The sequence below is a fragment of the Salvelinus fontinalis genome, chromosome 2 (genome assembly GCF_029448725.1).
Source record: "Salvelinus fontinalis isolate EN_2023a chromosome 2, ASM2944872v1, whole genome shotgun sequence".
In the NCBI taxonomy this organism is placed as follows: domain Eukaryota; kingdom Metazoa; phylum Chordata; class Actinopteri; order Salmoniformes; family Salmonidae; genus Salvelinus; species Salvelinus fontinalis.
Genome location: NC_074666.1, coordinates 97,606,643 through 97,678,731, shown reverse-complemented (window position 1 = coordinate 97,678,731; position 72,089 = coordinate 97,606,643). Strand labels below are relative to the sequence as shown.

General features: G+C 42.1%; 2 protein-coding genes across 2 annotated transcripts; one reads left to right on the top strand and one right to left on the bottom strand.

The window, feature by feature from the left end:
• Positions 1-14,777: 14,777 nt before the first annotated feature.
• On the bottom strand, positions 14,778-47,318 carry LOC129868546 (NLR family CARD domain-containing protein 3-like). The gene is made up of 9 exons (XM_055942640.1): positions 47,250-47,318; positions 42,533-42,718; positions 38,550-38,666; positions 35,000-35,064; positions 28,786-30,586; positions 28,328-28,501; positions 17,882-18,055; positions 15,370-15,543; positions 14,778-14,850 (listed from the first exon to the last, which is right to left on the bottom strand). Exons 2-9 carry the CDS (start codon positions 42,700-42,702, stop codon positions 14,793-14,795), a joined length of 2,733 nt encoding a protein of 910 aa, XP_055798615.1. The 5' UTR covers positions 42,703-42,718; positions 47,250-47,318; the 3' UTR covers positions 14,778-14,792.
• A 15,766-nt stretch (positions 47,319-63,084) lies between these two features.
• Positions 63,085-68,416, top strand: LOC129868447 (uncharacterized). The gene is made up of 3 exons (XM_055942438.1): positions 63,085-67,708; positions 67,894-67,975; positions 68,181-68,416. Exon 1 carries the CDS (start codon positions 63,127-63,129, stop codon positions 64,993-64,995), a length of 1,869 nt encoding a protein of 622 aa, XP_055798413.1. The 5' UTR covers positions 63,085-63,126; the 3' UTR covers positions 64,996-67,708; positions 67,894-67,975; positions 68,181-68,416.
• Positions 68,417-72,089: the final 3,673 nt, after the last annotated feature.

The window sequence follows — 72,089 nt, the reverse complement described above, 5'->3', positions numbered from 1 at the left end:
TACCTCCAGTCTATGGGTCTGGCGGGGGGGTATGCCTCATGATTAACGAGACGTGGTGTGACCATCATAACAACACTCAGGAACTAAAGTCATTCTGTTCACCTGATCTAGAACTCCTCACAATCAAATGTAGACCGCATTATCTACCAAGGGAATTCACTTCGGTCATAATCACAGCCGTATATATTCCCCCCAAGCAGACACATCGATGGCCCTGAACGAACTCTATCTGACTCTCTGTAAACTGGAAACCACACACCCTGAGGCTGCATTCATCGTAGCTGGGGATTTTAACAAGGCTAATCTAAAAACAAAACTCCCTAAATTCTATCAGCACATCGATTGTCCGACCAGGGCTGGCAGAACTCTGGACCATTGTTATACTAACTTCCGCGACGCATATAAGGCCCTCCCCCGCCCTCCTTTCGGAAAAGCTGACCACGACTCCATTTTGTTGATTCCAGCCTACAAACAGAAATTAAAACTACAAGCTCCCGCGCTCAGGTCTGTTCAACGCTGGTCCGACCAATCTGAATCCACGCTTCAAGACTGCTTTGATCACGCGGATTGGAATATGTTCCGCACGGCGACCAACAACAACAATGATGAATATGCAGATTCGGTGAGCGAGTTCATTAGGAAGTGCATTGACGATGTCGTACCCAGAGCAACGATTAAAACATTCCCAAACCAGAAACCGTGGATTAACGGCAGCATTCGCGTGAAACTGAAAGCACGAACCACTGCTTTTAACCAGGGCAAGGTGACCGGAAACATGACCGAATACACACAGTGTAGCTATTCCTTCCGCAAGGCTATCAAACAGGCTAAGTCCCAGTACAGAGACAAAATTGAATCGCAATTCAACAGCTCAGACACAAGGGGTATGTGGCAGGGTCTACAGTCTATCACGGATTACAAAAAGAAAAGCAGCCCCGTCGCGGATCAGGATGTCTTGCTCCCAGACAGGCTAAATACCTTTTTTGCCCGCTTTGAGGATAATACAGTGCCACTGACACGGCCCACTACCAAAACCTGCGGGCTCTCCTTCACTGCAGCCGAGGTGAGTAAAACATTTAAACGTGTTAACCCTCGCAAGGCTGCAGGCCCAGACGGCATTCCCAGCCGCGTCCTCAGAGCATGCGCAGACCAGCTGGCTGGTGTGTTTACGGACATATTCAATCAATCCTTAGCCCAGTCTGCTGTTCCCACATGCTTCAAGAGGGCCACCATTGTTCCTGTTCCCAAGAAAGCTAAGGTAACTGAGCTAAACGACTACCGCCCCGTAGCACTCACTTCCGTCATCATGAAGTGCTTTGAGAGACTAGTCAAGGACCATATCACCTCCACCCTACCGGACACCCTAGACCCACTCCAATTTGCTTACCGACCCAATAGGTCCACAGACGACGCAATCGCAACCACACTGCACACTGCCCTAACCCATCTGGACAAGAGGAATACCTATGTGAGAATGCTGTTCATCGACTACAGCTCAGCATTTAACACCATAGTACCCTCCAAACTCGTCATCAAGCTCGAGACCCTGGGCCTCGACCCCGCCCTGTGCAACTGGGTCCTGGACTTCCTGACGGGCCGCCCCCAGGTGGTGAGGGTAGGTAACAACATCTCCACCCCGCTGATCCTCAACACTGGGGCCCCACAAGGGTGCGTTCTGAGCCCTCTCCTGTACTCCCTGTTCACCCACGACTGCGTGGCCATGCACGCCTCCAACTCAATCATCAAGTTTGCGGAAGACACTACAGTGGTAGGCCTGATTACCAACAACGACGAGACGGCCTACAGGGAGGAGGTGAGGGCCCTCGGAGTGTGGTGTCAGGAAAATAACCTCACACTCAACGTCAACAAAACAAAGGAGATGATTGTAGACTTCAGGAAACAGCAGAGGGAGCTCCCCCCTATCCACATCGACGGGTCAGTAGTGGAGAAGGTGGAAAGTTTTAAGTTCCTCGGTGTACACATCACGGACAAACTGAATTGGTCCACCCACACAGACAGCGTTGTGAAGAGGGCGCAGCAGCGCCTCTTCAACCTCAGGAGGCTGAAGAAATTCGGCTTGTCACCAAAAGCACTCACAAACTTCTACAGATGCACAATCGAGAGCATCCTGTCGGGCTGTATCACCGCCTGGTACGGCAACTGCTCCGCACACAACCGTAAGGCTCTCCGGAGGGTAGTGAGGTCGGCAGAACGCATCACCCGGGGCAAACTACCTGCCCTCCAGGACACCTACACCACCCGATGTCACAGGAAGGCCATAAAGATCATCAAGGACAACAACCACCCAAGCCACTACCTGTTCACCCCGCTATCATCCAGAAGGCGAGGTCAGTACAGGTGCATCCAAGCAGGGACCGAGAGACTGAAAAACAGCTTCTATCTCAAGGCCATCAGACTGTTAAACAGCCACCACTAACATTTAGCGGCCGCTGCCAACAAACTGACTCAGCTCCAGCCACCTTAAAAATGGGAATTGATGGAAATTATGTAAAAATGTACCACCAGCCACTTTAAACAATGCCACCTAATATAATGTTTACATACCCTACATTACACATCTCTTATGTATATGTATATACTGTACTCTATATCATCTACTGCATCTTGCCATTTTATGTAATACATGGACCACTAGCCACTTTAAACTATGCCACTTTATGTTTACATACCCTACAGTACTCATCTCATAGGTATATACCGTACTCTATACCATCTACTGCACCTTGCCTATGCCGTATGTACCATCACTCATTCATATATCTTTATGTACATATTCTTTATCCCTTTACACTTGCGTGTATAAGGTAGTAGTTGCGGAATTGTTAGGTTAGATTACTTGTTGTTATTACTGCATTGTCGGAACTAGAAGCACAAGCATTTCGCTACACTCGCATTAACATCTGCTAACCATGTGTATGTGACTAATACATTTGATTTGATTTGATTTGGTCCCCTGGCCAGGATGGAAACTAATACCTCCAGTCTATGGGTCTGGTCCCGGGGCCAGGGTGGAAACTAATACCTCCAGTCTATGGGTCTGGTCCCCTGGCCAGGATGGAAACTAATACCTCCAGTCTATGGGTCTGGTCCCCTGGCCAGGATGGAAACTAATACCTCCAGTCTATGGGTCTGGTCCCCTGGCCAGGATGGAAACTAATACCTCCAGTCTATGGGTCTGGTCCCCTGACCAGGATAGAAACTAACCCCTCCAGTCTATGGGTCTGGTCCCCTGACCAGGATGGAAACTAACCCCTCCAGTCTATTGGTCTGATCCCCTGACCAGGATGGAAACTAATAGCTCCAGTCTATTGGTCTGGTCCCCTGGCCAGGATGGAAACTAACCCCTCCAGTCTATGGGTCTGGTCCCCTGACCAGGATGGAAACTAACCCCTCCAGTCGATGGCTCTGGTCCCCTGGCCAGGATGGAAACTAATACCTCCAGTCTATGGGTCTGGTCCCCTGACCAGGATGGAAACTAATACCTCCAGTCTATGGGTCTGGTCCCCTGTCCAGGATGGAAACTAATACCTCCAGTGTATGGGTCTGGTCCCCTGTCCAGGATGGAAACTAATACCTCCAGTCTATGGGTCTGGTCCCCTGTCCAGGATGGAAACTAATACCTCCAGTCTATGGGTCTGGTCCCCTGTCCAGGATGGAAACTAATACCTCCAGTCTATGGGTCTGGTCCCCTGACCAGGATGTAAACTAATACCTCCAGTCTATGGGTCTGGTCCCCTGGCCAGGATGGAAACTAATACCTCCAGTCTATGGGTCTGGTCCCCTGGCCAGGATGGAAACTAACCCCTCCAGTCTATGGGTCTGGTCCCCTGACCAGGATGGAAACTAACCCCTCCAGTCTATGGGTCTGGTCCCCTGACCAGGATGGAAACTAATACCTCCAGTCTATTGGTCTGGTCCCCTGGCCAGGATGGAAACTAACCCCTCCAGTCTATGGGTCTGGTCCCCTGTCCAGGATGGAAACTAATACCTCCAGTCTATTGGTCTGGTCCCCTGTCCAGGATGGAAACTAATACCTCCAGTCTATTGGTCTGGTCCCCTGTCCAGGATGAAAACTAATACCTCCAGTCTATGGGTCTGGTCCCCTGTCCAGGATGGAAACTAATACCTCCAGTCTATTGGTCTGGTCCCCTGGCCAGGATGGAAATTAACAACTCCCATCTATGGGTCTGGTCCCCTGGCCAGGATGGAAACTAACACCTCCAGTCTATGGGTCTGGTCCCCTGGCCAGGATGGAAACTATTCCCTCCAGTGTGTGGGTCTGATCCCCTGACCAGGATGGAAACTAATACCTCCAGTCTATGGGTCTGGTCCCCTGGCCAGGATGGAAACTAACCCCTCCAGTCTATGGGTCTGGTCCCCTGACCAGGATGGAAACTAATCCCTCCAGTGTGTGGGTCTGATCCCCTGACCAGGATGGAAACTAATACCTCCAGTCTATGGGTCTGGTCCCCTGGCCAGGATGGAAACTAACCCCTCCAGTCTATGGGTCTGGTCCCCTGACCAGGATGGAAACTAACCCCTCCAGTCTATGGGTCTGGTCCCCTGGCCAGGATGGAAACTAACCCCTCCAGTCTATGGGTCTGGTCCCCTGACCAGGATGGAAACTAACCCCTCCAGTCTATGGGTCTGGTCCCCTGACCAGGATGGAAACTAATACCTCCAGTTTATGGGTCTGGTCCCCTGTCCAGGATGGAAACTAACCCCTCCAGTCTATGGGTCTGGTCCCCTGACCAGGATGGAAACTAATACCTCCAGTGTGTGGGTCTGGTCCCCTGACCAGGATGGAAACGAATACCTCCAGTCTATGGGTCTGGTCCCCTGACCAGGATGGAAACTAACCCCTCCAGTCTATGGGTCTGGTCCCCTGGCCAGGATGGAAACTAACCCCTCCAGTCTATGGGTCTGGTCCCCTGACCAGGATGGAAACTAACCCCTCCAGTCTATGGGTCTGGTCCCCTGACCAGGGCCAGATATTAGATAAGGGTGAAATCAATACCTCCACTCTTTCAGATTGTTGATGAGGTCACATGAAGAAGTACATGGTCATCGCCTGCAAAGAGGACAATATCCAAGAGGTATTAGAAGTCTGTGATCCTCTACCACATATATACTACACCAAATCCATGTGTATGTGTGTTTTTACAGCATCATACAGTAGTAGTAACAGAATGATTAGTGAGTGTGTGTTTACAGCATCGTACAGTAGTAGTAACATAATGATTAGTGAGTGTGTGTTTACAGCATCGTACTGTAGTAGTAACAGAATGATTAGTGAGTGTGTTTACAGCATCATACAGTAGTAGTAACAGAATGATTAGTGAGTGTGTTTACAGCATCATACAGTAGTAGTAACAGAATGATTAGTGTTTACAGCATCATACAGTAGTAGTAACAGAATGATTAGTGAGTGTGTGTTTACAGCATCATATAGTAGTAGTAACAGAATGATTAGTGAGTGTGTTTACAGCATCATACAGTAGTAGTAACAGAATGATTAGTGAGTGTGTGTTTACAGCATCATACAGTAGTAGTAACAGAATGATTAGTGAGTGTGTTTACAGCATCATACAGTAGTAGTAACAGAATGATTAGTGTGTGTGTTTACAGCATCATACAGTAGTAGTAACAGAATGATTAGTGAGTGTGTTTACAGCATCATACAGTAGTAGTAACAGAATGATTAGTTAGTGTGTTTACACCATCATACAGTAGTAGTAACAGAATGATTAGTGTGTGTGTTTACAGCATCATACAGTAGTAGTAACAGAATGATTAGTGAGTGTGTGTTTACAGCATCATACAATAGTAGTAACATAATGATTAGTGAGTGTGTGTTTACAGCATCATACAGTAGTAGTAACAGAATGATTAGTGAGTGTGTGTTTACAGCATCATACAGTAGTAGTAACAGAATGATTAGTGTTTACAGCATCATACAGTAGTAGTAACAGAATGATTAGTGAGTGTGTGTTTACAGCATCATACAGTAGTAGTAACAGAATGATTAGTGAGTGTGTGTTTACAGCATCATACAGTAGTAGTGACAGAATGATTAGTGAGTGTGTGTTTACAGCATCAGACAGTAGTAGTAACAGAATGATTAGTGAGTGTGTGTTTACAGCATCATACAGTAGTAGTAACAGAATGATTAGTGAGTGTGTGTTTACAGCATCATATAGTAGTAACAGAATGATTAGTGAGTGTGTGTTTAGAGCATCATACAGTAGTAGTAACAGAATGATTAGTGAGTGTGTTTACAGCATCATACAGTAGTAGTAACAGAATGATTAGTGAGTGTGTGTTTACAGCATCATACAGTAGTAACAGAATGATTAGTGTGTGTTTACAGCATCATACAGTAGTAGTAACAGAATGATTAGTGACTGTGTGTTTACAGCATCATACAGTAGTAGTAACAGAATGATTAGTGAGTGTGTGTTTACAGCATCATACAGTAGTAACAGAATGATTAGTGTTTACAGCATCATATAGTAGTAACAGAATGATTAGTGAGTGTGTTTACAGCATCATACAGTAGTAACAGAATGATTAGTGAGTGTGTTTACAGCATCATATAGTAGTAACAGAATGATTAGTGAGTGTGTTTACAGCATCATACAGTAGTAACAGAATGATTAGTGAGTGTGTTTCCAGCATCATATAGTAGTAACAGAATGATTAGTGAGTGTGTTTACAGCATCATACAGTAGTAGTAACAGAATGATTAGTGAGTGTGTGTTTACAGCATCATATAGTAGTAACAGAATGATTAGTGAGTGTGTTTCCAGCATCATATAGTAGTAACAGAATGATTAGTGAGTGTGTTTACAGCATCATACAGTAGTAGTAACAGAATGATTAGTGAGTGTGTTTCCAGCATCATACAGTAGTAGTAACAGAATGATTAGTGAGTGTGTGTTTACAGCATCATACAGTAGTAGAAACAGAATGATTAGTGAGTGTGTGTTTACAGCATCATACAGTAGTAGTAACAGAATGATTAGTGAGTGTGTTTACAGCATCATACAGTAGTAGTAACAGAATGATTAGTGTGTGTGTGTTTACAGCATCATATAGTAGTAACAGAATGATTAGTGAGTGTGTGTTTACAGCATCATACAGTAGTAACAGAATGATTAGTGTGTGTTTACAGCATCGTACAGTAGTAGTAACAGAATGATTAGTGAGTGTGTTTACAGCATCATACAGTAGTAACAGAATGATTAGTGAGTGTGTGTTTACAGCATCATACAGTAGTAGTAACAGAATGATTAGTGAGTGTGTGTTTACAGCATCGTACAGTAGTAGTAACAGAATGATTAGTGAGTGTGTTTACAGCATCATATAGTAGTAGTAACAGAATGATTAGTGAGTGTGTGTTTACAGCATCATACAGTAGTAGTAACAGAATGATTAGTGAGTGTGTGTTTACAGCATCGTACAGTAGTAGTAACAGAATGATTAGTGAGTGTGTTTACAGCATCATACAGTAGTAGTAACAGAATGATTAGTGTTTACAGCATCATACAGTAGTAGTAACAGAATGATTAGTGAGTGTGTGTTTACAGCATCATACAGTAGTAGTAACAGAATGATTAGTGAGTGTGTGTTTACAGCATCATACAGTAGTAGTAACAGAATGATTAGTGTTTACAGCATCATACAGTAGTAGTAACAGAATGATTAGTGAGTGTGTTTACAGCATCATATAGTAGTAACAGAATGATTAGTGAGTGTGTGTTTACAGTATCATACAGTAGTAGTAACAGAATGATTAGTGAGTGTGTGTTTACAGCATCATACAGTAGTAGTAACAGAATGATTAGTGAGTGTGTGTTTACAGCATCATATAGTAGTAACAGAATGATTAGTGAGTGTGTGTTTACAGCATCATACAGTAGTAGTAACAGAATGATTAGTGAGTGTGTGTTTACAGCATCATATAGTAGTAACAGAATGATTAGTGAGTGTGTTTACAGCATCATATAGTAGTAGTAACAGAATGATTAGTGAGTGTGTGTTTAGAGCATCATACAGTAGTAGTAACAGAATGATTAGTGAGTGTGTGTTTACAGCACCGTACAGTAGTAGTAACAGAATGATTAGTGAGTGTGTGTTTACAGCATCATACAGTAGTAGTAACAGAATGATTAGTGAGTGTGTGTTTACAGCATCATACAGTAGTAGTAACAGAATGATTAGTGAGTGTGTTTACAGCATCATACAGTAGTAACAGAATGATTAGTGAGTGTGTGTTTACAGCATCATACAGTAGTAGTAACAGAATGATTAGTGAGTGTGTTTACAGCATCATACAGTAGTAACAGAATGATTAGTGTGTGTGTTTACAGCATCATACAGTAGTAGTAACAGAATGATTAGTGAGTGTGTTTACAGCATCGTACAGTAGTAGTAACAGAATGATTAGTGAGTGTGTGTTTACAGCATCATACAGTAGTAGTAACAGAATGATTAGTGAGTGTGTGTTTACAGCATCATACAGTAGTAGTAACAGAATGATTAGTGAGTGTGTTTACAGCATCATACAGTAGTAACAGAATGATTAGTGAGTGTGTTTACACCATCATACAGTAGTAACAGAATGATTAGTGAGTGTGTGTTTACAGCATCGTACAGTAGTAGTAACAGAATGATTAGTGAGTGTGTTTACAGCATCATACAGTAGTAGTAACAGAATGATTAGTGAGTGTGTGTTTACAGCATCATACAGTAGTAGTAACAGAATGATTAGTGAGTGTGTTTACAGCATCATACAGTAGTAGTAACAGAATGATTAGTGAGTGTGTTTACACCATCATATAGTAGTAACAGAATGATTAGTGAGTGTGTGTTTACACCATCATATAGTAGTAACAGAATGATTAGTGAGTGTGTGTTTACAGCATCATACAGTAGTAGTAACAGAATGATTAGTGAGTGTGTTTACAGCATCGTACAGTAGTAGTAACAGAATGATTAGTGAGTGTGTGTTTACACCATCATATAGTAGTAACAGAATGATTAGTGAGTGTGTGTTTACAGCATCATACAGTAGTAGTAACAGAATGATTAGTGAGTGTGTGTTTACACCATCATATAGTAGTAACAGAATGATTAGTGAGTGTGTGTTTACAGCATCATACAGTAGTAGTAACAGAATGATTAGTGTTTCCAGCATCATACAGTAGTAGTAACATAATGATTAGTGAGTGTGTGTTTACAGCATCATATAGTAGTAGTAACAGAATGATTAGTGAGTGTGTTTACAGCATCATACAGTAGTAGTAACAGAATGATTAGTGAGTGTGTGTTTCCAGCATCATACAGTAGTAGTAACAGAATGATTAGTGAGTGTGTTTACACCATCATATAGTAGTAACAGAATGATTAGTGAGTGTGTGTTTCCAGCATCATACAGTAGTAGTAACAGAATGATTAGTGTTTACAGCATCATACAGTAGTAGTAACAGAATGATTAGTGAGTGTGTGTTTACAGCATCGTACAGTAGTAGTAACAGAATGATTAGTGAGTGTGTTTACAGCATCATATAGTAGTAACAGAATGATTAGTGAGTGTGTTTACAGCATCGTACAGTAGTAACAGAATGATTAGTGAGTGTGTTTACAGCATCATACAGTAGTAACAGAATGATTAGTGAGTGTGTGTTTACAGCATCATACAGTAGTAACAGAATGATTAGTGAGTGTGTGTTTACAGCATCGTACAGTAGTAGTAACAGAATGATTAGTGAGTGTGTTTACAGCATCATACAGTAGTAGTAACAGAATGATTAGTGAGTGTGTGTTTACAGCATCATACAGTAGTAGTAACAGAATGATTAGTGAGTGTGTGTTTACAGCATCGTATAGTAGTAGTACCAGAATGATTAGTGAGTGTGTGTTTACAGCATCATACAGTAGTAACAGAATGATTAGTGAGTGTGTGTTTACAGCATCGTATAGTAGTAGTAACAGAATGATTAGTGAGTGTGTGTTTACACCATCGTATAGTAGTAGTAACAGAATGATTAGTGAGTGTGTGTTTACAGCATCATACAGTAGTAACAGAATGATTAGTGAGTGTGTGTTTACAGCATCGTATAGTAGTAGTAACAGAATGATTAGTGAGTGTGTGTTTACAGCATCATACAGTAGTAACAGAATGATTAGTGAGTGTGGTTACAGCATCATACAGTAGTAGTAACAGAATGATTAGTGAGTGTGTTTCCAGCATCATACAGTAGTAGTAACAGAATGATTAGTGAGTGTGTGTTTACAGCATCATACAGTAGTAGTAACAGAATGATTAGTGAGTGTGTGTTTACAGCATCATACAGTAGTAGTAACAGAATGATTAGTGAGTGTGTTTACAGCATCATACAGTAGTAGTAACAGAATGATTAGTGAGTGTGTGTTTACAGCATCATACAGTAGTAGTAACAGAATGATTAGTGAGTGTGTTTACACCATCATACAGTAGTAACAGAATGATTAGTGGGTGTGTTTACAGCATCATACAGTAGTAACAGAATGATTAGTGAGTGTGTGTTTACAGCATCGTACAGTAGTAACAGAATGATTAGTGTTTACAGCATCGTACAGTAGTAGTAACAGAATGATTAGTGAGTGTGTTTACACCATCATACAGTAGTAACAGAATGATTAGTGAGTGTGTTTACAGCATCATACAGTAGTAGTAACAGAATGATTAGTGAGTGTGTTTACAGCATCGTACAGTAGTAGTAACAGAATGATTAGTGAGTGTGTTTACAGCATCATATAGTAGTAGTAACAGAATGATTAGTGAGTGTGTGTTTCCAGCATCATACAGTAGTAGTAACAGAATGATTAGTGAGTGTGTTTCCAGCATCATACAGTAGTAGTAACAGAATGATTAGTGAGTGTGTGTTTACAGCATCATACAGTAGTAGTGACAGAATGATTAGTGAGTGTGTGTTTACAGCATCATACAGTAGTAGTAACAGAATGATTAGTGAGTGTGTTTACAGCATCATACAGTAGTAGTAACAGAATGATTAGTGAGTGTGTGTTTACAGCATCATACAGTAGTAGTAACAGAATGATTAGTGAGTGTGTTTACAGCATCATACAGTAGTAGTAACAGAATGATTAGTGAGTGTGTGTTTACAGCATCGTACAGTAGTAGTAACAGAATGATTAGTGAGTGTGTGTTTACAGCATCGTACAGTAGTAGTAACAGAATGATTAGTGAGTGTGTTTACAGCATCATATAGTAGTAGTAACAGAATGATTAGTGAGTGTGTGTTTCCAGCATCATACAGTAGTAGTAACAGAATGATTAGTGAGTGTGTTTCCAGCATCATACAGTAGTAGTAACAGAATGATTAGTGAGTGTGTGTTTACAGCATCATACAGTAGTAGTGACAGAATGATTAGTGAGTGTGTGTTTACAGCATCATACAGTAGTAGTAACAGAATGATTAGTGAGTGTGTTTACAGCATCATACAGTAGTAGTAACAGAATGATTAGTGAGTGTGTGTTTACAGCATCATACAGTAGTAGTAACAGAATGATTAGTGAGTGTGTTTACAGCATCATACAGTAGTAGTAACAGAATGATTAGTGAGTGTGTTTACAGCATCATACAGTAGTAGTAACAGAATGATTAGTGTGTGTGTTTACAGCATCATATAGTAGTAGTAACAGAATGATTAGTGAGTGTGTTTACAGCATCATACAGTAGTAGTAACAGAATGATTAGTGAGTGTGTTTCCAGCATCATACAGTAGTAGTAACAGAATGATTAGTGAGTGTGTTTACACCATCATATAGTAGTAACAGAATGATTAGTGAGTGTGTGTTTACAGCATCATACAGTAGTAGTAACAGAATGATTAGTGAGTGTGTTTACACCATCATACAGTAGTAGTAACAGAATGATTAGTGAGTGTGTTTCCAGCATCATATAGTAGTAACAGAATGATTAGTGAGTGTGTTTACAGCATCATACAGTAGTAGTAACAGAATGATTAGTTAGTGTGTTTACACCATCATACAGTAGTAGTAACAGAATGATTAGTGAGTGTGTTTACAGCATCATACAGTAGTAGTAACAGAATGATTAGTGAGTGTGTTTACACCATCATACAGTAGTAGTAACAGAATGATTAGTGAGTGTGTTTCCAGCATCATATAGTAGTAACAGAATGATTAGTGAGTGTGTGTTTAGAGCATCATACAGTAGTAGTAACAGAATGATTAGTGAGTGTGTTTACAGCATCATACAGTAGTAGTAACAGAATGATTAGTGAGTGTGTTTACACCATCATACAGTAGTAGTAACAGAATGATTAGTGAGTGTGTTTACAGCATCATACAGTAGTAGTAACAGAATGATTAGTGAGTGTGTGTTTACAGCATCATACAGTAGTAGTAACAGAATGATTAGTGAGTGTGTGTTTACAGCATCATACAGTAGTAGTAACAGAATGATTAGTGAGTGTGTTTACACCATCATATAGTAGTAACAGAATGATTAGTGAGTGTGTTTACAGCATCATACAGTAGTAGTAACAGAATGATTAGTGAGTGTGTGTTTACAGCATCGTACAGTAGTAGTAACAGAATGATTAGTGAGTGTGTGTTTACAGCATCATACAGTAGTAGTAACAGAATGATTAGTGAGTGTGTGTTTACAGCATCATACAGTAGTAGTAACAGAATGATTAGTGAGTGTGTGTTTACAGCATCATACAGTAGTAGTAACAGAATGATTAGTGAGTGTGTGTTTACAGCATCATACAGTAGTAGTAACAGAATGATTAGTGAGTGTGTGTTTACAGCATCATACAGTAGTAGTAACAGAATGATTAGTGAGTGTGTTTACAGCATCGTACAGTAGTAGTAACAGAATGATTAGTGAGTGTGTTTACAGCATCATACAGTAGTAGTAACAGAATGATTAGTGAGTGTGTGTTTACAGCATCATACAGTAGTAGTAACAGAATGATTAGTGTGTGAGATAAAAGCTTCCTCTTCAACTGAATACGACCCATTTCTATGTACTGAACACAACCCCTATTACTGTCCTGTCATATTGTGATCAATATTAAAACATTTCCACCTCTCTTCTTCCATCTATTACTGTACTGTCATATTGTGATCAATATTAAAACATTTCCACCTCTCTTCTTCCATCTATTACTGTACTGTCATATTGTGATCAATATTAAAACATTTCCACCTCTCTTCTCCCATCTATTACTGTACTGTCATATTGTGATCAGTATTAAAACATTTCCACCTCTCTTCTTCCATCTGGTTGATGAACCTTTATTAGTCACATCTGTCACATCATTTCATTCAGTTGAATTGAGTTTACACACAAACAGGAGTATATTGTGTTGTGTCAAGAATTTGACAAATAAACATTGTACAATATTTACAATCACCAAGAAGCCCAATAACAACAAGATCAATCATTTCTAAATGAAACCAGTTTCTACAACACAGTGTGATGATTCATTCTATTAATGACTATTAACATAGGTGGTATAAAATCATGAATATATAGATATAATAATAACATTTTAACTCATAACTAGAGATCTATTCTACATTGTTGCTCCAGTGTATCTTACTGAACATGACCCTGATTAGAGTGAAACATCATGTTGTGTTTGACACAGGGACCAACTGACACAGGAAAGCTGAGGCGCCCTGACCCCAAAGATGAAACCCTGGATAGAGGGGCTCAGTGAATGTGGAGGTGAATGTGATCAGGTGGGTCAGTGTGTCAGAGGAGGCTCTATAGAAGGACAGAGTGCCGGCTGGCCAGTCCAGATACACTCCTACTCTGTGGGAGCTGGAGGAGGGGACGTCTATGGTAGTGGAAATATTATTGTGCCAGGCAGAGTAACTGTTGTCAGAGCAGCGCAGACTCCAGGACTTGTCATTGAATCCAAGCCAACAGTCATCACCCATTCCTCTCCTGTTGATTCCTTTATATGTCACTCCTATATCAACCCTTCTCCCACTCCACACTTCCTTTCCTCTCCCACTCCACTCTGCCTCCCAGTAACAGCGCCCAGTCAGACCCTCTCTACACAGCACCTGTCCACATTCCATAAATCTCTCTGGGTGATCAGGATACGGCTGCTCCTCTTTCATCCCTGTCGCCTTTCTGTTCTCCTCAGACAGCGAGATGGTGCGGAATACTGTGTTTAGGTCCAGTGTGAGATCACAGACATCTGATGGATGAAACCAGACACAATATTAGAAATCATCATCATTCACATTAGAATGTTAACTCACTTTTCACTAATTAACTTAATGTAGATGTTTCTAGGTATCAAAAGGAGAAGTTAAGGTAACTTGAGACTTGTTGAATGATCATATGTTATACTGTCTGGTAATATAAAACACACTTATTCCCATTAATTACACACACACACACACACACACACACACACACACACACACACACACACACACACACACACACACACACACACACACACACACACACACACACACACACACACACACACACACACACACACACACACACACACACACACACACACACACACACACACACACTCACACACATTGTCTAAGCAACTCTTTGTAATCTTTTGTGTCCCTGATTTCTGCTTCTGTAAAACTACAGCTGATATTTAATATGACCAAGTAAGTAATGATGGTGGTCTTTGACTTTGACTTAACTTGAATTAAGACTTATTCTTAGTCATATTCTTCCCAGCAGTCAACACTCACATTTTCTAAGCCCAGGTTTCATTGTGTTCTCTCCACCATGTTCCACACTGTAGCGGTAAGCAGAAGAACAGACAGTCATTGAGGGATACACCTGAACTCACACACACACACACACACACAGGACACACACATACTGGACAAACACACACACAGAGTACACACACATACTGCACACACACATACTGGACACACACACACACACACACTAGACACACACACACTGGACACACACACTGGACACACACACAGGACACACACACAGGACACACACACAGGACACACACACACCCTCTATCCAGGGTTTGGGGTTTGGGATGATGGCGACTCAGTGTCCCTTTGTCAGTGATACACACACTGGACTCACACACACACACTGGACTCACACACACACACACACTGGACTCTCACACACACACTGGACTCACACACACACTGGACACTCATACACACTGGACACACACAGTCAGTATATAACTCTGTCCAAGTGGTGGTCAGAATATTTGTCTTAACTAGCCTGATAAGTCAAACATGTCTGATATGAACATTGACATAAACCCTCTACATACTTGAGTTTCTCAAGTCTGCAGTGTGGATCCTCCAGTCCAGCAGAGAGCAGTCTGACTCCTGAGTCTCCTGGGTGATTGTAGCTCAGGTCCAGCTCTCTCAGGTGTGAGGGGTTTGACCTCAGAGCTGAGACCAGAGAAGCACAGCCTTCCCCTGTGACTAGACAGCCTGACAGCCTGCAAAGAGTCAAATCATATTAAAATCACACTGCTATTCTTTGGTGGTGAAAATAGTGGCAGAATATTTTTCTCCATATTCATGTCACACCCTGATCTGTTTCACCTGTCTTGTGATTGTCTCCATCCCCTCCAGGTGTCGCTTATTTCCCTGGTGTATTTATCCCTGTGTTTCCCTGGTGTATATATCCCTGTGTTTCCCTGGTGTATATATCCCTGTGTTTCCCTGGTGTATATATCCCTGTGTTTCCCTGGTGTATATATCCCTGTGTTTCCCTGGTGTATATATCCCTGTGTTTCCCTGGTGTATATAACCCTGTGTTTCCCTTGTGTATATATCCCTGTGTTTCCCTGGTGTATATATCCCTGTGTTTCCCTGGTGTATATATCCCTGTGTTTCCCTGGTGTATATATCCCTGTTTCCCTGGTGTATTTATCCCCGTGTTTCCCTGGTGTATATATCCCCGTGTTTCCCTGGTGTATATATCCCCGTGTTTCCCTGGTGTATATATCCCTGTGTTTCCCTGGTGTATATATCCCTGTGTTTCCCTGGTGTATATATCCCTGTGTTTCCCTGGTGTATATAACCCTGTGTTTCCCTTGTGTATATATCCCTGTGTTTCCCTGGTGTATATATCCCTGTGTTTCCCTGGTGTATATATCCCTGTGTTTCCCTGGTGTATATATCCCTGTTTCCCTGGTGTATTTATCCCCGTGTTTCCCTGGTGTATATATCCCCGTGTTTCCCTGGTGTATATATCCCCGTGTTTCCCTGGTGTATATATCCCTGTGTTTCCCTGGTGTATATATCCCTGTGTTTCCCTCGTGTATATATCCCTGTGTTTCCCTCGTGTATATATCCCCGTTTCCCTGGTGTATATATCCCTGTGTTTCCCTGGTGTATATATCCCTGTGTTTCCCTGGTGTATATATCCCTGTGTTTCCCTGGTGTATATATCCCTGTGTTTCCCTGGTGTATATATCCCTGTGTTTCCCTGGTGTATATCCCTGTGTTTCCCTGGTGTATATATCCCTGTGTTTCCCTGGTGTATATATCCCTGTGTTTCCCTGGTGTATATATCCCTGTGTTTCCCTGGTGTATATATCCCTGTGTTTCCCTGGTGTATATATCCCTGTGTTTCCCTGGTGTATATATCCCTGTGTTTCCCTGGTGTATATATCCCTGTGTTTCCCTGGTGTATATATCCCTGTTTCCCTGGTGTATATATCCCTGTGTTTCCCTGGTGTATATCTCCCTGTGTTTCCCTGGTGTATATATCCCCGTGTTTCCCTGGTGTATATATCCCTGTGTTTCCCTGGTGTATATATCCCTGTGTTTCCCTGGTGTATATATCCCTGTGTTTCCCTGTTGTATATATCACTGCGTTTCCCTGGTGTATATACTGTATATCCCTGTGTTTCCTGTCTCTCTGTACCAGTTCGTCTTGTATGTTCATCAAGTTAACCAGAGTTTTTCCTACTCCTGCTTCTATTCTTTTTTGATAGTCCTCCCGGTTTTTGTCCCTTGCCTGTTTTCTGGACTCTGTACCCACCTGTCTGACCATTCTGCCTGTCCTGACCTCTAGCCTGCCTGACCATTCTGCCTGTCCTGACCTCTAGCCTGCCTGACCATTCTGCCTGTCCTGACCTCTAGCCTGCCTGACCATTCTGCCTGTCCTGACCTCTAGCCTGCCTGACCATTCAGCCTGTCCTGACCTCTAGCCTGCCTGACCATTCTGCCTGTCCTGACCTCTAGCCTGCCTGACCATTCTGCCTGTCCTGACCTCTAGCCTGCCTGACCATTCTGCCTGTCCTGACCTCTAGCCTGCCTGACCATTCTGCCTGTCCTGACCATTCTGCCTGTCCTGACCTCTAGCCTGCCTACCACACTGTACCTCCTGGACTCTGATCTGGTTATGACCTTTGGCCTGTCCACGACCATTCTCTTGCCTACCCCTTTTAGTATATTAATAAATATCAAAGACTCTAACCATCTGCCTCCCGTGCCATCTGGGTCTCACCTTGTGCCTTAAACCACACTGCTATTCTTTGAGGGTATCACCTTTTATTTGAGGGTAGTTTAATACATGTCTGTTTCACCGTTTAGAAAAATAAAACATGCTAACCTCTCACCTTTAACCTCAAATAAAAGGTGACATTCTGTACTGTCACCTAATATGAAACATTCTATCTAAAATCCAAAATGCTGGAGCATAACACCAAATGTAAAACTGTAAGCTTCACTGTCCAAACACATATGGTGTGGACTATGTGTGTCTGGTAAACACATGTGTATCTGGTGAACAGCTTCCTGTTGACCAACTTCAGGAATACTGACCTCAGAGTCTCCAGTTTACAGTGGGGATTCCCCAGTCCAGCAGAGAGCAGCTTCACTCCTGAATCCTTCAGGTCATTGTTACTCAGGTCCAGCTCTCTCAGGTGTGAGGGGTTTGACTCCAGAGCTGAGACCAGAGAAGCACAGCCTTCCTCTGTGACTCCACAGCCTGACAGCCTGACAAAGAGATCATCATGACTTCACAAACACGCTGTTAATTTAACGAGTAGTGTAGAAGGACAATGGCAGATGCATTTGGTTTATTCTCTCAAACAACATATAGATTAATATTCCATCTCCTAGAATTGTCTGGTCATTTTGGTATACTAATGTGAAAACCAATGTACTGATTCAATATGTTATTCAATATAATGATCAATGAACCCTTTTGTAAGTGTGATTGATATGTGATAATGAACATAGAATATCCAGTTCATTAACTGTAACAACCCCAGCTTCCTGTGGTGAAACGACTGCTGTGCAAGGTATTGGGCAACAGCTTTTGTCCTGTGTGTGTGTGTGAGTCCAGCGTGTGTGTGTGTGTCTATTTTGTGTGTGTGTCTATTGTGTGTGTCCATTCTGTGTTTGAGAGGACACACACACATACACTGGACACACACACACACACACACACTAGACACACACACACACACACATAACTTTGTCCAAGTGTAAGAATGTTAGTCTTAACCAGCCTGATGAGTCAAACATGTCTGATATGAACATTGACATAAACCCTCTACATACTTGAGTTTCTCAAGTCTGCAGTGTGGATCCTCCAGTCCAGCAGAGAGCAGTCTGACTCCTGAGTCTCCTGGGTGATTGTAGCTCAGGTCCAGCTCTCTCAGGTGTGAGGGGTTTGACCTCAGAGCTGAGACCAGAGAAGCACAGCCTTCCTCTGTGACTAGACAGCCTGACAGCCTGCAAAGAGTCAAATCATATTAAAATCACACTGATATTCTTTGGTGGTGAAAATAGTGGCAGTATATTTTTTAACATATTCAGATACATCAGTGTCCTGAAACCTGCCATATCTATTCATAAATGAATGTATCATTATTAGAAATGACAAATTATCAAAGTATTGCCTGCAGATAAAAACATGTATAGTACAAATATTTGAGTAGACTGACCAGACCAGTTTAAAAAGCAGTATCAGTCAAAAGACAGACAGTGAGGTATCAGATTTAGATTGTATTGAGTATACAGTCCACACCATATCTATTTTGACAGTGAAGCTAACATTTCAAAATGTGTTTCTATACTCCAACATTTTGGATTTCTGTCACATCCTGGCCTTAGTATTATTGGTTTTCTTTATTATTTTAGTTAGGTCAGGGTGTGACATGGGTAATGTTTATGTTTGGTTGGATTTGGGTGTTTATTTGGTAAAGGGGTTATGGGGTGTAGTAGATGGTTTTGTGTTTAGTGTAGATGTCTAGCGTTGTCTATGTTGGTTTAGTTGTTTAGGAGAGTCTATGGTTGCCTGAATGAGTTCCCAATTAGAGACAGCTGATTTCTGTTGTCTCTGATTGGGAGCCTTATTTAGGGTAGCCATAGGCTCTCATTAATGGTGGGTAATTGTCTATGTGATACGTTTGTAGCCAGTGTGTGCACATCGTTGTTTAGCTTCACGATCGTTTTCTTGTTTTGTTTAGTGTTTAAGTGTTTTTGTTTCGTTTGCCTTCTTCACCAATAAAAGGAGATGGCTTATTTTCCTAAAGCTGCGTTTTGGTCCGTCAATCCTCCACACAATCGTGACAGAATTACCCACCATCGGACCAAGCAGCGGAAAACAAGGCAACAGGACCTACCCATAAAGGATTTCTGGACATGGGAGGAGATACTGGATGGTAAGGGGCCGTGGGATCAACCTGGAGAATATCGCCTCCCTCGTGAAGAGCTGGAGGCAGCGAAAGCCGAGAGGAGGCGATATGAGGAGGCAGCACGGAGACAAGGCTGGAAGCCCGTGAGTACAACCCAAAAATTTCTTGGGGGGGGCCTTAAAGGGAGTGTGGCGAAGTCAGGTAGGAAACCTGCGCCTACTCCCTGTACTTACCGTGGAGAGCGAGAGTACGGGCAGACACCGTGTTATGCAGTAGAGCGCACGGTGTCTCCTGTACGCGTGCATAGCCCGGTTCGGTACATTGCAGCTCCACGTATCGGCCGGGCTAGACTGAGCGTTGAGCCATATGTCATGAAGCCGGCCCAACGCATCTGGTCACCAGTGCGTCTCCTCGGGCCGGCGTACATGGCACCAGCCTTACGCATGGTGTCCCCGGTTCGCCTACATAGGCCGGTGCGGGTTATTCCACCTCCCCGCACTGGTCAGGCGACGGGGAGCATAGAACCAGGTAAGGTTGGGCAGGCTCGGCGTTCAAGGGAGCCAGTACGCCTGCACGGTCCGGTATTTCCGGCGCCACCTCCCCGCCCCAACCCAGTACCACCAGTGCCTCCTCCACGCACTAGCTATATGGTGCGTGTCTCCAGCCCTTTACCACCAGTGTCTAAACCACGCACCAAGCCTCCTGTGTGTCCCCAGAGTCCTGTGCGTCCTGTTGCTGCTCCCCGCACTAGCCCTGAGATGCGTGTCTCCAGCCCGGTGCCACCAGTCCCGGCACCACGCACCAGGCCTACAGTGCGCCTCAGCCGGCAGGAGTCTGCCGTCTGCACAGCGTTGACTGAACTGCTCGTCTCCCCAGCGCCATCTGAGCCATCCGTCTCCCCAGCGCCATCTGAGCCATCCGTCTCCCCAGCGCCATCTGAGCCATCCGTCTGCCATGAGCCTGCAAAGCCGCCCGTCTGCCATGAGCCTGCAAAGCCGCCCGTCTGCCATGAGCCCACTGAGCCGTCCGCCAGACAGGAGCCGCTAGAGCCGCCAGCCAGACAGGAGCCGCTAGAGCCGTCCGTCAGACAGGATCTGCCAGAGCCGCCAACCAGACAGGATCTGCCAGAGCCGCCAACCAGACAGGATCTGCCAGAGCCGCCAACCAGACAGGAGCAGCCAGATCAGTCAGCCAGCCATGAGCAGCCAGATCCGTCAGCTAGCCATGAGCAGCCAGATCCGTCAGCTAGCCATGAGCAGCCAGATCCGTCAGCTAGCCATGAGCAGCCAGATCCGTCAGCTAGCCATGAGCAGCCAGATCCGTCAGCTAGCCATGAGCAGCCAGATCCGTCAGCTAGCCATGAGCAGCCAGATCCGTCAGCTAGCCATGAGCAGCCAGATCCGTCAGCTAGCCATGAGCAGCCAGATCCGTCAGCTAGCCATGAGCAGCCAGATCCGTCAGCTAGCCATGAGCAGCCAGATCCGTCAGCTAGCCATGAGCAGCCAGATCCGTCAGCTAGCCATGAGCAGCCAGATCCGTCAGCTAGCCATGAGCAGCCAGATCCGTCAGCTAGCCATGAGCAGCCAGATCCGTCAGCCGGCCATGAGCAGCCAGATCAGTCAGCCGGTCATGAGCAGCCAGATCCGTCAGCCAGCCATGAGCAGCCAGATCCGTCAGCCAGCCATGAGCAGCCAGATCAGTTAGCCAGCCATGAGCAGCCAGATCTGTCAGCCAGCCATGGGCCGTCCCTCAGTCCGGAGCTGCAGTCCCTCAGTCCGGAGCTGCAGTCCCTCAGTCCGGAGCTGCCATTCCTCAGTCCGGAGCTGCCCCTTACCCTGGAGCTGCCCCTTACCCTGGTGCTGCCCCTTACCCTGGTGCTGCCCCTTACCCTGGTGCTGCCCCTTACCCTGGTACTGCCCCTGACCCTGGTACTGTCCCTGACCCTAGTACTGCCCCTGACCCTGGTACTGCCTCTTACCCTGGTACTGCCCCTTAGTCCGGAGCGGCCCATGAATGCAATGGGGTTAAGGTGGAGGGGGGTCGTTTGGAGGAAGCCTAGGAGGTGTTTAGGTACTGTGGTGACGTGGGGACCGCGACCAGAGCCGGAGCCGCCACCGTGGATGGAAGCCCACCCAGACCCTCCCCTAGACTGTGTATGGTGCGCCCGGAGTTCGCGCCTCAAGGGGGGGGTTATGTCACATCCTGGCCTTAGTATTATTGGTTTTCTTTATTATTTTAGTTAGGTCAGGGTGTGACATGGGTAATGTTTATGTTTGGTTGGATTTGGGTGTTTATTTGGTAAAGGGGTTATGGGGTGTAGTAGATGGTTTTGTGTTTAGTGTAGATGTCTAGCGTTGTCTATGTTGGTTTAGTTGTTTAGGAGAGTCTATGGTTGCCTGAATGAGTTCCCAATTAGAGACAGCTGATTTCTGTTGTCTCTGATTGGGAGCCTTATTTAGGGTAGCCATAGGCTCTCATTAATGGTGGGTAATTGTCTATGTCAGAACGTTAGTAGCCTGTTTGTATGTGCACAACGTTTGTAGCTTCACGGTCGTTTTGTTATTTTGTATAGTTTTGTTAAAGTGTTTCGTGTCGTGTTCATCTTCGTCTTTTAAATAAAGAAAGAGAAGATGTATTCATATCCAGCTGCGCCTTGGTCCTCATTCTCTCCAGTACACGATCGTGACAATTTCAGATCAAATGTTTCATATGAGGTGACAGTATATAATGTCACCTTTTATTTGAGGGTATTTTAATACATATCTGTTTCACCATTTAGAAATGAAAGCACTTTATGTATCTAGTCCCCCCATACTTTGATAATTTGAAGTCGTAAATATTCTGATCAATTTACTTATAGTGTATTAAAGTAGTCAAAAGTGTAGTATTTGGTTCCAAACTCATTGGTTGCATTTGCAGTTTGTTTTGGTTGTGTTTTGGGTTGTGTTTTGCCCAATAGTAACTGAACTGTGGATGATGACTGGAGTAATTTTGAATCATGAATAATAACACTAAGAGTTGGTTTGAACAGATCTGAATCAGGAAACTAAGAGATGGTTTAAACAGATCTGAATCAGGAAACTAAGAGTTGGTTTGAACAGATCTGAATCAGGAAACTAAGAGTTGGTTTGAACAGATCTGAATCAGGACACAAAGAGTTGGTTTGAACAGATCTGAATCAGGAAACTAAGAGTTGGTTTAAACAGATCTGAATCAGGACACAAAGAGTTGGTTTAAACAGATCTGAATCAGGATACTAAGAGTTGGTTTGAACAGATCTGAATCAGGACACAAAGAGTTGGTTTGAACAGATCTGAATCAGGAAACTAAGAGTTGGTTTGAACAGATCTGAATCAGGAAACTAAGAGTTGGTTTAAACAGATCTGAATCAGGAAACTAAGAGATGGTTTAAACAGATCTGAATCAGGAAACTAAGAGTTGGTTTAAACAGATCTGAATCTGTTTAAAGATAGAACTGCCAAAGGGGGTGGAGTTGCAATCTACTGTAGAGACAGCCTGCAGAGTTCTGTCCTACTATCCAGGTCTGTCCCCAAACAATTCCAGCTTCTACTTTAAAAAATACACCTTTCCAGAAACAAGTCTCTCACCGTCACCGCTTGCTATAGACCACACTCTGCCCCCAGCTGTGCTCTGGACACCATATGTGAACTGATTGCCCCCCATCTATCTTCACAGCTCGTGCTGCTAGGTGACCTAAAGTGGGACATGCTTAACACCCCGGCCATCCTACAATCTAAGTTTGATGCCCTCAATCTCTCACAAATTGTCAATGAACCCACCAGGTACAACCCCAAATCCGTAAACACGGGCACCCTCAACGATATCATCCTAACCAACTTGCCCTCCAAATACACCTCTGCTGTTTTCAACCAAGATCTCAGCGATCACTGCCTCATTGCCTGCATCCGTAACGGGTCTGAAGTCAAATGACCACCCCTCATCGCTATCAAATGCTCCCTAAAACACTTCAGCGAGCAGGCCTTCCTAATCGACCTGGCCCGGGTATCCTGGAAGAATATTGACCTCATCCCGTCAGTAGAGGATGCCTGGTCATTCTTTAAAAGTGCCTTCCTCACCATCTTAAATAAGCATGCCCCATTCAAAAAATTGAACCAGGAACAGATATAGCCCTTGGTTCTCTCCAGACTTGACTAACCTTGACCAGCACAAAAACATCCTGTGGCATTCTGCATTAGCATCGAATAGCCCCCGTGATATGCAACTTTTCAGGGAAGTCAGGAACAAATATACACAGGCAGTTAGGAAAGCTAAGGCTAGCTTTTTTAAACAGAAATTTGCATCCTGTAGCACAAACTCAAAAAAGTTCTGGGACACTGCAAAGTCCATGGAGAATAAATCAAATCAAATCAAATCAAATTTTATTAGTCACATACACATGGTTAGCAGATGTTAATGCGAGTGTAGCGAAATGCTTGTGCTTCTAGTTCCGACAATGCAGTAATAACCAACAAGTAATCTAACCTAACAATTCCACAACTACTACCTTACACACACACACAAGTGTAAAGGGATAAAGAATATGTACATAAAGATATATGAATGAGTGGTGGTACAGAACGGCATGGCAGATGCAGTAGATGGTATAGAGTACGGTATATACATATGAGATGAGTACTGTAGGGTATGTAAACATTATATTAAGTGGCATTGTTTAAAGTGGCTAGTGGTACATGTATTACATAAAGATGGCAAGATGCAGTAGATGATATAGAGTACAGTATATACATATGAGATGGGTAATGTAGGGTATGTAAACATTATATTAAGTGGCATTGTTTAAAGTGGCTAGTGGTACATTTTTACATAATTTCCATCAATTCCCATTTTTAAAGTGGCTAGAGTTGAGTCAGTATGTTGGCAGCGGCCGCTAAATGTTAGTGGTGGCTGTTTAACAGTCTGATGGCCTTGAGATAGAAGCTGTTTTTCAGTCTCTCGGTCCCTGCTTTGATGCACCTGTACTGACCTCGCCTTCTGGATGATAGCGGGGTGAACAGGCAGTGGCTTGGGTGGTTGTTGTCCTTGATGATCTTTATGGCCTTCCTGTGACATCGGGTGGTGTAGGTGTCCTGGAGGGCAGGTAGTTTGCCCCCGGTGATGCGTTCTGCAGACCTCACTACCCTCTGGAGAGCCTTACGGTTGTGGGCGGAGCAGTTGCCGTACCAGGCGGTGATACAGCCCGACAGGATGCTCTCGATGCTCTCGATGCTCTCTTGTTGAATAAGAGCACCTCCTCCCAGCTGCCCACTGCACTGGGCAGCTGGGAGGCTAGGAAACACTGTCACCACAATAAATCCACTATAATTGAGAATTTCAATCATTATTCTACGGCTGGCCATGCTTTCCACCTGGCTAACCCTACCCCGGTCAACAGCCCTGCACTCCCCACAGCAACTCGCCCAAGCCTCCCCTATTTCTCCTTCACCCAAATCCAGATAGCTGATGTTTTTAAAGAACTGCAAAACCTGGACCCCTACAAATCAGCCGGGCTAGACAATCTGGACCCTCTCTTTCTAAAATGATCTGCTGAAATTGTTGCAACCACAATTACTAGCCTGTTCAACCTCTCTTTCGTATCGTCTGAGATTCCCAAAGATTGGAAAGCTGCCGCAGTCATCCCCATCTTCAAAGGGGGAGACACTCGAGACCCAAACTGCTACAGACCTATTACTATCCTGCCCTGCCTTTTTAAGGTCTTCGAAAGCCAAGTTAATAAACAGATTACCGACCGCTTTGAATCTCACCGTACCTTTTCCGCTATGCAATCTGGTTTCAGAGCTGGTCATGGGTGCACCTCAGCCACGCTCAAGGTCCTAAACGATATCATAACCGCCATCGATAAGAGACATTACTGTGCAGCCGTTTTCATCGACCTGGCCAAGGCTTTCGACTCTGTCAATCACCACATTCTTATTGGCAGACTCAAACGCCTTGGTTTTTCAAATGATTGGTTCACCAACTACTTCTCTGATAGAGTTCAGTGTGTCAAATCGGAGTGCCTGTTGTCTGGACCTCTGGCAGTGCCACAGGTTCAATTCTCGGGCCGACTCTCTTCTCTGTATACATCAATGATGTTGCTCTCGCTGCTGGTGATTCTCTGATCCACCTCTACGCAGACGACACCATTCTGAATACTTCTGGCCAACTGATCACTGCCCGCACCCGCCCGACCGTCCAGCATCACTACTCTGGACGGTTCTGACTTAGAATATGTGGACAACTACAAAAACCTAGGTGTCTGGCTAGACTGTAAACTCTCCTTCCAGACTCACATTAAGCACCTCCAATCCAAAATTAAATCTAGAATCGGCTTCCTATTTCGCAACAAAGCCTCCTTCACTCATGCACCCAAACATACCCTCGTTAAACTGACCATCCTACCGATCCTCGACTTCGGTGATGTCATCTATAAAATAGCCTCCAACACTCTACTCAGCAAATTGGATGCAGTTTATCACAGTGCCATCCGTTTTGTCACCAAAGCCCCATATACTACCCACCACTGCGACCTGTACACTCTCGTTGGCTGGCCATCGCTTCATACTCGTCGCCAAACAATCTGGCTCCAGGTCATCGACAAGTCTCTGCTAGGTAAATCCCCACCTTATCTCAGCTCACTGGTCACCATAGCAGCACCCACTCGTAGCACGCGCTCCAGCAGGTTTTTTTCATTGGTCACCCCCAAAGCCAATTCCTCATTTGGCCGCCTCTCCTTCCAGTTCTCTGCTGCCAATGACTGGAACAAACTGCAAAAATCTCTGAAGCTGGAGACTCTTATCTCCCTCACTAGCTTTAAGCACCAGCTGTCAGAGCAGCTCACAGATCACTGCACCTGTACATAGCCCATCTGTAAACAGCCCATCTATCTACCTACCTCATCCCCATACTGTATTTATTTATCTTGCTCCTTTGCACCCCAGTATCTCTACTTGCACATTCATCTTCTGTACATCTACCATTCCAGTGTTTAATTGCTATAATGTAATTACTTCGCCACCATGGCCTATTTATTGCCTTAACTCACTTATCTTACCTCATTTGCACTAACTGTAAATATACTTTTTATTTTATTTTGTTCTACTGTATTATTGACTGTGTTTTGTTAATTCCATGTGTAACTCTGTGTTGTTGTATGTGTCTAATTGCTATGCTTTATCTTGGCCAGGTCGCAGTTGCAAATGAGAATTTGTTCTCAACTAGCCTACCTGGTTAAATAAAGGTGAAATAAAAAAAATAAAAAATACAATGAGTGAGAAAGTTAAAAGCTACAACAAAACATGCTAACCTCTCACCATTACCAATAACAGAGGCTACAACAAAACATGCTAACCTCTCACCATTAACAATAACAGAGGCTACAACAAAACATGCTAACCTCTCACCATTACCAATAACAGAGGCTACAACAAAACATGCTAACCTCTCACCTTTACCAATAACAGAGGATACAACAAAACATGCTAACCTCTCACCATTACCAATAACAAAGCTCCACAGCGGAGATTGGAGTATCTGTCCACAGGACCACTTTAAGCCGTACACTCCACAGAGCTGGGCTTTACGGAAGTGTGGCCAGAAAAAAATACATTGCTTTAAAGAAAAAAATAAGCAAACACGTTTGGCGTTCACCAAAAGGCACGTAGGAGACTCCCAAAACATATGGCAGAAGGTACTCTGGTCAGATGAGACAAAATTTTAGCTTTATGGCCATCAGGGAAAACGCTATGTCTGGCGCAAACCAAACACCTCTCATCACCCCAAGAACACCATCCCCACAGTGAAGCATGGTGGTGGCAGCATCATGCTGCGGGGATGTTTTTCATCGGCAGGGACTGGGAAACTGGTTAGAATTGAAGGAATGATGGATGGCGCTAAATACAGGGAAATTCTTGAGGGAAACCTGTTTCAGTCTTCCAGAGATTTTGAGACTGCTAAAGCAACACTTGAGTGGTTTAAATGGTAAAATGTAAATGTCTTGGAATGGTCAAGTCAAAGCATAGACCTCAATCCAATTGAGAATCTGTTGAATGACTTTCAGATTGCGTTACACCAGCGGAGCCCATCCAACTTGAAGGAGCTGGAGCAGTTTTGCCTTGAAAAATGGTCAAACATCCCAGTGGCTAAATGTGCCAAGCTTATAGAGACATAGTTCTCTGTTCTCATTATTTATCGGTTGTTCAACAAGAAAACATATTTACCATCTTCAAAGTGGTAGGAATGTTGTGTACATCAACTGATACAAACCCCCAAAACATCTATTTTAATTACAGGTTGTAAGGCAATTTTTGGGGGGGAAAATGCCAAGGGGGGTGAATACTTTTGCAAGCCACTGTACATACATGAAGTGCTTTCATTTCTAAAAGGTAAAACATATATGAATCCTCTCAAATAAAAGGTGACATTCTGTACTGTCACCTAATATGAAACATTCTACCTAAAATCCAAAATGCTGGAGCATAACACCAAATGTAAAACTGTAAGCTTCACTGTCCAAACACATATTGTGTGGACTATGTGTGTCTGGTAAACACATGTGGATCTGGTGAACAGTTATCACTTGTTGACCAACTACAGGAATACTGACCTCAGAGTCTCCAGTTTACAGTGGGGATTCCCCAGTCCAGCAGAGAGCAGCTTCACTCCTGAATCCTTCAGGTCATTGTTACTCAGGTCCAGCTCTCTCAGGTGTGAGGGGTTTGACTCCAGAGCTGAGACCAGAGAAGCACAGCCTTCCTCTGTGACTCCACAGCCTGACAGCCTGACAAAGAGATCATCATGACTTCACAAACACACTGTTAATTTAACGAGTAGTGTAGAAGGACAATGGCAGATGCATTTGGTCAATTCTCTCAAACAACATATAGATTCATCTTCCGTCTCCTAGAATTGTATGGTCAAAATGTTATACTAATGTGAAAATCAATGCATTTATTCAATATGTTATTCAATATAATATTATTTACATATTATTATGCATATTTTTCTCTAAACTGAATATTTCTTCCTGATGATTAGTTCATAAATGTAATTTAATTTACTCACAGAACAGCTCTGGAGGCTTTGACCACTGGCAGCAGCCTCAGAAGACCTTCCTCTGATCTGGAGTATTTCTTCAGGTCAAACACATCCAGCTCCTTTTCTGAAGTCAGCAACACAAAGACCAGAGCTGACCACTGTGCAGGTGACAGGTTGGGTTTTGAGAGACTTCCTGATCTCAGGTAGGTTTGGATCTCCTCCACTAGAGAATGGTCATTCAGTTCATTCAGACAGTGGAACAGATTGATGCTCCTCTCTGGAGAGAGATTCTCCCTGATCTTCTCCTTGATGTACTTGACTGTTTTATCATGGGTCTTTGAGCTGCTTCTTGTCTTTGTCAGTAGACCCTGTAAGTGCTTCTGATTGGACTCAAGTGAGAGGCCCAGAAGGAAGCGGAGGAAAAGGTCCAGGTTTCCCGTCTCACTTTGTAAGGCTTTATCCACAGCACTCTTGTAGACAGTAACTTTATGCTTGTCTCTGAACAGCGCAGAAAAAAGGTTCCTGGACGTTGATTGCGGTTCGGCCATTAGATTCTCTTTGTTGTTGTTGAATGAGAGGAACACATATACAGCAGCCAGAAACTCCTGAATGCTCAGATGAACAAAGCAGTACACCTTGTCCTGGTACAGCCCACATTCCTCTTTAAAGAGCTGTGTGCACAATCCTGAGTACACTGAGGCTTCATTGACATCAATGCAAGCCTCTTTCAGGTCTTTTTCATAGAAAATCAGATTGCCCTTCAAAAGCTGTTGAAAAGCCAGTTTTCCCAGTGACAGAATGCTCTCTTTATTCCAGTGTGGACCTGTCTCTTCTTTCCCAGGATACTTTCCATTCTTCTGTTTGGTATGAAACTCCACAAGGTGTGTGTACATCTCAGTCAGAGTCTTGGGCATCTCTTCTCTCTTATGTTTCAGCATGTGTTCAAGGACTGTTGCAGAAATCCAACAGAAGACTGGAATGTGGCACATGATGTGGAGGCTCCTTGATGTCTTTATGTGTGAGATGATTCTGCTGGCCAGGTCCTCATCACTGAATCTCTTCCTGAAGTACTCCTCCTTCTGTGGGTCACTGAACCCTCGTACCTCTGTCACCTGGTCAACACACCCTGAAGGGATCTTATTGGCTGCTGCAGGTCGGGTAGTTATCCAGAGGAGAGCAGAGGGAAGCAGATTTCCCTTGATGAGATTTGTCAGCAGAACATCCACTGAGGTTGACTCTGTGACGTCACAACAGATCTTGTTCTTCTGGAAGTCTAGGGGCAGTCGGCACTCATCCAGACCATCAAAGATGAACAGAACTTTGTACTTGTTGTAGTTGGAGATTCTTGATTGTTTGGTTTCCTTTGAGAAGTGATTGAGAAGTTCAATGAAAGTGTGTTTGTCCTCTTTCACCAAATTCAGCTCCCGAAAAGTGAATGAAAATACAAATTGGACATCCTGATTTGCTTTTCTTTCAGCCCAGTCCAGAATGAACTTCTGCACAGAGACTGTTTTTCCAATGCCAGCGACTCCCTTTGTCAGCACAGTTCTGACACGTTTGTCTTGTCCAGTTAAGGGTTTGAAGATGTCGTTACATTTGATTGCAGTCTCTGGTCTTGCTTGTTTCCTGGTTGTTGTCTCAATCTGTCTCAGCTCATGTTCATTATTGACCTCTCCTGTTCCACCCTCTGTGATGTAGAGCTCTGTGTAGATCTTATTGAGAAGTGTTGGGTTTCCTTGTTTAGCGATCCCCTCAAATACACATTGAAACTTCTTCTTTAGATTATATTTGAGTTCACGTTGGCAAATCACAGCAGGATCATCTGAATCTAGAAATAACACAGAGGATATTAATATTACGTCTGTTTTAATGACTACAGTATTGTAGGACTGTTATAAAGTTTAAAATTATAATAATTTATTCTCTTAACTGACTGTATAAATGTGTAAATGTTTTCATAATGCATTACAGACTGGTGTGACTGATTATATTATTATTGGTATTATTGATGGTATTATTAATGTTGTCTCTCTCTCTCACTCTGTCTCTCTCTCTGTCTCTCCTCTGTCTCTCCTCTCTTTCTCTCAATTCAATGTACTTAAAATACTCTACTTACTAAAACGTTTGTGTGTACCCTGTTTAGGGTACGATCCCGCTAAAGGGATCATGTTCATCAACATCCGGTGAATTGCAGGGCGCAGAATTCATATTTATTAAGCTTTTAAATGATGTAAGACACGCGTATGTTCTTGATTGTTAATCAACTTTAAATTGTGGCCCCTTTTGGTATCATGTGACACTTATAGTTTGAGTAAAGCCAGCTCTAACGTTGTAAGTAACTGTACTCTAGTATACTAGTGCAGCGGGTTTCCACACCACTGTAGAGTAATGATAACTAATAAGGCTTTACTGTGCATAGGGCAGAAGGTCTAATGTTGTAAGTAACTGTACTCTGGTGCAGCGGGTTTCCACACCACTGTAGAGTAATGATAACTAATAAGGCTTTACTGTGCATAGGGCAGAAGGTCTAATGTTGTAAGTAACTGTACTCTAGTACAATTTAGGGCCCATAGGGCTGTGTAGTTCACTATAGAGAACAGGGCCCATAGGGCTGTGTAGTTCACTATAGAGAACAGGGTCCATAGGGCTGTGTAGTTCACTATAGAGAACAGGGTCTATAGGGCTGTGTAGTTCACTATAGAGAACAGGGTCTATAGGGCTGTGTAGTTCACTATAGAGAACAGGGTCTATAGGGCTGTGTAGTTCACTATAGAGAACAGGGTCTATAGGGCTGTGTAGTTCACTATAGAGAACAGGGTCTATAGGGCTGTGTAGTTCACTATAGAGAACAGGGTCCATAGGGCTGTGTAGTTCACTATAGAGAACAGGGTCTATAGGGCTGTGTAGTTCACTATAGAGAACAGGGTCTATAGGGCTGTGTAGTTCACTATAGAGAACAGGGTCTATAGGGCTGTGTAGTTCACTATAGAGAACAGGGTCTATAGGGCTGTGTAGTTCACTATAGAGAACAGGGTCCATAGGGCTGTGTAGTTCACTATAGAGAACAGGGTCTATAGGGCTGTGTAGTTCACTATAGAGAACAGGGTCTATAGGGCTGTGTAGTTCACTATAGAGAACAGGGTCCATAGGGCTGTGTAGTTCACTATAGAGAACAGGGTCCATAGGGCTGTGTAGTTCACTATAGAGAACAGGGTCCATAGGGCTGTGTAGTTCACTATAGAGAACAGGGTCTATAGGGCTGGGTAGTTCACTATAGAGAACAGGGTCCATAGGGCTGTGTAGTTCACTATAGAGAACATGGTCTATAGGGCTGTGTAGTTCACTATAGAGAACAGGGTCCATAGGGCTGTGTAGTTCACTATAGAGAACAGGGTCCATAGGGCTGTGTAGTTCACTATAGAGAACAGGGTCTATAGGGCTGGGTAGTTCACTATAGAGAACAGGGTCTATAGGGCTGTGTAGTTCACTATAGAGAACAGGGTCCATAGGGCTGTGTAGTTCACTATAGAGAACAGAGCCCATAGGGCTGTGTAGTTCACTATAGAGAACATGGTCCATAGGGCTGTGTAGTTCACTATAGAGAACAGGGTCCACAGGGTCCATAGGGCTGTGTAGTTCACTATAGAGAACAGGGTCTATAGGGCTGTGTAGTTCACTATAGAGAACAGGGTCCATAGGGCTGTGTAGTTCACTATAGAGAACAGGGCCCATAGGGCTGTGTAGTTCACTATAGGGCCCATAGGGCTGTGTAGTTCACTATAGAGAACAGGGTCCATAGGGCTGTGTAGTTCACTATAGAGAACAGGGTCCATAGGGCTGTGTAGTTCACTATAGAGAACAGGGTCCATAGGGCTGTGTAGTTCACTATAGAGAACAGGGTCCATAGGGCTGTGTAGTTCACTATAGAGAACGGGGTCCATAGGGCTGTGTAGTTCCCTATAGAGAACAGGGTCTATAGGGCTGTGTAGTTCACTATAGAGAACAGGGCCCATAGGGCTGTGTAGTTCACTATAGGGCCCATAGGGATGTGTAGTTCACTATAGAGAACAGGGTCCATAGGGCTGTGTAGTTCACTATAGAGAACAGGGTCCATAGGGCTGTGTAGTTCACTATAGAGAACAGGGTCCATAGGGCTGTGTAGTTCACCATAGAGAACAGGGTCCATAGGGCTGTGTAGTTCACTATAGGGCTCATAGGGCTGTGTAGTTCACTATAGGGCCCTTAGGGCTGTGTAGTTCACTATAGAGAACAGGGTCCATAGGGCTGTGCAGTTCACTATAGAGAACAGGGTCTATAGGGCTGTGTAGTTCACTATAGAGAACAGGGTCCATAGGGCTGTGTAGTTCACTATAGAGAACAGGGTCTATAGGGCTGTGTAGTTCACTATATAGAACAGGGTCCATAGGGCTGTGTAGTTCACTATAGAGAACAGGGTCTATAGGGCTGTGTAGTTCACTATATAGAACAGGGTCCATAGGGCTGTGTAGTTCACTATAGAGAACAGGGTCTATAGGGCTGTGTAGTTCACTATATAGAACAGGGTCCATAGGGCTGTGTAGTTCACTATAGAGAACAGGGTCCATAGGGCTGTGTAGTTCACTATAGAGAACAGGGTCTATAGGGCTGTGTAGTTCACTATAGAGAACAGGGTCCATAGGGCTGTGTAGTTCACTATAGAGAACAGGGTCTATAGGGCTGTGTAGTTCACTATAGAGAACAGGGCCCATAGGGCTGTGTAGTTCACTATAGAGAACAGGGCCCATAGGGCTGTGTAGTTCACTATAGAGAACAGGGCCCATAGGGCTGTGTAGTTCACTATAGAGAACAGTTCCTATAGGGCTGTGTAGTTCACTATAGAGAACAGGGCCCATAGGGCTGTGTAGTTCACTATAGAGAACAGGGTCCATAGGGCTGTGTAGTTCACTATAGAGAACAGGGTCCATAGGGCTGTGTAGTTCACTATGGAGAACAGGGTCCATAGGGCTGTGTAGTTCACTGTAGAGAACAGGGTCTATAGGGCTGTGTAGTTCACTATAGAGAACAGGGTCTATAGGGCTGTGTAGTTCACTATAGAGAACAGGGCCCATAGGGCTGTGTAGTTCACTATGGAGAACAGGGTCCATAGGGCTGTGTAGTTCACTATAGAGAACAGGGTCTATAGGGCTGTGTAGTTCACTATAGAGAACAGGGTCTATAGGGCTGTGTAGTTCACTATAGAGAACAGGGCCCATAGGGCTGTGTAGTTCACTATAGAGAACAGGGTCCATAGGGCTGTGTAGTTCACTATAGAGAACAGGGCCCATAGGGCTGTGTAGTTCACTATAGAGAACAGTTCCTATAGGGCTGTGTAGTTCACTATAGAGAACAGGGTCCATAGGGCTGTGTAGTTCACTATAGGGCCCATAGGGCTGTGTAGTTCACTATAGAGAACAGGGTCCATAGGGCTGTGTAGTTCACTATAGAGAACAGGGTCCATAGGGCTGTGTAGTTCATTATAGAGAACAGGTTATATTGGGCTGTGTAGATCACTATAGGGAACAGGGGGTATCGGCCTAATTCTGCTCTGCATGCATTAGTTGGTGTTTTACGTTGTACACGGAGGATATTTTTTCAGAACTCTGCATGTGGAGGCTTAATTTGGTGTTTGCCCCATTTTGTGAGTTCTTGGTTGGTGAGCGGACCCCAGACCTCACAACCATAAAGGGCAATGGGTTCTATAACTGATTCAAGTTGATTCAAGTACTTTTAGCCAGATCCGTATTGGTATGTCGAATTGTATGTTTCTTTTGATGGCATAGAATGCCCTTCTTGTCGTGTCTCTCAGATCTTTCACAGCTTTGTGGAAGTTACCTGTGGTGTTGATGTTTAGGCCGAGGTATGTATAGTTTTCTGTGTGCTCTAGGACAACGGTGTCTAGATGGACTTTGTATTTGTGGGCCTGGTGACTGGACCTTTTTGGAACACCATTATTTTTGAAATACTGAGATTTACTGTCAGGGCCCAGGTCTGACAGAATCTGTACAGAAGATCTCTTTCTCCTGTCTCTCCTCTTCTCTGCCAAATTTATTTACCACATCCCTGCTGCTACTTGATGAGGTCACTAGGTGTTGTGTTAAGGCTGCTACAACATCATTGAGTTACACAGCTACTTTATCTGTACTTTAGCTACAGCTTTTAAATGTTATAAAACAGCATTCAACATGAGGCAGACAGATCTTACATTTCTCTGGTGTGTCAGCAAGCTCCTTCTGGTTCATTTTCCTCTGGACGTGCATGTCAGGATCACTGAATATGGAGAGTGCACACACACACAGGGAGGGAACGTTGTGTTTGTTTAATATTGTTTTAGGACTATGAAAATTGAAAAAAGGATTAGCCTATGGATTAATGAAAACATCAAAAAGAAATGGGAAAATATCCTTTGAATGTGTTGGTTCCTACTGGAGAGCTCTTCTTTGTCTACAGGGCTGAATGTGTTGGTACCTACTGGTGTGCTCTTCTTTGTCTACAGGGCTGTTACTTTGGCAGATAATGTCACCCATCTAAATAAATAAATATAGTTTTTATAATTAACTACATGTATTATGTTTTTGGTTTATGTCAGTTTCATTGTTTGTTATGCAATAAATTAATATATGGTTGTAAGTGGTAAAATGAACTAGAAAATGTTATATTTCGCAATTCTGAGTAATTACTACTTTAGTAAGGAATTACACATTATTCAGTACTACTGCAGTTGCTACATAATTCCAATAGATGGCAGCATAGAACCACAAAGGATATTTCAGAAGATTAGTTTAGTTTTCTCCCTGGATACACCACCACTCCCCCTCACAGGAAAACTCCTGTGTGCTTCTTTCTGTCCCTTTCCACACTGCTAACGCAAGAGGAAGGACTGAAAAAGCATTTTTTCTTCACTCTGTCTTCTCGAGGGGCATTTTGAGTTATATTTACTAACCGGGAGGGTTGAATGATGTAATTTATTGGTGGGCTGGAAGACGCACTCTTGTCTTTTCTATTCCGAGGTTGTTTACTCGCAATATCAGATATTAAGATGTTTTTTATAATGAATGTATACTAAGGTTGAGGCTCTGACTAGTGATTATTTACCCGATGTTCAATACCTGCTATAATCACTATTTTTTGCTCTCCCAAAAGCAACACAACCCTAATGCGAGATATATAGCTAACTAAAGTAATGAGTTACCATTTTAGAAAATCATGGGAAATATAGTCTGTGGTTGCATGCTATTTTATGTCAATCATATTGCTGCTTGTAGCCTATAACTGATGCTTCATGGTCTTATGCTGCCATCTATTGGAAATTTAGTAATTCAAGTTATTATTTCACTTACAGACTTTGGTGAGCCAACTGAGAAGAAAAAAAATGGAATGTGTCCAGCCTACTTGAGGCGACCCGAAAATTATATTCAAAAGTTAACGTCCATCTAACATTAGTGAAGAGAGGAGAACCTCTCTCTCTCCCTCTCCCCCACCTCTTTCTCTCCCTCTCCCCCACCTCTTTCTCTCTCTCCCTCTCTCTCTCTAGAACACCTGCTGTCTCGACCTCTGAATGTTCGGCTATGAAAAGCCAACTGACATTTACTCCCGAGGTGCTGACCTGTTGCACCCTCTACAACCACTGTGACCCTGCTGGTTTGAACATCTTGAAAAACTTTCCCTATTTTGTTGCATTACAACCTGTAACTTAAATCGATTTTAATTTGGATTTCATGTAATGGACATACACACAATAGTCAAAAATGGTGAAGTGAAAAAAAAAAAAACTTGTTTACAAATAATTCAAAAAAATGTAAAACGGAAAATTGGTGCGCGCATATATCACTCCCTTTGCTATGAAGCCACCAATTACCTTTAGAAGTCACATAATTAGTTAAATAAAGTCCACCTGTGTGCAATCTAAGTGTCACATGATCTCAGTATACAGTATATACACCTGTTCCGAAAGGCCCCAGAGTCTGCAACACAACTAAACCAAGCAAGCAAGCGGCATCATGTAGATCAAGGAGCTCTCCAAATAAGTCAGGGACAAAGTTGTGGAGAAGTACAGATCAGGGTTGGGTTATAAAAAAATATCTCAAACTTTGAACATCCCACCTAGCACCATTAAATCCATTATAAAAAAAATTGAAAGAATATGGCACCCACAACAAACCTGCCAAGAGAGGGCCGCCCACCAAAACTCACGAACCAGGAAAGGAGGGCATTAATCAGAGGCAACAAAGAGACCAAAGATAACCCTGAAGGAGCTGCAAAGCTCCACAGCGGAGATTGGAGTATCTGTCCATAGGACCACTTTAATCCGTACACTCCACAGAGCTGGGCTTTACGGAAGTGTGGCCAGAAAAAAATATATTGCTTTAAAGAAGACAATAAGCAAACACGTTTGGAATTCGCCAAAAGGCATGTGGGAGACTCCCCAAACATATGGAAGAAGGTACTCTGGTCAGATAAGACTAAAATTGAGCGTTTTGGCCATCAAGGAAAAAGCTATGTCTGGCACAAACCCAACACCTCTCATCACCCCGAGAACATCATCCCGACAGTGAAGCCTGGTGGTGGCAGCATCATGATGTAGGGATGTTTTTCATCGGCATTGATTGGGAAACTGGTCATAATTGAAGGAATGATGGATGGCGCTAAATACAGGGAAATTCTTGAAGGAAACCTGTTTCAGTCTTCCATAGATTTGAGACTGGGATGGAGGTTCACCTTCCAGCAGGACAATGACCCTAGGCATACTGCTAAAGCAACACTCAAGTAGTTTAAGTGGAAACATTGAAATGTTTTGGAATGGCCTAGTCAAATCCCAGACCTCAATCCAATTGAGAATATGTGGTATGATTAAAGATTGCTGTAAACCAGCGGAACCCATCCAACTTGAAGGAGCTGGAGCAGTTTTGCCTTGAAGAATCCCAGTGGCTAGATGTGCCAAGCTTATAGAGACATACCCCAAGAGACTTGCAGCTGTAATTGCTGAGAAAGGTGGCTCTACAAAGTATTGACTGGGGGAATTAATAGTTATGCTTAAGTTTTCATTTTTTTGTCTTATTCTTGTTTTGCATCTTTAAAGTGGCATCTTTTGCATCTTTAAAGTGGCATGTAAATCAAATGATACAAACCCCCCAAAAATCAATTTTTATTCCAGGTTGTAAGGCAACAAAATAGGAAAAATTACAAAACTCGGTAACACTGTCACTGTGACACAATAAAATAACAATAATGAGACTATAAGGAGTACCAGTACTGAGTCAATGTGCAGGGGTACCAGGTAGTTGAGGTAATAATGAGACTATAAGGAGTACCAGTACTGAGTCACTTGCAGGGGTACCAGGTAGTTGAGGTAATAATGAGACTATAAGGAGTACCAGTACTGAGTCAATGTGCAGGGGTACCAGGTAGTTGAGGTAATAATGAGACTATAAGGAGTACCAGTACAGAGTCAATGTGCAGGGGTACCAGGTAGTTGAGGTAATAATGAGACTATAAGGAGTACCAGTACTGAGTCAATGTGCAGGGGTACCAGGTAGTTGAGGTAATAATGAGGCTATAAGGAGTACCAGTACTGAGTCAATGAACTGAGTACCAGAACTGAGTCAATGTGCAGGGTACCAGGTAGTTGAGGTAATTGAGGTAATATCCACATGTAGGTAAGTGTAAAAGTGACTAGACAATCAGGATAGAGATTACATCTCCTCATCCAGGGAGTTCAGACACACACACACACGGAGGGAGGGAGTTCTTCTTACCTTTGTTCAGTAGAAAAGTCTCCCTCTCTAAAGTATATAGGTTGCATCATAGACTGGTCACTCTTCATGGACACACAGCTGGGTACAGGGGAGGCTGGTCTCTCCTGCTTGATTGGACTTCAACACAACAGAGACAAACATTACATCTCTCATCTACTCTGAGCTCAGATGGGAAACATAAGAAGACTTTCATTCCAAAACGCTATATATCCATTTTCAGAAATGGTGGTAAATGAAATGTTATTGTTTAATAAAGAAAATATAAAAGAGATTGGTGTGTTTTTTCACTATCTAATCATGGGATGGGGTTGTTCAATGAACTACATGTATTTGTTTAAAATCTATCACTTGATGGTTTCATTTTTTTTTTTTATTAAAAAAAGAAAATTGCAAAATGCTATATATCTACCTCACTCTCAAATGTGACTGAACGGCTCGATTCGGTCTCATGGAGCAAAATATGAAATTGTGTTTTTTACATTGGATAAAATTAGAGACTAGAAAATTGTATTTTTTTATTTTATTTAACCTTTATTTAATCAGGTAGGCCAGGTGAGAACAAGTTCTCATTTACAACTGCGACCTGGCCAAGATAAAGCAAAGCAGTGCGACACAAACAACAACACAGAGTTACATAAGGAGTAAACAGACGTACAGTCAATAACACAATAGAAAAGTCTATATACAGTGTGTGGAAATGGCATGAGGAGGTAACGCAATAAATAGGCCATGGTAGCGAAGTAATTACAATTTAGCAAAATTAAAACTGGAGTGATTTAGAGATGGGCTGTGTACAGCTGTAGCGATCTGTAAGCTGCTCAGATAGCTGATATTAAAGTTAATGAGGGAGACATAAGTCTCCAACTTCGGCGATTTTTGTAATTTGTTCCAGTCATTGGCAGCAGAGAACTGGAAGAAAAGGTGGCCAAAGGAAGTGTTTGCTTTGGGGATGACCAGTGAGATATACCTGCTGGATCGTGTGCTGCGGGTGGGTGTTGTTGAGATAAGCTGAGATAAGACGGAGCTTTACCTAGCAAAGACTTATAGATGACCTGGAGCCAGTGGGTCTGGCGACGAATATGTAGCGAGGGCCAGCCGACGAGAGCATACAGGTTGCAGTGGTGGGTGGTGTATGGGGATTTGGTGACAAAACGGATGGCACTGTGATAGACTGCATCCAGTTTGCTGAGTAGAGTGTTGGAGCCTATTTTGTAAATGACATCGCCGAAGTCGAGGATCAGTAGGGTAGTCAGTTTCACGAGGGTATGTTTGGCAGCGTGAGTGAAGGAGGCTTTGTTGCGAAATAGGAAGCCGATTCTAGATTTAATTTTGGAATGGAGATGCTTAATATGAGTCTGGAAGGAGAGTTTACAGTCTAGCCAGACACCTAGGTACTTATAGATGTCCACATATTCTAAGTCAGAACCGTCCAAAGTAGTGATGCTTTGCGGGCGGGTGGGTGCATGGCAGCGATCGGTTGAAAAGCATGCATTTAGTTTTAATAGCATTTAAGAGCAGTTGGAGGCCACGGAAGGAATGTTGTATGGCATTGAAGCTTGTTTGGAGGTTTGTTAACACTGTCATGGTGTTGCCTGCTTGGGTATTGCAAACCCCATCCCCCTCTCCCTGCCTCTCCCTTTCCTCCTTCAACCCATGCTGTGATCACAGAGAGACGTCGTAAATTCCTGAGAATCTCCTCATGGCCAAACAGTATTAGGAGAGAGGATAAACTTTCAGGACAAAAGAATTCTCTTCCACCTCACAGAACTTGAGGTACGAACATATTTCATATTCCTGCAAAAGTATAAAAGATCGGTGGGGAGTCCAGCTATTAACATGCCCATTGGTCACCATGTGGGAAACTCATGAGAGACTGTGGGACTACATTACAATACCGCTGTTTATATAATAACCTCAGATATGAGGTTTACATCTGTTTGTTGTATAAAATGAATGAGTGAGTATGATACTGTTTGTATAATTGTGTAATATGATTTTGGACTGTTTAATTAAGAAAAATACAAATCCCGTTTGATTTGAACTAAACCCGAGGACCCGCCCCTGAGCCAGTTGGGTCAGACGTCCAAGGACAGCCCCTTCCTGCTATCTGAATAAAAGCCAACTCTGAGAAATTACCATTAGACCATGTTTATCCTCCATGGGGAGAACTAAGTTTAAGTAACATTGCTGAATCTTTAACCATACCACGTGGTTAAACTCTTAGACGAATAAGAACAAGTCTTTGATATTGACTACTAGTCTGCAGCTAGGAATTCGGTATCATTGAACGCGAAGAAAGACAACCGCCGAAACATCCATTCTATAACGAATGTCACTCTGAACTATCCACAATAACCGACACAGAAGGAACTCCAACAAAAACGAACTTCTCTCCAACGATCAAGACGACACACACCGAGCGTAACTATATATATATTGATTGCAATTGTTCCCGAATGAGTGAGCGTTCATGTGTAAGGATTAGCATGTCAATTGTTATAAAGAGTATACTCTGTAGTGACTTCTGAATCGACCCACCATTCTCCCTTTTGTCTAACAAGCCGCCATGCCGGTTCAGCCACTAGGGCATATTTCTCCCATTTCATGTAACCCTTTTTAAGTTTGTTTGTTTGTTTATGCATTTCTGTGAATTAATTAGTTAGTAATAAATAAATGATTTAAGACAATTGATGTATGGATGACTCATAGTGAAGGCTGGGTTCGTGCAGATAATCAACAATTTACGACGTTTGGAATGAGACTAACGTGAGGTAAAGTAAATAAATCATTAATTAGAAGACTATTGATCAGATATGAAAATATCTGAAAGGTTATATTGGGAAATTATAACTTTGTAATCTGACTACTTTCCCTGGTGCCCTCGAATTAATAGTTAATTAGGTACGTCATTACTCAGTTGATCACGTAATCCCTAATTACAGGAATCTTTGATAAAAACTATAAGTCTTCAATTTAACGATAGCAAAGACACGACAACACAGTGTCCTTAGAAGGGCCAGAAGTATACAGAATGGTGTCATCTGCGTAGAGGTGGATCAGGGAATCGCCCGCAGCGAGAGCGACATCGTTGATATATACAGGGCGGTTAGTAACAGTGTGTGAAAACCTTGTAAAGACTTACAGAATATGTTTGACCTCTGTCATTGCCAACAAAGGGTATATAACTGTATATAGCTGGGTTCACATCCTCAAAACATTCACCTTTCGTTGATCAGAACTCTAGAGGTTATATTTCACTGAACCCAAAAATATATATAACTTTTAGTGGTTCCATATATTAAGGAAGTGATAGAAGCCTTTTTGGTTCTATAAGGAACCTTCTTTTCTAAGAGTGAATAATAAACACGTTTTTCTTTTGATTATTTAATTATCTACATCATGTTATTTCAAGTTCTCCCTTTGGAGCGCAACATCACGTTGTTAAATAATAATCCTAAATTGGGCGTGGCTATAAATTGGTTAATTAAAGGCATCTAGGGTGTAAGATGTGTTTGATGTAAATTAACATTGTATGCAACGTTGTAGGCAGCATTATTGGCAAGGGACTTGATGCTACTATGCCAAAGATATTTAGAGTTGTTAAACGGGTTTGAAGAAAGTGTTGATATAACGGTTATATTGTCAAAATTCTGCTTGTAACAACCATCAGAATTGGTAAAAAAAATATGCATTCCATTATATTAGGCAATAATTAAGAGTAGGCAAAGTGGTCGTGTCATGTGAAATTCTATCAAATGTCTAACATGGCAACGAGTACAGTCAGGGTGCCGTGGAACCCCTGCAGTACCTCCACAGACCCCGGATTGAGAACCCCTGCAGTACCTCCACAGACCCCGGATTGAGAACCCCTGATTTAGCAGATGCTCTTATCCAGAGAGATTTACAGTAAGTACATTCATCTTATGATAGCTATTTATTTTGGAAATAAACTTAATAAAATCTTCATAAAATTGTCATCTTACCTCTTAGCTTTGGTGTCATGTCCCCCAGAGAGATGCATTTTAGAGGCAGGGCCTCCCTCCTCTCTCTCCCCAGAGAGACTCATTTTAGAGGCAGGTCCCTCCTCTCTCTCCCCAGAGAGACTCATTTTAGAGGCAGGGCCTCCCTCCTCTCTCTCCCCAGAGAGACTCATTTTAGAGCACTGACCCCTAAACAGAGATCCAGCATGTTGGTTGTGGTTAACACAGTGACCCCTAAACAGAGATCCAGCATGTTGGTTGTGGTTAACACAGTGACAACTAAACAGAGATCCAGCATGTTGGTTGTGATTAACACAGTGACAACTAAACAGAGATCCAACATGTTGGTTGTGGTTAACACAGTGACAACTAAACAGAGATCCAGCATGTTGGTTGTGGTTAACACAGTGACAACTAAACAGAGATCCAACATGTTGGTTGTGGTTAACACAGTGACAACTAAACAGAGATCCAGCATGTTGGTTGTGGTTAACACAGTGACCCCTAAACAGAGATCCAGCATGTTGGTTGTGGTTAACACAGTGACAACTAAACAGAGATCCAGCATGTTGGTTGTGATTAACACAGTGACAACTAAACAGAGATCCAACATGTTGGTTGTGGTTAACACAGTGACAACTAAACAGAGATCCAACATGTTGGTTGTGGTTAACACAGTGACAACTAAACAGAGATCCAGCATGTTGGTTGTGGTTAACACAGTGACAACTAAACAGAGATCCAACATGTTGGTTGTGGTTAACACAGTGACAACTAAACAGAGATCCAGCATGTTGGTTGTGGTTAACACAGTGACAACTAATTATTGATTGTCAATTGTTCTCATGAATTCATTATCTCTTTGAGAAATAAAACATTTACTAACAGACATAGAAACAGTCAGGTGATTTAATGCATCACATGAACATGTAGTTGTGACATTTCATCTCCATGGTAACTGTCAATAATAATAATAAGTCACTGTTTGTTAAGGTAGTTCTAGACAGTACAGCAACAATAATAATAATAATAATAAGTCACTGTTTGTTCAGGTAGTTATAGACAGTACAGCAACAATAACAATAATAATAATAAGTCACTGTTTGTTAAGGTAGTTATAGACAGTACAGCAACAACAATAATAATAATAATAATAAGTCACTGTTTGTTAAGGTAGTTCTAGACAGTACAGCAACAATAATAATAATAATAATAAGTCACTGTTTGTTCAGGTAGTTATAGACAGTACAGCAACAATAACAATAATAATAATAAGTCACTGTTTGTTAAGGTAGTTATAGACAGTACAGCAACAACAATAATAATAATAATGATAAGTCTCTGTTTGTTCAGGTAGTTATAGACAGTACAGCAACAATAATAATAATAATAATAAGTCACTGTTTGTTAAGGTAGTTCTAGACAGTACAGCAACAATAATAATAATAATAATAAGTCACTGTTTGTTAAGGTAGTTATAGACAGTACAGCAACACAAGGCCATGTCTCACAATTATTTGTATTCACTAACAGTAGGCTATTTATTGTCTTTCAATCTGTTATTTTCTAAATGTATCTGAGAATATAGACAGAAGGGCTGAAATGGACATGATTGATCTGAGGGGGAAATCATTGATCCATTCAGAAAGGTTTTTTGCATCAAATAAGAGATTTTATATTATGTAAAGTAGACTTGGTTATAATGTATTATAGCAGTTTGTTAGTGATATGCAGATCAAGGTCTATACCTCAGCTATAGCCTACATATCATAGATGACCAGCCTAAACCTGTTCAGGTCAGTTCACATAATGTTATAGTCCTACCAGTAGCAGGACAGAGCATGTACACTATATATACAAAAGTATGTGGACACCCCTTCAAATTAGAGAATTCAGCTATTTCAGCCACACCCGTTGCTGACAGATGTATTGAATCGAGCAGACCGCCATGCAATCTCCATAGACAAATGTCATAGGATGCCACCTTACCAACAAGTCAGTTCGTCAAATTCCTGCCCTGCTAGAGCTGCTCCGGTCAACTGTAAGTGCTGTTATTGTGAAGTGGAAACGTCTAGGAGCAACAACGGCTCAACTGTGAAGTGGAAGGCCACACAAGCTCACAGAACGGGCCAACCGAGTGCAGAAGAGCATAAAAATGGTCTGTCCTCGGTTGCAACACTCACTACCAAGTTCCAATCTGCAACGTCAGCAAAATAACTGTTCGTCGGGAGCTTCATTAGTTAGAAATGGGTTTCCATGGTCGAGCAGCCGCACACAAGATCACCATGTGAAACGCCAAGCATCTGCTTGAGTGGTGTAAAGCTCGCCGCCATTGGACTCTGGAACAGTGGAAACGTGTTCGTTGGAATTATGAATCACACTTCACCATCTGGCAGTCCGACGGACGAATCTGGGTTTGGCGGATGCCAGGAAAACGCTACCTGCCCGACTGCATAGTGCCAACTGTAAAGTTTGGTGGAGGAGGAATAATGGTCTGAGGCTGTTTTTCATGGTTCGTGCCCCCTAGTTCTAGTGAAGAGAAATCTTAACGCTACAGTATAAAATTACATTCTAGACAATTCTGTGCTTCCAACTTTGTGGCAACAGTTTGGAGAAGGCCATTTTCTGTTTCAGCATGACAATGTCCCCGTGCACAAAGACAGGTCCATACAAAAATGATTTGTCGAGATCGGTGTGGATGAACTTGACTGGCCTGCACAGAGCCCCGACCTCAACCAATCGAACACATTTGGGATGAATTGGAACGCTGACTGCGAGCCAGGCCTAATCACCCAACATCAGTGCCCGACCTCCCTAATGCTCTTGTGGCTGAATGGAAGCAAGTCCCCACAGCAATGTTCCAACATCTAGTGGAAAGCCTTCCCAGAAGAGTGGAGGCTGTTATAGCAGCAAAGGGGGGGACCAATTCCATATTAATGGACATGATTTTGTAATGAGATGTTCGACTAGCAGGTGTCCACATACTTTTGGTCATGTAGTGTATATAGCCTAATCTAAATCAAATCAAATTGTATTGGTCACAATGTCTGAGCGGCATAGACTAAGATACAGCAGAATAGTATAGAATACAGTATATACATATGAGATGAGTAATGCATAGACTAAGATACAGTAGAATAGTATAGAATACAGTATATACATATGAGATGAGTAATACATAGACTAAGATACAGTAGAATAGTATAGAATGCAGTATATACATATGAGATGAGTAATACATAGACTAAGATACAGTAGAATAGTATAGAATACAGTATATACATATGAGATGAGTAATGCCAGATATTTATAGCCGAGGCCAGATTCTTTTCACAACATTTCCAACAGAGACCATCAGGTTGGTCGGCATGATTAGTGATCATACTGGAGCTCAAACCTACTGTGACTGTTGAATGTCTGACGACGACCTAACTTTATAATAGTTTGTAGCCTACCTACCAGAATCTGCCCGTCTTTCTTTCAAATCAACACATTTATCTGTCTTCTAATGCAGTGGTGTAAAGTACTTCAGTAAAAATACTTTAAAGTACTACTTAAGTTGTTTTTTGGGGGAATCTGTCCTTTACTTTACTATTTATATTTTGAACAACTTTTACTTTTACTTCACTACATTCATAAAGAAAATGATGTACTTTTTACTCCATACATTTTCCCTGACAACCAAAAGTACTCGTTACATTTTAAATGCTTAGCAAGACAGGAAAATGGTCCAATTCACACACTTATCAAGAGAACATCCCTGGTCGTCCCTACTGCCTCTAATCTGGTGGACTCACTAAACAGAGAACATTCCTGGTCATCCCTACTGCCTCTGATCTGGCAGACTCACTAAACACAAATGCTTGGTTTTTAAATGATGTCTGAGTGTTGGAGTGTGACCCTGGCTATCCGTCAATTTAAATAACAAGAAAACTGTGCCGTATGGTTTGCTTAATATAAGTCATTTTTAATTATTACTACTTTACTTTTACTTTTGATACTTAATTATATTTAAAACCAAATACTTTTAGACTTTTCCTGAAGTAGTATTTTACTGTGTGACTTTCACTTTTACTTGAGTCATGTTCTATGAAGGAATCTTTCCTTTTACTCCAGTTTGAGAACTGAGTTCTGTTTCCACCACTGTTCTAACGTTCCATATGAGACACAGTTTCAACAGACATTCTGGAACTGCGTCGGCTACAAAGTTACTTTACATTTCATATCAGGAAATAAAGTAACGGTCACTGGGTGAATTAGTTGTACATTATTTTTGATAAACATATAATTTACTGGAAACCAAGTTTAGCTGTGTTTTTTTCCTCCAAAATGTGAGTTACTGTAGGACTTTAATAATTGTAAGCAGTCCTACAAACCCAAAAGGTTTTAATTTGAGAATGTTCATTTGTATGCCTCAAATATTAAACTGTCTTAAAATATTTGATGATTAGTTGAACCAGGTGTGTAAGTGCTGGTAAGAACAAAAGGATTGAGAAATCCTGAGATAAAGATAAAACCATATCATTGAAAAGCTCCTCCACCATCTTTACCAGACGTTTTACTGATAACATGTCGGTCTACTGATTAGTTTCCACTTTGAAAACTGCTGTCTGTCAGCAACTCAGCTCAAGTAGCAGTTCTACTAACTAGTAATATCTCATTTAGATATTTATTCTCTTACTCTGTCCTTTAGAATGAATTTTTGTTCAGAAATACTTACTTTATTTTTCAATAATCTCCATATAGCGTTTTCTGCTCTGTCCTCAAAATGGATCCTGTACAAAAGAACAACTTTACTTTCTGTTTCAGCTCAGCCGTCTCCCCACCCTGATAATAAAGTGTTTTATTGGTATCTTCCACAAGAGGGCAGTAAACACCTGCTGTAACATGACTTTACAACTATGTGTTCTGTTTCCTGCAGTGGCCCAGAGGAGGAGTGCTGATCTAGGATCAGGTCCCCCTCTCCATGTAATGTGATTCATTATGATCGAGGATCAGGTCCCCCCTCTCCATGTAATCTGATTCATTATGTTCTAGGATCAGGTCCCTCCTGTCCATGTAATCTGATTCATTATGTTCTAGGATCAGGTCCCTCTCTCCATGTAATCTGATTCATTATGATCTAGGATCAGGTCCCCCTCTCCATGTAATCTGATTCATTATGATCTAGGATCAGGTCCTACTCTCCATGTAATCTGATTCATTATGCTCTAAAAGGCTAAACTGATCCTAGATCAGCTCTCCTACTCTTTATGAATACTGTCACAGTGACTCCTCAAGATGAGGCTCATGATTTATAAAAGTTTTATTCTTTAAAAGATCCTTTGGGGGATTTTTGAGATCAGGTCCCCCTCTCCATGTAATCTGATTCATTATGATTGTTTTGTCTCATGTCTCCATATATTCATGTAGCCTGGGGGCCATGTAATCTGATTCATTATGATTGTTTTGTCTCATGTCTCTATATATTCATGTAGCCTGGGGGCCATGTAATCTGATTCATTATGATTGTTTTGTCTCATGTCTCTTTATATTCATGTAGCCTGGGGGCCATGTAATCTGATTCATTATGATTGTATTGTCTCATGTCTCTTTATATTCATGTAGCCTGGGGGCCATGTAATCTGATTCATTATGATTGTTTTGTCTCATGTCTCTTTATATTCATATAGCCCTGGGGGCCATGTAATCTGATTCATTATGATTGTTTTGTCTCATGTCTCTTTATATTCATGTAGCCTGGGGGCCATGTAATCTGATTCATTATGATTGTTTTGTCTCATGTCTCTTTATATTCATGTAGCCTGGGGGCCATGTAATCTGATTCATTATGATTGTTTTGTCTCATGTCTCTTTATATTCATGTAGCCTGGGGGCCATGTAATCTGATTCATTATGATTGTTTTGTCTCATGTCTCTTTATATTCATGTAGCCTGGGGGAAATGTAGCTGTATTGAAATGACCTTGTTTTATAACCTTCTTTGTTGCTCAGTGGTACTTCAGTTGTCCTGACCACGTCCAGTTCTTTCACACAGTAATGCTCCAGCATCCACTCAGAGATTATGCATCTAATGCATTCCTCAAATACTGCAGAGTTGTTCAGCAAGTCCCTGAGATGGTCCTGTTCAACCACATTTATTAGTTTATTTGTCAGATGAAACCTGAGGGGATCACTGTAGTGTCATAATGCATCAACAATGGTTCTGAGGTCCTCAACAATGTGATTCTGTTCCGTAGCTGGGATGCAGTGTTCTTTCCTGATTTACTAAATAAAAAGACAGATATTGTTTTTGAGACCTTCAATTAGCTGCTCAGTGTTGATCTCTGTGGCTTGAACACATTCAGCCTCTGGCAGACTCTCTACATCGCTCATGTCATCTTCAATGGGATCAGTCCCAGTCTCAAATTCATCATGAGGACAATTCTCATCTAAGTTGTCTCTGAAAAGCTCTCTGTGGTTTTGGTAGATGTGTGACCGATAGACGCTGAAACATCTATTTGTTTTCCCAAAGTTTGCTTGTTGCAAAGTGAACAATTGAATAGAGTTGGCATTCTTCAGAAAGATTGTGAACCTTGGAATGATGGGATGGAATCATGGAGATCATTGGTACTCAGCCACTTGCAGACATCATCAAGGGACCAGTCTTCCACAGCCACACTCTAATTCAAGTGGACACTAAAAGCAAAAGTGAAATGTATTAGTGTTGAGGCTAAAACAAAACAATAATTATTATTTGACCCTGCTGGTCATCTATGAACATTAGAACATCTTGGTCATGTTCTGTTATAATCTCATCCCGACAACAGCCAGAAGAGGACTGGCCACCCCTCATAGCCTGGTTCCTCTCTAGGTTTCTTCCTAGGTTCTGGCCTTTCTAGCGAGTTGTTAATTGCCACCGTGCTTCTACACCTGCATTGCTTGCTGTTTGGGGTTTTAGGCTGGGTTTCTGTACAGCACTTTCTGATATCCGCTGATGTAAGAAGGGCTTTATAAATACATTTGATTGATTGATTGATCCCAGTCTTTCCAGACAACCACCTTTTCTCCTAATTAGTATTTATGGTTGTTCCATAACGAACCAGAGATTGTCAGTAAAGGTGAAGATATCCGTCTCTTATTTATCTGACTCCATATTTCTTAGTTTGGGACAGTATGGTATTCTGCAGTCCCACATTTAAGTGTTGACTCAGATAATATGATGCTCCAAATGGGGCATTAAGTTCTTCTTCCATGTCGACCCAAATTGTCCTATTAGAGTTGTCAATAAAGAGCCTATCAGGGCAGTTATAAAGTCTTCTTGATATAATTGTCCTATTAGAGTTGTCAGTAAAGAGCCTATCAGGGCAGTTATAAAGTCTTCTTGATATAATTGTCCTATTAGAGTTGTCAATAAAGAGCCTATCAGGGCAGTTATAAAGTCTTCTTGATATAATTACATGTTAGGGAACCTTAATCCTCCCTTCTAAGTCTTTGCATGTATTCTAGCTTGGTTCATCCTGGCCCTTTTAATTGTCCAAATTAATCATTTTGTCTATAGATCATATTCTTTGTTGTTTCATTAGTTAAAACCTGCATTTCAGGAAGGGATCCAGTCTAAATCACTAGAAATGAGCATTTTATAGCTGATATTATTCATTTCTATCCCCCCAGCAGGGATTTTTTGCATGTTTCAGTGTGAAAAAAGTGTCCCCTTTTTGGGCCCTCACCAGTAGGCAACCCTGTTGTCATGGTCACCAGTTAGCATTCATGTTGTCATGGTCACCAGTTAGCATCCCTGTTTATGGATTATAAAAAAATAAAAAAATGTATTAAATTTTTTGTAAAATATTTTATTTATTTATTCATAATACAAAAATCGACTTACATTGCTGCATCAAACATGTCTAGCAAACCAAACACAGGTATTAACAATGCTCAAACATACAAAAATATCAATACAAATAAAATAATACAAAAAATAAACAAATTAAGTGCAATTATATTCACTCTGAAAATATCTTATTATAATGATTCATGAAGATGTTATTCACTAGGGTTAGTGTTTTAATAAGATAAGTAAATTCAATCAGGAAAAATTGGTAATTTTGGTATAGAATTTTGGAATCTTTGTTTGTGTATAAAGTATTTGGCAACAAGAATAAAAAAATTAACAATAATTTCAGTGGTTTTGTTATCATTGCAATAGTAACATATTATATATTTTGTGTTAAAAATATAGCAAGTGTTCATAATGGTAAATAAGTACTTTGCAAGGTTTTCCCAAAATTCTGACACAAATTTACATTCAAAGAACAAGTGAGACAGATTCTCACCTTCTTTTCCACAGAAAACGCAGATATCATCAATAGCCACACATTTGGAAATTATAGAATTACATGGATATATCTTATGTAAAATGTTGAAGTGCACTTCCTTAACTTTGTTTGGTATACAGTATTTATAAGGCCTTAACCATGCATTTTTCCAGACAATGTTAGGAATAAGCGTGTTCCAGAAAAACTTTCCTCTCGGTGTAAGTTGGTTTTGTGAATGAAGAATTTGTGTTATATATTTATTACAACAAGATTTCTCAAGTAAGCCCACGCCTTCCAATCTGAGTTCTGGATAAACTTTGTGATCATTCCCAAAATTAAGATGACTTTTCATAAGTGTAGTTAGACCACTGGGAACGGCTTTGATCACAGAAATAAACTCTCTGAAAGGTATTGTTAAGGCTGTCGCTCTCCTCATCCTCGGATGAGGTGAGGAGAGAAGGATCTTCAGACCAAAATGCGGTTTGCGGGAAATAAGCCATCTTTTATTTTATAACAACGATGAAGATGGCAACACGAAAACAAACACTTTAACAAACTTACAAAATAACAAAACGACGTAGAACGAAACCTGAACATAAACTTACATAACTGAACGTAAACTCACGAACAGGAAACAGACGACATCGAAACGTAATGAACAGCCAAACAGTCCCATATGTGAAAATACATCAAACACGAGAGACATCACAGGAGACAATCACCCACAAACAAACAGTGAGAACGCCCTACCTAAATATGACTCTTAATTAGAGGAAAACGCAAACCACCTGCCTCTAATCAAGAGCCATACCAGGTAACCCAAAACCAACATAGAAACAGATAACATAGACTGCCCACCCAAAACACATGCCCTGACCATAAACACATAAAAAACAACATAAAACAGGTCAGGACTGTTACAGGTATTGGAAAATCTTTCATTGTTATAAATTGTTCATATGTGAGAATATTACCCTTGTTGTCGAAAATATCAAGAACAAAGTCAATATTCCTCTCATGCCAGCTGGGGTAGAACAATGACTTATTCCTTACAGTTATGTCTGAATTATTCCACAAAAGAGCTTTATGAGGAGAAAAATTGTGCAGGAAACATATTTTCCAGGCCATTAATAACCTCTACCGACCACCAAACCCGGATCCGGGATCCCCCCCAGCATAATTGCTGACTAGCATAGCCTAGCCTAAAGTTACAGGGATATCATAAAAAAAATTGTTCATGAAATCACAAGTCCAAGACACCAAATGAAAGATACAGATCTTGTGATTCAAGCCGTCATCTCTGATTTGTAAAATGTTTTACAGGGAAGACAAAATATGTAAATCTATTAGCTAACCACTGTTAGCAAAAGACAACAATTTTTTTACTCCACCATTTTCTTACTGCATCAGTAGCTATCACCAATTCGGCTAAACTAAGATATTGATAGCCACTAACAAAGAAAAAACCTCATCAGATGACAGTCTGATAACATATTTATTGTATAGGATAGGTTTTGTTAGAAAAATGTGCATATTTCAGGTATAAATCATAGTTTGCTATTGCAGCCACCATCACAAATCTCACCAAAGCGACTAGAATTACTACAGAAAGCAACTTGTATTACCAATTTACTCATCATAAAACATTTCTTAAAAATACACAGCACATAGCAATGGAAAGACACAGATCTAGTGAATTCAGACAACATTTCAGATTTTCTAAGTGTTTTACGGCGAAAACACAATAAATCGTTATATTAGCATACCACATATGCAAACGTTACCCCAGCATGAATTCAAGCCAAAGAGAGCGATAACGTAATCATCGCCAAAATATATTAATTTTTTCACTAACCTTCTCAGAATTCTTCCGATGACACTCCTGTAACATCATATTACAACATACATATATTGTTTGTTCGAAAATGTGCATATTTAGCCATAAAAAACCGTGGTTATACAATGAAAATAGTAGCAAATCAAGCCTCAAAATGTCTGATGTCATCTTTCAGAGTGATCTAGTTTAATTGAAAGCTAATCATATACTTGACTAAAAAATACAGGGTTGACAGGAATCGAAAGACAAATTAGTTCTTAATGCAATCGCTGATTTACATTTTTTAAATTATCCTTACTTTTCAATACAGGTTGCGCCAAGCGAAGCTATAGAAAACAAAATGGCGCCATAAGCGTTTAAAAATTTTCGACAGAAACACGATTTATCATCATAAATTGTTCTTACTGTGAGCTGTTCTTCCATCAGAATCTTGGGCAAAGAATCCTTTCTTGGGTCTAATCGTCTTTTGGTCGAAAGATGTCCTCTTGTCCGTCGAAATGCCCACTAACGTTCGACCGGGACCCCGAAACGTGCCCGGCGCTTCAAAGTGCAACACAAAGCAATGCCTCAAAATCGCACTAAACGGATATAAATTGCTATAAAACGGTTTAAATTAACTACCTTATGATGTTTTTAACACCTCTAACGAGTAAAAACATGACCAGAGAAATATTACTGGCTAAACTAAAGCTTGGAAGGAGGCGAGTCCGATGTCCTTCGCGCGCAAGGCGCAGGCAGCAAAGGGAAGCTACTTCCGGTATTTGCTGTTTTATACAGCCCCTGATTGCGCAATCGACTCCATTCAAAGCGTCATCACGCACTGACATCCAGGGGAAGACGTAAGACGTGTCTGTTTCTCCATAGCATTTACACGGACCTTCAAACTGACTCCAGATCAGTGGCCAAAATGTTTGAAATCTGACTCCCTATCATGAAAAGTGCTGTAGATTGAGTTCTGTTTCACTCAGAGACAAAATTCCAACGGCTATAGAAGCTAGAGACTGTTTTCTATCCAATAATAATAATAATATGCATATTGTACGAGCAAGAATTGAGTAGGAAGCCGTTTAATCTGTAGTGCAAATTATGCTAATGCGAAACAGCACCCCCTATATTCGCAAGAGGTTTTAAGCTTGTTGGTGAAACCACCAATTTAGCAGGTAATCTTTCAGGAATATTATTACATTTCAGTAAAAATTAAAGACCTCCCAATTTATTAAACACATTATTTGGAATGAAATACCATATTGAATCAGTATCGATCAAACATTTTTTCAACCAGTTTATCTTGAAAGTGTTATTTATGTCAACAAAATCCAACACTTCTAGACCGCCTTCAGCTCTTTTGTTAGAAAGGACAGATTTTTTTTGTTTGTGAGACTTATTTTTCCAGATGAAGTCAAGAAAGGTCTTATTGATCTCTTTACAAGTAGCTGGATTTAAACATAACGATAATGAGGGGTACACAAAACCAGACAGTCCCTCTGCCTTGGACAGAAGTACTCTCCCAAGTATAGAAAGATCTCTTTGTAGACAATTATTAAATATATTTTTAGTTCTCTTAATTTTAGGAGAGAAACAAAGACGCAGCGTAGTTCGTGTTCAACATGTTTAATAAAAGACGAATAAACGTGAACACTACAACAATACAAAATAACAAACGTGGCAAAACCGAAACAGTCCTATCTGGTGCATAGAACACAAAGACAGAAGACAACCACCCACAAACCCCAACACAAAATAAGCTACCTAAATATGGTTCCCAATCAGAGACAATGACTAACACCTGCCTCTGATTGAGAACCATATCAGGCCATACATAGAAATGGACAAACTAGACACTCAACATAGAATGCCCACCCAGCTGACGTCCTGACCAACAGTAAAACAAAGAAAACACAAAAGAACTCTGGTCAGAACGTGACAAGATTCCACATTCCAGTATTTATGCTGCAGTAGTTTATGTGTCGGGGGGCTAGGGTCAGTTGGTTATACCTGGAGTACTTCTCCTGTCTTATCCAGTGTCCTGTGTGAATTTAAGTATGCTCTCTCTAATTCTCTCGTTCTCTCTTTCTCTCTGAGAACCTGAGCCCTAGGACCATACGTCAGGACTACCGGGCATGCTGACACCTTGCTGTCCCCAGTCCGCCTGGCCTTGCTGCTATTCCAGTTTCAACTGTTCTGCCTGCGGTTACGAAACCCCTACCTGTCCCAGACCTGCTGTTTTCAACTCTTAATGATCGGCTATGAAAAGCCAACTGAGATTTATTCCTGATTATTATTTGACCATGCTTGTCATTTATGAACATTTTGAAAATCTTGGCTCTCTCTAATTTTCTCCTTCTCTCTTTCTTTCTCTCGGAGGACCTGAGCCCTAGGACCATACGTCGGGACTACCGGCCGTGGTGACTCCTTGCTGTCCCCAGTCCGCCTGGCCTTGCTGCTATTCCAGTTTCAGCTGTTCTGCCTGCGGTTATGGAACCGCCACCTGTCCCAGACCTGTTGTTTTTCAACTCTTAATGATCAGCTATGAAAAGCCAACTGAAAATTATTCATGATTATTATTTGACCATGCTTGTCACTTATGAACATTTTTGAACATCTTGGCATAGTTCTGTTATAATCTCCACCCGGCACAGCCAGAAGAGGACTGGCCACCCCTCATAGCCTGGTTCCTCTCTAGGTTTCTTCCTAGGTTTTGGCCTTTCTAGGGAGTTTTTCCTAGCCACCGTGCTTCTACACCTGCATTACTAGCTGTTTGGGGTTTTAGGCTGGGTTTCTGTACAGCACTTCGAGATATTAGCTGATGTTATATAAAATAAAATAAAATTGATTGATGTAGAAACATTCAGCATTAATCCTGATGCAATAGAAAATGCAGTTATAGCATTAAGGGCTTGTGCCACCTGGTCTTTGTCTCTTAAGACAAGAGTAGTATCATCAGCCAGTTGGGAAATTTTGATTTCTTTGTTAAAAATGGTTAAGCCATACAAATTTACATCATTCAGAATATCTAGAGATAGAAGTTCCACAACCAAAATAAATAAAAATGGCGAAATTGGGCATCCCTGTCGTACACTTCTGTTGATACTAAATCTTTTGGAAGTATTAAGGTTTAGTAGCACAGAACTATTTATATCTTTGTAAAACATGCGAATTACTTTAATAAAATTTTCCCCAAATCCAAAAAGTAAAAGAGAAATTCATGTTCAATTGTGTCAAAGGCTTTACAGAAATCCAGAAATAGGACAACCGCATCTGAGTCAATTGCATCTGAGTAATCTATAAGGTCCAAGACTAAACGAATGTTAGAGCTTATGTGACGGCCCCTTCATAAATCCTGTTTGAGTCTTATTTATAATGGTATCTATTCCTTTCTTTAATCTTTTGGCATAAACCAGAGCAATCAATTTGTAATCAACATTTAATAAAGTAATTGGTCTCCAATTGTCAATGAGAGAAGGGTCTTTATCAGGCTTCGGAATCAATGAAATAAGGCCCTGTTTCATAGTGGAGACCATTTCCCCATTTTTAATGCAACCTTGAAACATATTGAAAATCGGGTCTTCTAGCAACTCCCAAAACTGTCTATAGAATTCAACTGACAGGCCATCGGGGCCAGGTGATTTCCCTTTTTTCATTGAATTCAGAGCCTCTCTAATTTCACCAATTGACACATGTGAATCGCAAACTGAGTGGAAATCATCCTCAATTACCGGGACACAATTCTGAATGTGGCAAATGTAACTTTCACAACCATCTTCCTGAAATTGAGAGTTGTAAAGGTTTTCATAAAAGGAATTGACAAATGATGATATTGTAATGGGATCTTTGCATAAAACATTGTTAATTCTTCAGGTAGATTATCTTTCTTTAGAAAACTGCCAAGCTTGCTCATCATCTCCTTTTCTCTATGGTTCTTTAATTGCATCAGCTCTTTGGCGCGTTTAATGGCTACCACTCTGACTTTATATTTGAAAAATTCCCATCTACTTCTTCCATGACCCAAGTCCTTTCTTGCAACAATATCTTTATCTTTATGATTTGATGTTTTCAATGAGTATCTTTAAGAAGTGCATTGTTTCATTTCCAATATCCTCGAGTACCTTTTGATTTTTTACTAGCTTGTAAATTCAGGGAAATCAAGTGATGATCAGAAAAGGGAGCCAACTGATGATCTACATCTATATCAAATTGTAACAAAAAAGGGGAAATTAGGAATAAATCTATTCTAGATTTACGTGACATAGTTTTGTTGGTCCAGGTATAACCCTTAGCATCCGGATTGAAATAACGCCAGGCATCCTCGACACAGAGATCCTTACATAATATAATAATAATGTTACTATTTTGAGGGTTTTGACTCGTTCTAGGAGGAAAACGATCAGCAGATGCATCAGGTGTTACATTAAAATCTCCTGAAATAATTAGAAAAGCCTCTGAGTATTTGTTGCTTAAATCCTGTACTTTCCTGGTAAATTGGGTAAAAGGGGTCTTATTAGGAGCATGTGAGTTATGTCCGTATACATTACAGATGATGAAAATAGCATTGTCAAGTTTCACAGTTACTATGACCCATCTGCCGTCTTGTGAAGATGTGGATTCTAGAATGTCACCTTTAAACTTGTGAATAAGTGTCAAAACACCAGCAGAGTGATTTGATCCATGACTGAAATAGGCAATATCTCCCCATCGTGCTTTCCAAAATTTCAAATCACTTTCACCCGAATGAGTTTCCTGAAGGACAAAATCTGCGTTACTACGTTCACAGTATAAAAATAAAGCTTTCCTTTTTGTAGGATTTCTCAAACCCCTAGCATTCAGACTAACGATATTGAGTGAATTGAAAACGAACTCCTGCATTAAAAAAGAAAGAACACAAATTAGATAACAAGTATTAACGTGAACAATAAAACAAACGGTGAACCTTGAGAGGATTACTCCGACGGAAAACTACGCTCAGCTGAGGTAGCGGTGGTTAACAGAATAACAAATCTATTTACTTCCTTTTCTTTGGCAAGTGTTCATCAGTTGTAGTTCGAACGGTACATGTATAATTGGCAGTACATTAACTGTACTCATGGTAGTACTCACAGTTCCAGTTTGGTTAATGTCAACAGAGTTACCCAGTAATCATTCTTCCTTCGATAAACGCGTGTGGGCCCTTGAACCCCGCCTTCTTTCCCTCTTGTCGCGCCTTCTGTATCAGCGGCCAGTTTCTCTCTGGCAGCCTGATCCTGCGGTATCAGAGCTTCTTTGATGCGGAGTTTCTTCTGGTCCAGAAACTTGTTTCCCGTGGCCATTTTCCATATGATGTCCCTGTAATGGCGCATAGTTAAGCGCAAGATGATATTGCGAGGGGGTCCATCAGATCTTCGTTTCCCAAGTCGATGTACCACATCAATCACGTCTCTTAGCCTGTCTTTGATGCATGGTGCCACTTTTCCCAGGATATTAATGACTACTTCTCTAATATCCTCTCCCTCTACCTCTTTTACACCTTGGATTTTCAGATTCCACCTGCGAGAGTACCTTTGAAGTTCAGCTACATTCTCACACAGCTCATTATTTTAGGATTGCATTTTCTTCAGCTCATTCTCTAGGAACGTTATCTTATCCTTGTTCTCGCTCACAATTTTGTGTAGTTGATTGACAGTTTCTGACAAATGATCGATCGTCTTTGATGTTTCTTCTGTAGCCCGCTCTATGAGGGACACTTTGGAGAGCGTGGCGTCTTGTTTAGTAGACAGGGACTGGAGAGCGTGGCGTCTTGTTTAGTAGACAGGGACTGGATTGCAGGGAAAAGTTCCGACATGGAAATGTTTTCTTTAACTTTTTTCACCGGTGGATTTTTACTTGGGGTCTGAGGTAAAGAGGTTGCAAGGATTTCATCCTGGTCAGTTTTGTTCTTTCTCTTGCTTGAGTTCGCGGCTTCTTGTGTATCCATGCTGCTCTGGTTCTCGTTGTAGCTAGCTAGCATGTCAGCCGTCTTCTGCGAGAATTGGATATTTCGTCTACTTTTGTCTTTCTGTCGTGTTCTTCCCATTCAACTTGACAAAAACTAACTCTAAACTTATCCCATGTCCATAAAAAAGTTATAGTTAGTTTCTTTCAATATTAATAGCCAATATTTGACTGTTAACCACCTAACCCTCAATATTGCTTTGAAGAGCGAGAAAACACTCCCTCTCACAGCGACGCCATCTTGGCCTCCATCCTGTATTCTGATTAAGTCAACAATACCTCTAGGCATATCTGACGTCATGTATTTGATATATTTATGTGAAGGTTAATTTCCATATTGACATCAGTTCATTGTGTTTGAGGACGGTTCACTGACGGGTTTTTAACGGATAGATTAGATTAGACTAGTTTAACAGTTACAGAGCAGCTACAGTAGCCTATCAGAACAGCTACAGTAGCCTATCAGAACAGCTGCAGTAGCCTATCAGAACAGCTGCAGTAGCCTATCAGAACAGCTGCAGTATCCTATCAGAACAGCTACAGTAGCCTATCAGAACAGCTGCAGTAGCCTATCAGAACAGCTGCAGTAGCCTATCAGAACAGCTGCAGTAGCCTATCAGAACAGCTGCAGTAGCCTATCAGAACAGCTGCAGTAGCCTATCAGAACAGCTACAGTATCCTATCAGAACAGCTGCAGTATCCTATCAGAACAGCTGCAGTAGCCTATCAGAACAGCTGCAGTAGCCTATCAGAACAGCTGCAGTATCCTATCAGAACAGCTGCAGTATCCTATCAGAACAGCTACAGTAGCCTATCAGAACAGCTGCAGTAGCCTATCAGAACAGCTGCAGTAGCCTATCAGAACAGCTACAGTAGCCTATCAGAACAGCTGCAGTAGCCTATCAGAACAGCTGCAGTAGCCTATCAGAACAGCTACAGTATTACAGGCGCAGACCCTTAGTCAACGGACTACACATAATGGCTGAAGACAGCCAGGTAAGGTTAATTTTAGCCTACGTTTAACGAGCTTTAGAGTTTTCCTAATTCCATCTTGTTCTAATAGCAAGTCTGCCTTAAGTGCAGAAACCGTGGTTGATATTAGAAAATATGTATGATTGGAAGTTTAGGCAAGTAATTAAATTGGGTAATTGTTGTGGGATGTTAGCATACCATACTGCGCGTGTAGCATTAGTGCCATGGAGGATTGTGCAGGCCGGCAGGTTGCTACAGTTTCCTAGTAGCATGTACGCTTTAGGGATCAGATCTGGATGACTTTTTCACCTGAACTGCTCATTGGCTGTCCATAATGAGCCCAGCAAGCAGGATGTGTAGCTGGGCTCTGCAATAACTAGCTCCCAGAGCAATTACAAATAAATATTCTTGTTTTAATAGCGTCATTAGAACTAGCAACATGACAGTCAGTCACCTCGGTAGAAACGCTATGTGTTGGATTCGTCCATGTCTTGCTGAATGACCTAGCTACCATAACAGCTGTGGAGAATTTCTACTGCAGTTTTAAGGGATCTCTCTGAAGGTTTTAGATGATACAGTGGTGCTTCGTCCTCTGGATGAAGAATCATACATCTCGGCTTGGCTTCATTGCATTATTATTTGGGAAACGTTGACATGCCATTTGTGTTGACGGATGGATGAAAATAATGTAATTATAGTATCGTTATACATAGGCTAGCAGGAAAATCCGCATGAGATACCCATAGAACTGAGCCCTGCTCCATTTCAGCACCATGCCGCGGTCTCAGGTGCCGCCCAGACTCGAAACATTTCAGCACCATGCCGCGGTCTCAGGTGCCGCCCAGACTCTAAACATTTCAGCACCATGGCACGGTCCCCTGACGCCTAGAAACGTGTCAGCACTATGCAGCGGGCAATAGTGCTGAAATAGTTAAAGCCCCCTAGAACGTCATTGATTTTAAATTATTGTAAGTGCAAGTTGTTATAATTTATTGCATGTCCTAGTTTTGCAGTTTTGCAACCTCAGAATTATAGCTAATGGATTGCAGTGAGTTACGTGTTTGTGCATGGTGATGAATGAGGATGCTTGATAAACCATCAATTAAATGCAATAACGTGCACTTACAAATATTTTCGTTTGGCAGAACTTTGACAAGCTATGATCTGTTTTCTAATGACTTTGACAATTCATATAGACATTAGACTTAGGCCTAATTGTGACATCATGTGTGTATGACATCTTTGAAGAATGCCCTGGCTTCAGCCAATCGGAATCGAGTATTCAACAATGCTTTGGCATAATTCAAGGACGTTCATATTCACTTCAGTTGTCTGCCGATGGTTCACTGACGTTTTTTCAAAGGAAGTATTAGTATTATCTCTAAACAGCCTACAACAATAAGCTACACATCATGTCAGACGACAGCAAGGTATGGTTCATTTAGCCTATTTTGAGTTTAGAGGAGAAATTACTAACAATATAGTAGGTCACTACCACAGCAATAGGTGTCACTGGTTGGATCCATGGACTGAAATCTGACCACTATTGCCGTTTTGTTTGAAATAGGAGAGAATCATTTGTTTTATAAAGTCACAACCTTGGACTGATATTGACCTCTCATTTATCCACCAGAACGTGAAATGGGAGGATCATCCGAATGACCAAAATAAAGTTGTGGAGAATATGAAGGAGGAAACAGAGACACATGAGACCAACAAGAACAGGACAGGAGGCAAGGTAAGAAATATGCTGTCCTTTACACATCCTCTGCCTACTTAGGCACAGATCTAGGATTAGTTTACTATCACTAAATCCTAACCTTAAAGCATTAGGAGACACTACACTGACCTTAGATCTGCTATGAGACCTATAATCTGTTGTCATGTAGGCTAAGCGTAAGTCGAGTGGCCGTGCCAAGAAGACTTCCGTGGAGGAGGACAGCAGCATTGGTGCAGGTCCGAGATTACTTCATGTTGGGTGCAGGTTGTGTTCAAATTCATCAGCACTGATCTGAGAAGATAGTATCTATATAGGTGAAAGCAATATAGTGGAGGCCCGCAGAGAGATGTGCTTTTACCTGTCCAGTGCAATCAAATCACTAAAGGTGAAGGAAATTAGGAATAAAGTTCAGATTCAACTTTAGATTTCTCTTTGCGGTTTCCCAGAGTCTTCTCAGACACCCGGGTGTGGTTTCCGGGAAAGGGGATCTATCATTGAGCAGCTGGAGAAGGAGGCTCAGAGGACTCTAATGCCTTCTCTCAAGATTGGGACATGCTGTGCCCCAATCCTCCTCTCTTTCCTGAGGAGTCTAACTGATGAGCAAGTTCCATGTCTTTTTCCAACCTCACATACAACTTATCTGAATTTATAGTCATAGTGCACCTTCTAACCACAAATGGGATTTTAAACACTACACCTAACCCTAACATCACTGTAACCACACCCCTAACTCTTGCTGTAAATCAAGAACAAAATGACTCATGTACTTGCTAACAGCTTAATTATATACACTTTTATTATCCCTAACATGGCTATCTAGTGACTCCACTAACTCAACACCAGTGTGCAGCTAAAATATGTTTCCTTTCTTTTCTTTGCTCTAGCCAATGGAGAGTGATTCAGCATGGCATGAAAAATAACGTAAGTCTCTCCACATAAGGTTCTGGTCAAAAGTTGTGCACTATATATATATATATAGGGAATGGTGTCATGGAATTGGTTGATTGGCAAAAACATGACTCTGTTTGTTGGTCATAGCTGACATTGGAGCAGCTCTCCATGCTGTGTCTGAAGATTGTTAAGGTCGTGACCCAGACAGCCCTCCGCATTCTCCTACCAGCGCTAGCTCGTATCATGGGGGTGAACCTGAGGAGTGGGGCAACCTCCCCAGAATCCCAGTGCTCTCTGACAGGGTCTGAGGATTCCTTAGGCAGTCTGGATGAGAGAGAGAAAAGGCTGCTGATCAGTGAGATGAACTACTGGACTAAGGAGAGGAGGAGGAATGGCAGTACAGGGTGCCGCCAAAAATCCACTGGCAGAACCTCATCATCATGCTGGTCGCCTAAGAGGTATGTTCACAGCAATATTTGAACTTAATCATTTCAAGACCTGACCCATACTTATCATAAATTATTAACTTGGAATTCATACCTTGTAGTTTTAAGTTCTGGTCAGAAATGTTGCCCCTGAGGGGGTGGGTCCAGGTGAAAGTAATTTTTAACTGGGTAAGCCATAAAGTAGTCTATGAATAAATAGATCAGGTACATGCCTTTCAGAATTAGTCAAATTCTGATGTCGTATAAACATAAAAATCAGACAAAAAATTGTGTCAGTTGGCTTTAGGCTTCAAGAACTACGATGGTATGAGAAGTAAACCATCATTGCTCTAATTTGGTTTTCAGGCTCACTAATGACCCAGATAAGATACCAGTTGGTCACATTAGCATGGCTTAGTGTTGATTGTGTGTTTATCTTCAATGTCCCAGACCTCATTGCAGAGCTTGCCTGCAACTAGAGAGGCTCCCCTCATGGAGGAGCCTCTGAAGGCTCTTTTTGGGGTAACGGAAGAGAGCCTCCTGATATCCCTGGTTGAGGGTCACTCCAACCCCACCTCCTCCAGCTCCGCCAAGTTGAGCTGTGCTATCGTGGGGGAGGTAGTACACCAGCTTAACTCTGGCCTCTCAGTGGCCATTCAGGCCAGCTCGGGGAGTTGCCCCCCTATGGACAGTCAGGACATAGCAGCAGGCAAGAAGGTCATTCGGGTAGCCTCGGTGCAGATCCTGGCCGAGCTACAGAGCAAAACGTCTGAGCCAGAGTGGGTAGGGTTTATCGAGCCCCTCATGGACCATGTGACCGATGATGTGCTGGATGCCATTGTCGGCACAATGGACAAAATGGCACAGGACTTCAACATCCTCTTGGATCTGGCCAAGAAGATGACAATCTTGGGGTCTACATTTCTGACCAATCTTCAATGTGACCTTGATGTTGAGTGTCCATCTGGGAAAGAAGGAACCACTCACTTTCTCAAAGAGACTGGATCCTCTACCAGTGTGGTGGCCAGAAAGCTTCAGACCCTCTCTAGCCCCGACTTTCAGTCTAAAGCCCTCAAGGCGGTGAGCACCATCCTTACAAGGAAAGTCAGCAGCTCTTCTGGCATGGCTCCTTCCTCTAGGCCTTCTAGTGCTGCTCCTAGCCTTACTGAAGCACCCCTGAATACCAGCTCTACAGCCCTGACATCTGTAACCTCCACTGCCACAGTGATTGTTAAGGCATTTGTGGGAGGCATGGAAACGATAGCATCATTTGAAGGCACATGTGAAGCAGTTGATTGGCCAGTTCCTGTAAATGACCACAAAACAGGGTCTTCACAGAAGATAACCTTCTCTCCAGCCCGCACACTCTACGGCCTTATACGAGCAAAGCTGAGGGACCTTTTAACTCTATCCGCTCGAGAAGAAGGTGTGGCTAAGGACGCTTCTCTTCAGGAGTCTTCAGACACCCTGGAAAAGGCAACTGTTTCAACTGTTGAGGTCCAGTTACCCAGCACCAAACTTAGTAGAGTTCCCAGTGAGAGCCAACCAATACCAGCTCTCTGTCTCTCCAATCTGGATACCAGTACTCAAGAAGTTCTTAGCAGTGTTTTTTCCATCTACAAGTCAGAGTTATCAAAAGTGGAGAGTAAATCCTTGGCCGTTGTCAGTTCATCTGATGACTCCCTAGAGGCTTGTTGGTTTGTTGATGGTGTCCTATCAGAGCTTGATGACTATACTATTTCCCAGTCACCCAATGAAGACTTGAGTGTGAGTACTCAATGTTCTCAACTGAGCTCAGAAGAGAGTGTCAGAATCACACAGTCCTCTACTAGTCTGATTCAGAGCATTAAGAAGCTCTCTAGCAATGACTTTCAGACTCAGGCAGAAGAGGCAGTGAGTAAAGTGCTGATGAGATCCAGTCATTCCTTTATCACACAGATCAGCCATACTGGTCTTCAGAAAAGTCCGCAGGCTGGCTTATCATCTAGCTCGCCATCAGAGATTGCCTCCATGTCCTCTCAAAATACAGCCTCTGGATTAGTGGAAACCTTTGTCAAAGGAATGGCGACTATTTTCCAGAAAAATGAGTCCACTGGCACTGTGCTACTGGAAAGAAGTGGGAAAGTTTTGCAGTGCTCCCACGGGGGCTCCCAACTGGATGATACTGAACTGAGTGTTAAAATATCAGAGGAGAAGCTTTGGTCAACAGCTAAGACCATCTGCGTCAGTATGAAGAACACACTTAAGTGTAGTCTGGCCCAGGAGTGTGAAGGTGAACGGAAAGGCTCTGGAGCAACGAACCGCCCTTGCTGTCTCTCCAGGGCCGGTTCCCCTCTCTCCACTGGGATTCTCTGCCTCTAACCCTGTTACTGGGGCTGAGTCACTGGCTTGCTGGTGCTCTTTCATGCCGTCCCTAGGAGGGGTGCGTCACTTGAGTGGGTTGATTTACTGACGTGAACTTCCTGTCTGGGTTGGCGCCCCCCCTTGGTTGTGCTGTGATGGAGACCTTTGTGGGCTATACTCGGCCTTGTCTCAGGATTGTAAGTTGGTGGTTGAGGATATCCCTCTAGTGGTGTGTGGGCTGTGCTTTGGCAGAGTGGGTGGGGTTATATCCTTCCTGTTTGGCCCTGTCCGGGGGTTTCTTCGGATGGGGCCACAGTGTCTCCTGACCGCTCCTGTCTCAGCCTCCAGTATTTATGCTGCAGTAGTTTATGTGTCGGGGGGCTAGGGTCAGTTGGTTATACCTGGAATACTTCTCCTGTCTTATCCAGTGTCCTGTGTGAATTTAAGTATGCTCTCTCTAATTCTCTCGTTCTCTCTTTCTCTCTGAGAACCTGAGCCCTAGGACCATACGTCAGGACTACCGGGCATGCTGACACCTTGCTGTCCCCAGTCCGCCCGGCCTTGCTGTTATTCCAGTTTCAACTGTTTCTGCCTGCGGTTACGAAACCCCTACCTGTCCCAGACCTGCTGTTTTCAACTCTTAATGATCGGCTATGAAAAGCCAACTGAGATTTATTCCTGATTATTATTTGACCATGCTTGTCATTTATGAACATTTTGAAAATCTTGGCTCTCTCTAATTTTCTCCTTCTCTCTTTCTCTCGGAGGACCTGAGCCCTAGGACCATACGTCGGGACTACCGGCCGTGGTGACTCCTTGCTGCCCCCAGTCCGCCTGGCCTTGCTGCTATTCCAGTTTCAACTCTTCTGCCTGCAGTTATGGAACCCCTACCTGTCCCAGACCTGCTGTTTTCAACTCTTAATGATCGGCTATGAAAAGCCAACTGAAATTTATTCCTGATTATTATTTGACCATGCTTGTCATTTATGAACATTTTGAAAATCTTGGCTCTCTCTAATTTTCTCCTTCTCTCTTTCTTTCTCTCGGAGGACCTGGGCCCTAGGACCATGCATCGGGACTGCCGCCCGTGGTGACTCCTTGCTGTCCCCAGTCCGCCTGGCCTTGCTGCTATTCCAGTTTCAGCTGTTCTGCCTGCGGTTATGGAACCGCCACCTGTCCCAGACCTGTTGTTTTTCAACTCTTAATGATCAGCTATGAAAAGCCAACTGAAAATTATTCATGATTATTATTTGACCATGCTTGTCACTTATGAACATTTTTGAACATCTTGGCATAGTTCTGTTATAATCTCCACCCGGCACAGCCAGAAGAGGACTGGCCACCCCTCATAGCCTGGTTCCTCTCTAGGTTTCTTCCTAGGTTTTGGCCTTTCTAGGGAGTTTTTCCTAGCCACCGTGCTTCTACACCTGCATTCTAGCTGTTTGGGGTTTTAGGCTGGGTTTCTGTACAGCACTTCGAGATATTATCTGATGTACGAAGGGCTATATAAAATAAAATTGATTGATTGATTGACTTAAGGTTTTCTTCACAGGGCTGAAGCCATCCGGATCCGAAAGGACAGAAAATGCTTCTTCCAAAGAGACCCTTGGGGAAATCCTGGTTGCTATCCAGAGTGAAATCTCAAACTTAGGGCGAATGAAGGATTCCAGGGAGCTCCTTCAGATCAACGATATGGTAGGAACTATGCTGAAGGAGGTTGAGAAAAGTGAGGATGACAGTGAAGAAGTCTGCCAAGACATCCCTAGAACCTGTTCATCTTTGTCCACTTCTTTAAAGGGTCGTAGTTCCTTGTCCAGCTCTTCAAAGGGTCCTAGGTCAGAGTGTGAGTTAGAGATCAACCTCCCTGGAACTCCCATCCCTGACAAAGTGCCTTTTGATCTGACCTGCCCCATAGTCAGGAGCTCCTGCATTGACATCAGGGACTCTAAAATGCCAGAGATTTCTACAGGTGACCTAAAGACAAAGATGATGGCGCACACAGATGAACCCCTGCACCGTAACAGTCCAATGACTGACAGCAGCCGACCACCGAGTGCTAAAGCCTCTTTTCGATCATCCACTCCGTCTTTCACCAGCAAGGGAACCTCTTTGGTACCAAAGGGAGATGGGATTGACATTGAAGAGAAGGAGGTGTGCATCCCCAGCAGCTCTGGCCATCTGAGGGAGCTCTTAATCACCCCGGACATCAGCAGTGCCACTGCATTCCTACTGCAGTACTTGATGGACTCCAGCAAAGATGATGTCATGTGTTTGGTCACCATACTGGTGATACGGTTGCTATCGAAGATCAGACCCTCAGCCCTAGATGGACCCTCCCAACAGGCAGCAGACATGACAGAAACATCTCAGCAACTCATCAGACAAGTCCTGTCTGAGTTCTGTGCTGCATCCAGATTCTCCAGGACACAGGCATATTCCCAGAACCTGCACATCCACAGGGTGTTCAGAGGTGTACATAAAAACCTCATGGAGGAGTTTGGCTCTTATAACACCCTGCAAGCAGCTATTTCCTCCCAGGACCCTGCATTTGACAGAGTCCTGGTAAAGTCCTTGACCCAGCAGCTGGTACAGGGATGCAAGGAGGCGTCAAGACCAGCTTCTGCTGCAACAAACCCATCAGACCAGGCTGAGACAGAGAGGGGGGGCTGAGCAGAAAGCAAGAAGGAGCTTCCTTTGCTTTTCAATGACCAAACTCAGGATCAACTTCAAGGTATAGCAGGGAGTTAGCATTTCTTTGTTGTTCCAGTTAGGTGCTGATGTTATTGATGTGGCTCTGATCAGACAAACACATGCCAGAAATATGTTTTATTCATCACTACATTGTTGCCTTGGATTCAGAAGTGTTCCATTTATTTATTTATTCTCTGGACCATTTTCTTTCCCTTTCTCTGTTAGCGTTCCAAGAGAGGAAACAAAAAGGACTGCCATTCAGTCCAGGAACAGACTGAGATTCCCTCTACTGATGGACATTGCATAGGTAAGGATGTTTTAGAGCTCTCTTATAGCTTGTAGTTTTGTTTAGGTGTGTGTTAGAAACATAGAGTATGCCTACCAAACTCATAGCACTGTTATTTTTCAACGTTATTATACTGTATTTCTCTCTCTCTCTCTCTTTCTCTCTCTCTCTCTCTCGCTCAATTTCTCTTTCTCTCTTACCCCATCCATTTCTCTTGTGTTTCTAGCTCCAGTTGGAGAGGTTTCTCCCTCCATATCTCAGCCTATCAAAAAACGATCCTTCATTGTCAGGGTCTTTTCAGCAATGATGAAGCCATTCAGGTGCTTCACCAAGAAGAACCTGTAACCTGTTACGCTGCATGAACAACTACTTTTGGAACAGCAAGACTTTTGACAAGAGGAATTTCTGCATGTTTACCCTTTCAAAGTCTATTTGATCAAATAAATGCAAATTATTTTACAAGAGTTTCAAGTGTTTTGGATGATTGGTAGCACTGAAGCAGCTTTTCTCAGAGAACTGTGCTAGTTCCACCCTTGGTTACACATTTATTGTGCAGTTTTTCAGTTGGCAGGACTTGGGGTGGCAAGTAGCCTTGTAGTTAGAGCGTTGGGCCAGTAACCGAAAGGTTGCTAGATCAAATCCCTGAGCTGACAAGGTAAAAATCTGTCATTCTGCCCCTGAACAAGGCAGTTAACCTGCTGTCATTGTAAATAAGAATTTGTTCTTAACTGACTTGTCTAGTAAAATATAATAACCAGAGCTTGTCTCTAATACAATAGTTGCTGCATAGACCGTCAGATAACCAGATGTTCTCTATTCATTTAGTTAGATTGATAAGAGCTTATTAGCAGCAAGGGGAAAACACATAGAGGAGAATTAGCTATCTGCAGCTAGATCAACCCTCTGAGATGTTATCTGTATGTTGAATATATAAGGTCCAGCAGTTGACAGTGTATGTCAGAGCAAAAATCAAGCCATGAGGTCGAAGGAATTGTCCGTAGAGACATGATTGTGTCAAGGCACAGATCTGGTGAAGGGTACCAAAACATTTCTGCAATATTGAAGGTCCCCAAGAACACAGTGGCCTCCATCCTTCTTAAACGGAAGAAGTTTGGAACCACCAAGACTCTTCCTAGAGCTGGCCGCCCGGCCAAACGGAGCAATCGGGGGAGAAGGGCTTTGGTCAATTCAAAAATGCTCTATTCTGAGAACTACTTTTAATCACAGAGTGGAAAACATAGAACCATACTGTGTGAATCACAATTATGGGTGTATTCTGGAATAAGACAAACCTATAAATAGAGTTGGAGTCTGAGTGTGTGTGCACACAGCCACCTCTTTAACCACTCTTCAAAATATTTGTCAGCCTTTGAGATGGAGAGGCAGGAGAATGAGTGACAGAACAAGAGTCTAATAAAAGCATGGCTTCTCTCCCACTCCTGCTCACAGCAGCAGTGCAGTGGAGTAGCTTCAACAGCCATAGGCCCAGGGATTTCACATCACATTCCATGATGCAATGCAGAATACGGCTTCACACAGAACAATCACCAAACCCATAAGATAACACTTCACACAGCACAGCCAAACATCATGTATCACATGAAGAGGCATGTGTGTTCTCCGGACGTGATACCTTGTCACGGACCTGCTGTTTCGATCTTCGCTCTCTCTCCCTCTCCCCCACCTCTTTCTCTCTCTCCCTCTCTCTCTCTACCACACCTGCTGTCTCGACCTCTGAATGTTCGGCTATGAAAAGCCAACTGACATTTACTCCCGAGGGGCTGACCTGTTGCACCCTCTATAACCACATTATTTTTTGACCCTGCTGGTCATCTATGAAGAACTTTGAACTACAGTACTTGAAGAACAATCTGGCCTTAATGGCCATGTACGCTTATTATCTCCACCGGCACAGCCAGAAGAGGACTAGCCAGGCCCTCAGAGCCTGGTTCCTCTCTAGGTTTCTTCCTAGGTTACGGCTTTTCTAGGGAGTTTTTCATAGCCACCGTGCTTCTAAATCTGCATGATGATGATGAGCAAGCTTGACAGTTTTCTAAAGAAAGATAATCTATCTGAAGAAGAGGAGTCTGTGTTCAGGTCTTTACAACTAGAATTAGAACAGACTTACACGGATCTGGCAAAGGGCGCCTTTGTAAGGTCAAGAGCAAAATGGTTTGAAGAGGGGAATAGAAACACTAGTTACTTTTTTGCACTTGAAAAGAGAAACTAGAAAAAGAAAATCTATAACTGCACTCAAAATTAACAATGTTTTATGCAAAGATCCCATTACAATATCATAATTTGTCAATTCCTTTTATGAAAACCTTTACAGCTCTCAATTTCAGGAAGATGGTTGTGAAAGTTACATTTGCCACATTCAGAATTGTGTCCCGGTAATTGAGGATGATTTCCACTCAGTTTGCGATTCACCTGTGTCAATTGGTGAAATTAGAGAGGCTCTGAATTCAATGAAAAAAGGGAAATCACCTGGCCCCGATGGCCTGTCAGTTGAATTCTATAGACAGTTTTGGGAGTTGCTAGAAGACCCGATTTTCAATATGTTTCAAGATTGCATTAAAAATGGGGAAATGGTCTCCACTATGAAACAGGGCCTTATTTCATTGATTCCGAAGCCTGATAAAGACCCTTCTCTCATTGACAATTGGAGACCAATTACTTTATTAAATGTTGATTACAAATTGATTGCTCTGGTTTATGCCAAAAGATTAAAGAAAGGAATAGATACCATTATAAATGAGACTCAAACAGGATTTATGAAGGGCCGTCACATAAGCTCTAACATTAGTTTAGTCTTGGACCTTATAGATTACTCAGATGCAATTGACTCAGATGCGGTTGTCCTATTTCTGGACTTCTGTAAAGCCTTTGACACAATTGAACATGAATTTCTCTTTTACTTTTTGGATTTGGGGATAATTTTATTAAAGTAATTTGCATGTTTTACAAAGATATAAATAGTTCTGTGCTACTAAACCTTAATACTTCCAAAAGATTTAGTATCAACAGAAGTGTACGACAGGGATGCCCAATTTCGCCATTTTTATTCATTTTGGTTGTGGAACTTCTATCTCTAGATATTCTGAATGATGCAAATTTGTATGGCTTAACCATTTTTAACAAAGAAATCAAAATTTCCCAACTGGCTGATGATACTACTCTTTTCTTAAGAGACAAAGACCAGGTCGCACAAGCCCTTAATGCTATAACTGCATTTTCTATTGCATCAGGATTAATGCTGAATGTTTCTAAATGTGAAATCTTGTCACGTTCTGACCAGAGTTCTTTTGTGTTTTCTTTGTTTTACTGTTGGTCAGGACGTGAGCTGGGTGGGCATTCTATGTTGAGTGTCTAGATTGTCCATTTCTATGTATGGCCTGATATGGTTCTCAATCAGAGGCAGGTGTTAGTCATTGTCTCTGATTGGGAACCATATTTAGGTAGCTTGTTTTGTGTTGGGGTTTGTGGGTGGTTGTCTTCTGTCTTTGTGTTCTATGCACCAGATAGGACTGTTTCGGTTTTGCCACGTTTGTTATTTTGTATTGTGTTCACGTTTATTCGTCTTTTATTAAACATGTTGAACACGAACTACGCTGCGTCTTGGTTTCTCTCCTAAAATTAAGAGAACTAAAAATATATTTAATAATTGGCTACAAAGATAACTTTCTATACTTGGGAGAGTACTTCTGTCCAAGGCAGAGGGACTGTCTGGTTTTGTGTACCCCTCATTATCGTTATGTGTAAATCCAGCTACTTGTAAAGTGATCAATAAGACCTTTCTTGACTTCATCTGGAAAAATAAGTCTCACATACTAAAAAAATCTGTCCTTTCTAACAAAAGAGCTGAAGGCGGTCTAGAAGTGTTTGATTTTGTTGACATAAATAACACTTTCAAGATAAACTGGTTGAAAAAATGTTTGATCGATACTGATTCAATATGGTATTTCATTCCAAATAATGTGTTTAATAAATTGGGAGGTCTTTAATTTTTACTGAAATGTAATTCTATTCCTGAAAGATTACCTGCTAAATTGGCTAGGTTTCACCAACAAGCTTAATGGCCTGGAAAATATGTTTCCTGCACAATTTTTCCCCTCATAAAGCTCTTTTGTGGAAT

What these genes read in the sequence shown, in the direction of transcription:
- LOC129868546 (XM_055942640.1), bottom strand. Translation starts at nt 42,702, where the DNA reads ATGAGTCTCTCTGGGGAGAGAGAGGAGGGAGGCCCTGCCTCTAAAATG. An exon ending in TGCTGACACACCAGAGAAAT is followed by an intron (nt 30,587 to 34,999) that starts GTAAGATCTGTC and finishes TGTTATTTCTAG; the next exon opens with ATTCAGATGATCCTGCTGTG. An exon ending in TGTAAACTGGAGACTCTGAG is followed by an intron (nt 18,056 to 28,327) that starts GTCAGTATTCCT and finishes TCTCTTTGTCAG; the next exon opens with GCTGTCAGGCTGTGGAGTCA.
- LOC129868447 (XM_055942438.1), top strand. Translation starts at nt 63,127, where the DNA reads ATGGAGGAGCCTCTGAAGGCTCTTTTTGGGGTAACGGAAGAGAGCCTC.